Source organism: Humulus lupulus, chromosome 7 (assembly GCF_963169125.1).
Source record: "Humulus lupulus chromosome 7, drHumLupu1.1, whole genome shotgun sequence".
Taxonomy (NCBI): Eukaryota; Viridiplantae; Streptophyta; class Magnoliopsida; order Rosales; family Cannabaceae; genus Humulus; species Humulus lupulus.
Window position 1 is genome coordinate 22517607 of NC_084799.1, and position 72089 is coordinate 22589695.

At 36.7% G+C, this 72089-nt stretch overlaps 4 protein-coding genes across 6 annotated transcripts in view; 2 read left to right on the forward strand and 2 right to left on the reverse strand.

Annotated features, from left to right (window-relative positions):
* The first annotated feature begins 6077 nt into the window (after nt 1–6077).
* On the forward strand, nt 6078–25066 carry LOC133790936 (DNA polymerase zeta catalytic subunit). The gene is given in 28 exon segments (XM_062228784.1): nt 6078–6369; nt 6691–6773; nt 6932–6989; nt 7096–7145; nt 7294–7521; nt 8008–8076; nt 8256–8411; nt 8549–8726; nt 8818–8909; nt 8998–9423; nt 10148–11621; nt 12017–12235; nt 12319–12369; nt 12448–12797; nt 13071–13213; nt 13728–14319; nt 14808–14954; nt 15120–15395; nt 15830–15937; nt 16428–16633; nt 16873–17176; nt 17454–18071; nt 18311–18483; nt 20463–21146; nt 21429–21546; nt 21965–22317; nt 22881–22979; nt 23277–25066. Coding segments are annotated over 28 exon segments (8820 nt in total). The 5' UTR covers nt 6078–6269; the 3' UTR covers nt 24742–25066.
* Nucleotides 25067–26935: 1869 nt separating this feature from the next.
* Nucleotides 26936–27548, reverse strand: LOC133791484 (uncharacterized). The gene is made up of 2 exons (XM_062229408.1): nt 27324–27548; nt 26936–27217 (listed from the first exon to the last, which is right to left on the reverse strand). The coding sequence occupies exons 1-2, from the start codon at nt 27546–27548 to the stop codon at nt 26936–26938; spliced, it is 507 nt and encodes a 168-aa protein (XP_062085392.1).
* A 27272-nt stretch (nt 27549–54820) lies between these two features.
* Nucleotides 54821–65859, forward strand: LOC133790937 (protein ALWAYS EARLY 2). Of its 3 annotated transcripts, XM_062228785.1 has the most exons (20): nt 54822–55148; nt 55882–56066; nt 56174–56272; nt 56571–56633; nt 56739–56816; nt 56928–57099; nt 57859–58109; nt 58197–58536; nt 59843–59914; nt 60208–60482; nt 60609–60665; nt 60915–61226; nt 61322–61500; nt 61649–61931; nt 62657–62857; nt 63689–63853; nt 64168–64311; nt 64419–64634; nt 64940–65230; nt 65349–65859. In XM_062228785.1, exons 2-20 carry the CDS (start codon nt 55899–55901, stop codon nt 65511–65513), a joined length of 3531 nt encoding a protein of 1176 aa, XP_062084769.1. In that variant the 5' UTR covers nt 54822–55148; nt 55882–55898; the 3' UTR covers nt 65514–65859. The 3 variants fall into 3 exon arrangements, with proteins under 3 accessions (XP_062084771.1, XP_062084769.1, XP_062084770.1); XM_062228786.1 differs by lacking the exon at nt 64168–64311; XM_062228787.1 differs by lacking the exons at nt 63689–63853; nt 64168–64311 and having other exon boundaries at nt 54821–55148.
* A 788-nt stretch (nt 65860–66647) lies between these two features.
* The window catches only part of LOC133790938 (sucrose nonfermenting 4-like protein), a 6124-nt gene continuing 682 nt past the window's right edge, over nt 66648–72089 (reverse strand). Inside the window, exons 1-13 of the mRNA XM_062228788.1 lie at nt 71832–72089; nt 71589–71676; nt 71241–71417; nt 70214–70315; nt 69880–69939; nt 69619–69708; nt 68832–68966; nt 68435–68579; nt 68176–68349; nt 67784–67847; nt 67612–67681; nt 67170–67287; nt 66648–67035 (exon numbers count right to left, since the gene is read on the reverse strand). The exon at nt 71832–72089 is cut by the window's right edge and continues 682 nt beyond it. Coding sequence (XP_062084772.1) covers nt 66935–67035; nt 67170–67287; nt 67612–67681; nt 67784–67847; nt 68176–68349; nt 68435–68579; nt 68832–68966; nt 69619–69708; nt 69880–69939; nt 70214–70315; nt 71241–71417; nt 71589–71676; nt 71832–71962 — 1455 coding nt within the window. The 5' untranslated portion in view covers nt 71963–72089 and the 3' untranslated portion in view covers nt 66648–66934. The remainder of the gene's footprint in view (nt 67036–67169; nt 67288–67611; nt 67682–67783; nt 67848–68175; nt 68350–68434; nt 68580–68831; nt 68967–69618; nt 69709–69879; nt 69940–70213; nt 70316–71240; nt 71418–71588; nt 71677–71831) is intronic.

Below are 72089 nucleotides of genomic sequence, written 5' to 3' on the forward strand. Positions count from 1 at the left end.
GCAAGTTAGTCTCAGTTGATTTGGGTAAGTGAAAACCTAGTTACTCTAATCCTTTCTTAGCCACAATCTCTTCTTCTTTTCTAGATCTCTATCTCATGTGTTGAGAACCAGCCCACACTAGTTCTAGGTTGATCAAAGGCTTGGCGAGGAAGACTGTGTTGCTGATCTTGTTCAATCTCTTGATAATACTCTACTACAGAAAGGAATCAAGGGTTAGAGAGATTGAATGATGGAGTTGTTCCAGTTCCGCTGCGTAATGTAAGTTTTTACTTTACTCTGTATTTGTATCAATTTCATAGGAGCATGTTCTAGGAATTTGCATGTTTGTTTGATAATATGTAAATTGCATAAAAATAAATAAAGATCCTGCAATGAGTTTTTCCAACACTTCTAAGTTTCGGAACCTGGTCGTGTCCAGGATATTTAATTAACAACTTAGTTTGTGTTAGTTTTATTGAATACTTCGCTTTTTCTTTAGAAAAAACATTGTTAATCAATTTAACCAACTTCAAAGTTTCGGAACCTGGTCGTGTCCAGGATATTTAATTATCAACTTAGTTCATGTTAGTTTTATTGAATACTTTGCTTTTTCTTTAGAAAAAACATTGTTAATCAATTTAACCAACTTCTAAGTTTCGAAACCTGGTCATGTCCAGGATATTTAATTAACAACTTAGTTCGTGTTAGTTTTATTGAATACTTTGCTTTTTCTTTAGAAAAAACATTGTTAATCAATTTAACCAACTTCTAAGTTTCGGAACCTGGTCGTGTCCAGGATATTTAATTAACAACTTAGTTCGTGTTAGTTTTATTGAATACTTCGCTTTTTCTTTAGAAAAAACATTGTTAATCAATTTAACCAACTTCTAAGTTTCGGAACCTAGTCGTGTCTAGGATATTTAATTAACAACTTAATTCGTGTTAGTTTTATTGAATACTTCGCTTTTTCTTTAGAAAAAACATTGTTAATCAATTTAACCAACTTCTAAGTTTTGGAATCTGGTCCTCGGGTTGTTTACCCCCCAAGTAATCAGGAAGTGGACTTTCTGGGTTACTTTGAACTAACATGCATATGAAACCGTACAAAGATACAAATACACCATAAACCCTTTTTTTTTATATATTTCTAAAATTAAATGGCTTTTATATTCAAGCCTTACATAGACAGGTGGTTTGATCACTGATAATACTTTTTCAAATGTATAGCATTCCAGGTTCGTGGTACCATTTCTCCACTAAGTCGAGCCAATTTAAAAGTACCTTCCTGTATGATTTCGACTATCTAATAAGGCACTTCCCAGCCCGGCCTAAGGCACCGTCTTTGGGGTCCTTGCCTACTAAAAATACCCTTCGGAGTACCAGGTCTCCTAAACCAAAGACACGCTTTTTGACCTTTGAATTAAAATAACGCATGATTTTTTGCTGATAATGCGCGAGCCGTAGCTGTGAATCTTCTTGTTTCTCATCAATTAGGTCGAGGAACACGCTGAGTAGTTTTTTGTTCCGCTCCGGGCTAAAGGTCTGGAGCCTATGTGTGGCTACCTTTGTTTCGACAGAGAGAACGACCTCACTTCCGAAAGTTAAGGAGAAAGGGGTATGCCTCGTGGAAGTTCGGTGGGAGGTCCGGTAAGCCCACAACACTTGGGGGAGCTGCTCGGGCCATACTCCCTTGGCCTCGTCCAACCTCTTTTTAAGGCTTGCTTTGAGGGTTTTGTTTACAGCCTCACCTGTTCGTTGGCCTGCGGGTAGGCCACCGAGGAGAAGCTTTTGATTACGCTGTGCCTTTCACAAAACTCAGTGAAGAGATCGCTATCGAACTACGTCCCATTGTCTGACACAATCTTTCTTGGCAGTCCGAATCGGCAAACAATATTCTTGACCACGAAGTCGAGGAATCTTTTTGCGGTGATTGTAGCCAGGGGCTCCGCCTCCGCCCATTTTGTAAAATAATCGATGGCCACCACTGCATAGCGAACTCCTCCCTTCCTTGTGGGCAGAGCTCCAATTAAATCGATTCCCCATACCGCGAATGGCCAGGAAGATGATATCATTTTTAGCTCGACTGGAGGAGCTCGGGCGGTGGTGGCAAATCGCTGGCACTTGTCACACTTTTGGACGTAGGAGATGGAGTCCTTTGACAACGTGGGCCAAAAATACCCCTGTCGTAATATTTTCAAGGCCAGGTTTTGCCCCCCAGCATGATCCCCACAGAAGCCTTCATGCACTTTCTGCAAAATAGCTTTGGCTTCCTCTGGCAAAACACACCGTAGTAGAGGTAAGGAGTGGCCTCGTCAGTACAGCGTCTCGTCTATGATTATGTACCTTAGATCTTGATAAAGTATTCTCCTTGTGTCTTTCTTCTCGCCAGACAATTTTCCTGTCGTAAGATACTCTATCATGGGAGTCATCCAGGTCGGTCTGACATCGATCATCTCGACCTCCATCGCGATTTCTGCCACGCTCGGACTGTCTAAGAATTCCAGTGGTACTATGCTCAAAGTCTCGGCTTCTCTGGAGGTAGCGAGTCTAGCCAGAGCGTCGGCATTGGCGTTCTGCTCGCGAGGGATCTGCTCGACCAGGCTGTACTCAAACTCTGATAGCTCCTTCTTGATCTTGGCCAGGTAGGCTGCCATTTGGGCCCCTCGAGCTTGATATTCCCCAGATACTTGGTTTACCACGAGCTGGGAATTGTTGTAGCAGTGGAAGACCTTGGCCTTCAATTCCTTCGCCACTCTAAGCCTGGCCAACAAGGCTTCGTATTTGGCTTCGTTGTTGGATGCCACGAACCTGAACCGCTGCGCAGAGTGGAAACAGTGCCCTTCCAGGGATATTAGGATGATCCCAGCTCCGGACCCGTTCTCATTAGATGACCCGTCTATGAAGATTCTCCACAATTCCCGCATTGGTTCTCTCAAGGGCTCTTCCTGGAATCCAGTGCATTCAGCCATGAAATCATCCAATGCTTGGCTTTTTATCATAGTTCAGGGTACATACTGTATCTCGAACTGGCTGAGCTCGACTGCCCATTTCAACAAACGTCCCGATGTCTCAGGTTTCTGCAGCACCTACCTTAAAGGCTGATCGGTCATGACGTGGATTGAATGGGATTGGAAATATGACCTAAGAGTCAAAGAAGTTCAAGAAGTTCAAGGAAGACAACCAGGGTATAACTCAGCTTCGATCTCTTGAAATAGGTCATCAAATTGATTCTCTGCACTATTGTCATCACCATCTGAAATTCCTTCATTTATGCCTTCTTCGTTAGTGCCTTGATCACCAATAACATCATTGATGATGTCAATCATCTCATCAGTCACTGGAGCCCCGTCGTCTACTATTGGAGGCATATTAACTTCACCGTGGTAGGTCCACTTCACGTATCGCTGCAGAAACCCATATCTGTGTATGTGAGCCTCCACCACATCCAGTTTCTGATTCAACATATTGACACACTGAACACGTGAGCATCTGACTTCTCCTGAAGCATTCACATGATTCTTGGCCATTTGTATAAATGCTTGAAGACCATTCCAAAACTCATCAAAGTTACGTCGTCTATTAGTTATCCAACTCTTGTCAATCGTCATAATTGATTCAAGTGGAAAATAAATTATCACAATGTGATAATCATTAAAAGCTACCTTTATTTGCTAATAATTTTATGAAATCTTATGAATAACTTATTAAATTTTATGAATATATATTATCAAATTTTAAGAATATATATTATTGTTAGTTATGAATGTATTATAAAGTTTCATCATATAATCAAATATTTAATTATAATTATTATTATGTATTTAATAACTATTAAAATTTTAATATAATTTTCACTTTTTATTTTTTTAAAAACAACAATAAAATTTTATTATTTTAATCTTAACTTAATTTTAAGAATAAAGTTAACTTAATTACCTATTTTATCTACATATATTATCAAATTTTATGAATATATTATAAAAGTAGTTAAATAAATACATATTTAATTAAAAATTTATTAATTTACCATTAAAGATTATTATTTTAATTTCTACTTATTTTATAAAAAAATATTGATAATGTTTTATAATTGTAAAATTATTATTTTAATTTACACTTTATAATTTTTTAACTAATTTTTATTAATTGATTTAAAATTCATTAATTAAAAAATTTAATCACACTAACTTTAAAACTATGTTGTAATGTTTAGTTTTTCTAAATCTACAAAAATTTCAGTAGCATAACAGTTGTAATCTAATATATTCTAAAATTTAAAATCTGCATAAAAACATATAAACCACTCCCATAGCATACATAAATTTTAATACAATCATTTAAATTGACAAATAAACAACAAAAATAAATTATAAACATATTATCAGATCAACATGTTATTTATCTAACCTAACATATATATAATTGCAAAAAATATAATATAAACATCTAATATGAATTTATCTAACCTATAACATAGAATACCCAATACAATGAAATATCACCTAAATTAATATTTTTTATAACCTAACATTTAAATTTATTATAATAAAATATTAAACAACTGTGAAACTTCTTTATGTCAAACTAACTTTTTTATTATCAAAATTAAACTAAATTAGCATATACATTAATCTATGAAAAAAAATTCATCAACATAAACAATCCATATTTTCTTAAAAAACTTATATACATAAACACATTCACGTTAATTTATATACACATACATATATAAACAAAATAAACATATACATATATAACCCCCAAAAAATAAAGTAAAGATAAATAAAAATGCATACATACCTCTATTAATGCTCCAACCAACGTAGAGGCACTCACTCATAATCCTTGCACAATATGAAAAACTAAAAAAAAATATCACAAACCATTTTTACCATATACAAAACTCAAACAAATATTGACAAAAAATACATTTTAATGAACAAAATACAAAATAATGAATGATAAATACACATACCTGAAGAAATGGGGCAAAAAACTGGCCTGAAAATCGACTAAATGGAGCTGGGCGGCGGAGATGGTGAAAAGTCATCTCTGTTTTTCAATTTTTCAGAAAAATGGGGAAAGAAAGTGGCTCGGGTTGGGTTAATGATGATGGAGTCTATAGCGACAACACCACTTGTCGCTATAGGTTATGACCACTCATCGCTGATATCAAACGCACTGTTTCACTCAAACGGTGAGACCATGTCGTCGCTGTAGGATAGTGAATAGTACACGAATTCCCTCGTGTGCTACACGTCTACCCTACAATGACGACATGTCGTCGCTATAGTCAGTGAAAATTTGACTTAAATTTTTTGGCAGTTCACATTCCCACGTTTTTTTATCCTATTGCGACGACATGTCGTCGCTATAGAGTATAAAATAGATGATTAGTGTCATCGCTATGGGGAGAGAAAATAGGCAACTAACTTTTGGCAGTTAAGTTCTCTCCCATTCCATGAGAAAAAAACCATTTTGAAATTAATGAGAATAATTTATGTAACCGTTATCTTTCTAACTAATGTTTATTGCTTAAAAAATTCGACATTATTGATTTTATATATTTATTTATTTTCATCATCATTATAATCATTTCTCATCAAGAACTTGTTTAGTGATTTATGGTAACCATCCATTGGAAATAACTATTGAGAAGTCTTCCATATATATATTTCTAAAATATAACAACAACAAAAAAATCATGATAATATTTTGGGTAGGTAACTATTTGTTACAATGTATTTTTATAAAGTACACTGTATTTATTAAATCTTGAGTCTAGGATACAAAATATATATAATTTTAAAATATAGATATCATATAAGTATTATTGGAAAAAAAGTACTAAAATGATAATTTACAAAAATATAAGATACAAATAAGTAAATCTTCTAATTTTTTTTTAATTTGTTAAAAAAAGTTAATATTTATGGAGGGCGAATTTGAAAGTATTTCACAGTATGTAATGTTTGTCATTCATAGGCTAGTGAATATTTTTTATTTTTTATTTTTTAAGGAAATAGGCTAGCGAATAATTATTTCTTCCGAACGGGAGGATCAAACTGAATATTATTGAACTTTCGGGGGCTTATTATGTAAAAAGAGCGCTGAACAAGCTTTTAAAAAATTAAAACCGCGGACTTAAGTTTGCGCCAAATAAGTTGGTTGTGTTGTGTGCCCTTTCTTTATTTCATTTCCTTCAAAAATCCCCAAAATTTAGAGACTGTAAGAAAGTCATCGTCTTCCTTCCTCCTTTCGTGGCATTTCTCAAAATTTGAAGACAATCAATGGCAGATTCCAAGGTCTTTAGCCTCCGGATCGTCTCTCTCGACCACTACATGGCACCGCCGATTCCAGACCTCGATATCTCTTACAGTAGCTTCCACGGTCAGAACACGACGCCGTTTCATTCTTTTCTATTTTAGTACTCGCTTTGTTTTGTGTTTTTTTTTCTTCTTTGAATTATACTTTTTCTGTTTTCCCTTTTCGTAGCTGCTCCTTCTTCCATGCAGGGGTTTAGGGTTTAGTCCAAACTGGGGAATTTGATGGTCAATTTTCTAAGAACACTTGTGTTTCTTGACATTTTTCGTAAATTACGGTCCTAATTTTTATAGAAATCGAAATGGCGGTGTATCTATTTTTTGTTTTTTTTTAATTTTATCTTTGATTTTGATTTTGATTTTTAATTTTTTTTATGGATATTTATAGGCGGGAGAGTGAATGAGGTTCCTGTTATCAGGATATTTGGGTCAACTCCGGCTGGTCAGAAAACTTGCTTGCACATCCATCGAGTAAGATCACTTGTATATTCCTCAATTCTCCGATAACTTCATAGTTTTTCATGAAATCAGTCAAAGCTATGGAGTTTAGAATGCAATGCTTGATATTATGTTTATATAGTGGTTTAATTTTTCATGGTTTGATATATGACTACCGAGTTTTTCTGTAGGTTTTGCCATATCTATATGTTCCATGGGCCGATTTACCTGTTCAACATCGGCAAGAAGGTATATAATATAGCATGTTTTGGGTGGACTATTTTTGAGTTGGATGGACTTGCAGGCTTGTAAAAAAGAAATAATTTTTTAAAATGTTTTTTTTGGGGTTTCATAGGTGACGCATACATGCATGACATATCACTAGCTTTAGAGAAAGCCTTAAAGGTATCAGATTGAGTTCTCCACTTGAATTCTTTTTACTTGTTTTGTGTGCTTTGTTTTGTTGTTGTTTTTGTTTTTCCGTCTTTTATTTTTTTCATGGATTATATCAAAATTGTACACATGTTAAAGCTTTACGCTTCATATCCTCCAGCTTAAAAGTAAGGCATGTTCAAAGCGGCAGTATGTTCACGGTTGTAGCCTTGTTCGTGCAAGAAAATTTTATGGTTATCATTCTTCAGAGGAGCTGTTTGTGAAGATATACCTGTATCCTTTCCGTTATTCTTTATTCATTGATAATCTGGGAGTGCTGTTTAAAACACCTTGACAAATTATAAGCTACTACCCACATGATATCTCTCGTGCTGCTAATCTTCTTCTGGTGAAGATCTAAACTTTCTCTGCTCATTTGCTGCTATGTTGTGGAATATAACATGTTTCCTTTCAAGTTCAGTTTTTACTATTTGCGGTTGAAATGGTTATTGCATTTCAGATTTTCCCACCCCCTATATTATTATTATTATTCTTTTTTTTTTATGTAAAAGACTAATTAGGTGTAAATTATTATTTTTTTTTACTTAGAAGGTGCTTTAAGTATCAAACTAATGCTTTCTTGATTTTTAAACAGAGGGCCTTTTTGTTTTCCCTTATAAGCCATTTACATTCTTTTGATCATTTAATTATATTTAGCTTATTTGATCCAGCATTAGTCGTCGTCAAATAATTGTGCAACATAAGATATATGAAAACGTATATATCTTATGTTGCACCTTTAGTTGCTGCCCGGCTTGTCTTTATAATTAATGGATATTTTTTTTTTATTACTCTTCTTTCTATGATTTTTATTGTAGCAATACTTTGTTTTTAGGGTGGTGGAGTTCTTGATAAAAGTTTACAGCCCCATGAAGCACACATTCCATTTATTCTCCAGTTTCTGGTAATAGCTTCCTCATAGAATTCCAATGGATTTTTTATTACTGCTACTATTATTCTATTATTGTTCTTATTAATCAGGCACTAGTCCAAATTTATATTACATTCCATACTGCTCCTTGTTTTTCCCTCTATTACTGCCTCATTCCCTCATCTTTATGATGTTAGCTTTTGATTTGGTAGATTGACTACAATTTGTATGGGATGGGTCATGTACATCTGTCTAAGATGAGGTTTCGTCATCCTGTACCAGATGTATTCTGCCCAACGAGATCTTTTTACAATGAACAACCGAGACAGAATGTGGATCCCAGAACATGCCTGCCTCCTGATTCCCAGGTCAATCTTATGACATTTCCCATGCCAGATGCTATGGGAGAATATCATTTTTCTTGTTTCCAGCTAGCATTTTTTAAAATGGAACTAAATGAGTTTTTGTTTCTGCACTAATTTCATTAATTGGACTTTTGCATTAGGCAGATATAAGTAGCAGTTCATCTTTTGATTCACCTGTTTGGATATCTTCTACGGTTCCGGATGATTGGATGTGGCATTCTTCTTGTGAATTTGATGCATCACCAATTCTAGACATAGACATCAACTCTGTTAAACGTCAAAGTCTTTGTCAACTGGAAGGGGATGCTACTGTAGATGGTTTGCTTACCTTGATTTTCTTCTACTCATATCTATCTACATTACCATCCTGTGTTGTGGTTAAAATTATAGAATATTTGTGGCTTTGCAGAGATTCTTAATCAGCAGTTTAAAATATTTACATCCTTATCACAGACTCTTTCAGATGTGAAAATGGTTCAGTCACTTGTGCCAATTTGGGAGGTACATGTTTCATTCATTTGCTCCTTAATGAGTTAGATTATGTTTTACAATTTTATGACGGATTGTGTTATCCTCTTGGGTCTTTTAGGAGGAGTATGAGAGGACTGGGTTGCGTGAGGTGGCAATGCTTTCTGATCCTAGCAAACCACCACCTGAAGATGTTTTAAAAACACTTTCACTTGGTCAAGAGTTTACGAACAAACTTATGGAATTGCATAATGTAGCAGAAAGCTCCTTTTGCTTACTGCCACATGAGAGAGATGTGCGGTCTTTGCAGTCTTTGCAGCTAGTGGCGATTTCAAAAAATGAGAAAAATTTGGTTGGAATTGATCATGTTTGTAATAGTGTTGATATAGAACCTTCAAAGTGCCTTAAAGAAAAAAGTCTAATTCATTCTCTGTCATCACAAGAGGAAGATGGTGCAATATTATCTACAGAGAAGGAGGCAATTGTTAAATTATCATCTAACGATCAACTTTCACCATCTCAAATGATTGAGACATCAGATAAGAAGGTAATCCATTATGGTTTTGCATTTCTTTCTTTCAATTGCTACTTTATCATAGAAATAGGAAGTCATTTCTGTATTGAAATCCTTTTTTGCTTTTTTCTTCTCTTTTTTGTCTCTTGACATTGCATATGACTGATTAATTAGATACAAGTTTTGGGCTTAAATGTATTTGTTTAGTTAGTAAAGCAGTGCTTTAACGTGTCTATTAGATTTTGTTATATATTTCGCTGTTTTTTAGATGCTTGAATTTTTCTTCTCCTTGTCAGAGCCATAGTTATGGTATTTTGTTATCATATATTATTTATATTATGTCAAACATCTTTCCACTATTCTGGGTGCTGTTACAAACTTTTGTGTATCTGTTGCTTCACTATATTTAGAAAACAATTAGCTCATTCTAATTAATCTGCTTCATTTGTTAAGTTGGTTGACTATAATTAAAGATCCAATTCAAAGCTGATGTAATGTTTCTAACTGAGCTTTAGATTTGATTTTGAGGAACTAATAATGGCGTACATGTTTCATTTAAAAATAAATAAATAGATAAATAATTGAGTACATGTTTCATACTTCATAGTTTTTCAGTGTTGTTCGGGTCAGCTGGATCCTATTCTGCCTTTTTGTTCATGTGTGCATATATTTGATTTTCTGGCTGGTGGCTGTGTAGGAAAAAAATTCTATTATTCATTTCAAAGATTTATGTGCTTATATATGTATATATTTTCAGGCTGCAGATAAGGAAGCCTTGGGTCTTCTAAAGTGGCTTGCCTCTTCTCAGGCAGCTGATGATATAAACTCCGATGATGAACTTCTTCGTGAGACCATCTTGAGTCCCTTGTTTCCGGCAACTACCATTGAAGAGGTGTTGGAGAAAGCTAATGTGGATTATGAGAGTGAATCTCAAAAGGAGTGCCAAGACATTCTTGATTCAATTGATGATACATTTGATGTAAAGGATTCACCTGAATATAACCATTCTCCCAGAATTTCATCTGAGAAAATTATTCCCCAAGTGGATGGTGCTGGGGATGACATGTTAGATACTCCCTGCGCTGGATCATCTGAAAATATTTCTGAAATGGAGCTGAAGTGTAAATTTGAAGAGACTTGTGAACACCGGATGATACCGGAGGATTCTCTTGTTGGAAAACAGGAACAGGAGGATGCTCACTCAAGCTTTACTCATAAACATAAAAGGAAAAAATTATTCTGGGGCTCTTTACCTTTCTCGATAAACCAAAAGTCAAAAATTGAGAGAGACGCTGTCTTTTCCTGTGGTGAAGCCAAAGTTCCCTTCACTGAAAGTTCCTCAGAATTTAAGATGGGGCAACACGAGGATACTTCAATGAAAAATGTGAGGAATGATGCTTCTGACATTAAGGAGAGTACACCATTGGTTGAATGCTCTGTAAGAGACTTGATGAGGAGAAAAAGACACTATCGAGTTGAGCCAGTTGAGTTTTGCTCTCTTGGGGTTGAAAAGGTTTCCTTAGATAAGAAAGAAAAAGAAGATACCAATATCTTTCCAAGACATTTGGATTTTCAAATTGATGAGCCTAACAAGAGGCATCTTGAGTCTCTTAACTTGTGTCCATCATTTACTGGTCCAGAATCAGTGCGTCATGAGTTTTATGATGTTAAGGCCATTGATGATAGAATCGTAAATGCTAGTACATCAGAAGATAGAAATTTTGATTCTCATAAAGGTAATAATGATGATAGCAGCAGTGTGATCACTCAATCTGGGAACTTCTTATACAGAGGTCCTGATGTAAATATAAGTTCTTCACTAGCTAAGCATGGGAATCCTGCTGATGCTGCTACTGGCAATTATGAAAATGTTCAAGAATCTGATATTCAGTTGTTGAAGCTTGATCCCAAGGAAAGCACTTTTCCTGCTGCTTCAAGCTGTTTTCAATATACTACTGGGCATGAGGAATTAGATGTGAAAAGTGGCACTGAAGGCCAACCTTCTGGGGAATGTGCCAATAAAATGTCATCCATGAAACCAGTGGTTGGGAACAGAACTAACGTAAGTTTTTTAAACGGTGGGCATAGCCCTGGAGAGGAGGCTTCCATGGTTATTAAAACCAATCCACAAGATGAGGACTTAATTAGCTTGACCTTATGCAAGAAACCTCCTGCTACCAAATGGATACATCGTTCTTGTCCAGATAATGATTCTCACTGTGGAACATCAGGTTATTTCTATTTACTTAAATTAATTATTTGCCTGACTGGGATGTTGATGGTTACAAGCTATTTCTGTTCCTTTAACCACATAGTTTGAAAGATGTTCTCATTAAGAATTTAGATCATTGATTTATATAATATATATATATATATTATGGTTGATATGTCTTGAACTCTACTTCTAAAGATACTAAAAGAGTTAAAAGCACTTTTGACGATTAGATTAGGCAAGTTTTATGAGACGTTTTATGAATATTTTCATTGGAATTAAATAATTATCAAGCTGTGTTAGCTGCAATTATCGCTTTGATTTTGGTTTACATACTTGAACTTATTTCTTAAATTTTGGTTTTTGTTTTTATTCTAAAATTATTGCTCACAAACAAATTTCCATCTTATTAAGGAAGAGCTTTGAATGATTATCTCCCTTTTTTTATGGAAGACTTCAAAGAAAAGACGGAAAATCAGAACAAAAGCATGAAAGTTTGTGACTCTACTTTTCAACAAGAAGCTGCTATTGGTGTCCCCACTCATTATCAAAATGATGGCTCATTTTTGTATCTGCTGACACCTCATGTTTCACCTCCTTCAGCTGAAAATGTTATGAGATGGCTAGCATCTGGTAACAAAAGTAGTTTCTAGAAATTTTATTTTTTGTACATTGGTTTTGGAATCTGAATCAATTCTTTTGTTTTGGACATCTAGGTACTTCCGCAGAAGGCAGTACAGTAATAACAAATGCTTTGTCTCAGGCAGGTAATGCATGTCCATGCCTTCCTCCGTCTAGATTTCATAAATTTAAGAACTTTTTGTGATAACAATAATAAACTGCAGGAACTTCTACTACTCTAATTGATTCACCAAGTTCTTCACCTGATGTTTGCAATAATGTTTCTTTTGAATCTGGCTATGTATCTCATCAACTACATATTCAGGCACAAGGGCCACAAGATAACCGTGACGACCTTGATTTGACAAGGAATATTCCTTGTAATGAGGATACATCAATGATGCCAAGGGAAGGAGATTCTGAAAAACTTAAACAATATTCTAATTGTTCTCAAGATGTTTCTCAGATTTCAGGGCCAGACGGGAGATCAAAGCCCACTCCTCTTAGTCAAATTGGATTTCGAGACCCTGCAAGTCTTGGTGGTGGACAGCAGCTGACACTGTTAAGTATAGAGGTGTGTTTAATTCTGCTAATCATATAGAAACTCTTGCAAAATAAAATAAAATAAAATAAATTTGATATCAAATTTAACTTCTCCTTCTGCTTCATTACTAGCATAGATGTCACATGACTCATGTCATGTCTTATTAGTTGCCATTTCCTGATCCTTATGTGCTCAGAGATTATTATTATTACTATAATTATTTTAGCTTTAAATCTCTTTAAGAATTTGGGCTTATATATTTGTTCAAGTGTTTGACATCTTGAATGTGACACTGGGTGATAGGTTCAAGCTGCCTCTAGGGGAGATCTTCGACCTGACCCTCGATTTGATGCCATCAGTGTAATAACTCTTGCTGTTCAGAATGATAGTGATTTTGAAGTCGAAATCCATGTGCTTTTGCACTGTAAAATTGAAAACGGTCAGAGGTATGGATTTTAAAGGAGTGCTAACAATATTTTTCACTTGTCTTTTACATTCTCATGTCTCACTGCATGACACGAGGATTCCATCTTTGGTGGAATTCACATATCATGCAGTGAGACGAGAGTGATGCTAGCATTTATCTGGATTTTAATTTGTTTAAATGATGCCAGTTTCTGGCAGTTTTTATTATTTATTTTTTATAAACACTACCTAGGGCTTCATACATCTGTTTTTTTTATATATATATATGTAATTATGTATTAACTGATCCATTTTCTTGTGAGTTCTCTATCTTCTTTATTTATTTATTTATTGTTTCAGGCATAACTACTATTTTGAATGGGTTACAAGCATTTAGGACTGATTAGCTGGAACAACACAATAACAAGAGGGATTTTGATAAATATTTACTTATATAAATAAATAAGTAAAAATATGTATATATTCCAGAACTTTTGTAGGAATGATTACGACTAGATTCTAATGGCTTCTACTTCTATTTATCTCTACTTGTAGGAATCTTGACGGAATTTCTGGATGCAATGTGTTGACTTTTAATGAGGAAAAGTACTTGTTTAATCACTTTATAAAGTTTGTATGTTCGCTTGACCCGGATATTTTAATGGGGTGGGATGTTCAAGGTGGTTCACTTGGTTTTTTAGCAGAACGGGCTTCGCACCTTGGTATAGGTTTACTTAACAGCATATCTCGGATACCATCTATAAGTAAAATGGCTCCTGGAGATTTAGGGATTCCTGAGGAAAAATCACTTGATAACATTAATAATGAGTCAGCTCTTGCAGAGTCTGTTGTACTGGAGGATGCTATAATTGAGGATGAATGGGGACGAACTCATGCTAGTGGTGTTCATGTTGGTGGTAGAATTGTCCTTAATGTTTGGCGACTTATGCGTGGTGAAGTTAAGCTTAATATGTACACAATCGAAGCTGTTGCTGATGCTGTGTTGAGACAAAAAATCCCATATATTAATTATAATGTGCTGACTAAATGGTTTTCCAGTGGTCCTGGCCGAGCAAGATATCGCTGTATTGAATATGTGAAAGTCCGAGCAAAGTTGAACCTTGAGATAATGAGTCAACTTGATATGGTATGATAGCATTATTGATTGGTGATGTCAATAGGTTTTCTATTACGTTGTGAAGTCCTTTGCCAGTTGTTTAGAGGGGAGTAACAACTAAGTGATTATGGAGTGAATACTCCAATAGTGACTTGTGTTTTTATACAACGAGACCTAGAAAGGGTACTTCTTCATAGATCATTCTCTAGGTCTGAAGTAATTTTTGGTTGTACACTCTAACAGTGGTTTGCTGGGAAAAAAGTGACTTTATCTTTATGTTTATTTCTTTGGATTTAGGGATTTCGTTTGAACGAATTTTGTCATACCTTGTGAGAGGCCTGGTGTTAGCAAGTTCAAAGAAATAAATATTTTTTGTCATGTTTGTAGCCATGGCTATGTTTTTTTTTTCTTTCGAATTTTTTAATACTTTATACCTGTTTTGGTTTGAGATAAATGTTTTTTGGGGATGAATGTGTTGCCTCTTGCATTTTGATTAGATTTGTACTGTGCTGTTGCAGATAAATCGGACATCAGAGCTCGCTCGTGTATTTGGCATTGACTTTTTTTCAGTTTTGTCTCGTGGTTCACAATATCGTGTTGAGTCAATGTATTTGAGATTGGCACATACACAAAATTATCTTGCCATTTCCCCTGGGAGTCATCAGGTTTTGTATTGCATCATCTCTCAGTGTTCTGAAAAATGGCGGATTGTGCATTTTTCTGTCAGTTTTTTATTGAGCCGTTAATTTTGATCTTTGTGACATGATATGAGCTATTTGATATGCTGACTGAATGGCCAATGTCTGACACCTCAAACTTGTCTTGTCTAGGTTGCTTCCCAACCTGCAATGGAGTGCCTTCCTCTTGTAATGGAACCAGAGTCTGGTTTTTATGCAGATCCTGTAGTTGTTTTGGATTTTCAATCTCTTTATCCATCAATGATTATTGCATACAACCTGTGCTATTCTACATGCCTCGGAAACATTGCGCCATCAAAGGCAAATACACTTGGTGTCAGTCCATTTTCGCCAGATACACAAATTCTACAAGATTTAAAATATCAATTACTGCTTACTCCAAATGGTGTTATGTATGTACCATCAAAGGTAGTTCTTCCATTTTGTCTTAAATGATTCTTGTATATGTTTACTTAATAATTGGTACTGCTCCAGTAATAAGGTAATGAAGGGATGGTTTTTTTTTTTGCTCAAGAGGATTTGAATACTAGAGATTATTCGGGCAAACCTCAGGGTGATTTTGTGCACTTGACCACTTCTTTTCCTTCCACTTTTGCATGCACTTGTGTGTGTTTATGCAAGTTGTTTTGTTGCATCGTACATATTTTGTATTCCACCCATAAAATAAGAAGAAAAAAATTGATGGTGCATTCTCATGCTATAGCTATAATAAAAATCTGTATGTACTTTTTTAATAAAATCACACACAAAAGCCCATGATGAGAGAGGAGAAAGCAAGATTACATCAAGTACATTTCTTGATGTATACAGATATGTAAAGGTACATTTCTTGATGTATACAGATACGTAAAGGTGTGCTGCCCCGCCTGTTGGAGGAAATATTGTCCACTAGAATAATGGTGAAACAAGCAATGAAAAAGTTGTCTCCTTCACAACAAGTTCTTCAAAGGGTATGTTGGTTTTTTCAATCAAATTTGTGCTGCTATGTGCTATCATGTGTGTTTAGGTTCTCTTTGCTGCTGGTCTTATGTGAATATTATTTCTTCAGCTCGTAAATATTAGTCAGTCTCAGTCATACTGTTCTTGTAGTATTATCTGAATCATCCTTGGCTTATTATATTGAACAAAATGTTCAGAGAGGAATCATGAAATCTTGGATTTGTATTTATTGTATTGTTTCTGTTTCTCGATAACATCTAGGTCTGCTCTATCTGTATCCCAATGTCCTTTATGAGATATGAACATTCTCTGTTTCCTTTATATATGTAATGCAAATATGCAATCTATATTTTGTCAAGGTTGGTTGATAAAATATTGTGTTACTTTTTCTCGAATGCACAAGTTCTCTTGGAACTATTGTTCTGCCAATGCCAGATTGTGCTCTTTAAGATAAACAAGCATGATTATCGAATTGACTGGTTAATAGCTTTTCTTTTCCAGATATTTAACTCAAGACAGCTGGCTCTGAAACTAATAGCAAATGTAACATATGGGTATACTGCTGCTGGGTTTAGCGGCCGAATGCCTTGTGCAGAGCTTGCAGACAGTATTGTTCAGTGTGGTCGCAGTACCCTAGAAAAGGCTATATCTTATGTAAATGCACAGGACAAATGGAAGGCTAAAGTCATTTATGGTGACACTGACAGGTAATCTCTTTTTTAGGTTACAAATGGGGTAAGACAAGAGCCATTTTCAAAGGATTCTCCTTTGGAATTTCCTCTTGTTTGTTTATTCTGGGAGGTCATTGTCTAAATCATCGTTGGGAATAGTTTAAAATGTTTTAGGATTTGGCATATAGTCTAATCTGGTCACTGGTCAGATGCCTTTGTCGTTCTTTCTTTCTTGTTTGAAAACTCATCAGGTTGACCGGTTTCATTTTGTGCAGCTTGTTTGTGCTCCTGAAAGGACGATCTGTTGAAGATGCTCATCGAATTGGGAATGAGATTGCCTCAGAAATCACTGCTATGAATCCAAATCCAGTTGCTCTGAAAATGGAAAAAGTTTATCATCCATGCTTCCTTCTTACGAAGAAGCGATACGTTGGTTACAGTTATGAAAGTCCTAAGCATGTTGAACCCATATTTGATGCTAAAGGTGTTGAGACAGTTCGCAGGGATACTTGTGCGGCTGTTTCCAAAATGATGGAGCAGTCTCTGAGGCTCTTCTTTGAACATCAGGACATTTCTGAGGTAACAGTGTTTTTGAAAATTTCATTCTTGTCTAATTATTTTCTTAAAAAACCAAAGCTTGTACTGGTGTATTGTCCTTGGATTTTTTTTTGGGGGAGATGTATTAATCATGATCAACTTACAAGTTAATTGAGATTTTTTATAAAAATATAATCTTGGCTTCTCTATGTAGTTATGATCATCTTTACATAACGCCCTCAAATGTAGCTAATTTGTATTCTACTGGATCATTATAGTTTTCATGACCTTGCTGGTCATCTTCTTCTGCTGATCACAGGTCAAAGCATATTTGCTGCGTCAATGGAAGCGGATCTTATCAGGAAGGGTGTCTCTTCAAGATTTTGTTTTTGCAAAGGAAGTTCGCTTAGGCTCCTACAGTGCAAGGGATTCTTCTTCACTCCCGCCATCAGCAATAGTGGCCACTAAAGCAATGAGAACTGATCCAAGGGCAGAGCCATGTTATGGAGACAGAGTTCCTTATGTTGTGATACATGGAGAGCCTGGGGCTCGCCTGGTTGACATGGTGGTGGATCCATTGGAACTTTTGGCTGTCAATTCACCCTATCGATTAAATGATCTGTATTACATTAAGAAACAGATAATCCCTGCTCTGCAGCGGGTGTTTGGACTTGTTGGAGCAGACTTGAACAAGTGGTTCTTGGAGATGCCCCGCCCAGGTAGGGAAGCAATTTCTAAACGTCCCCTTTATGTTCCAAATCCTCAGAGAACCAGGATCGATTATTACTATCTCTCAAAACACTGTGTATTGTGTGGTGAGTTGGTGGAGGCATCGACCCATCTTTGTCGTCAATGCTCTCGAAATGGAAGTGCTGCAGTGACAGCTGTGGTTGGAAGAACTTCAAAATTGGAGAGAGAGATGCATCACCTTGCTGCTGTAAGTACTCTGACCAACTTAATCAATTACTAGAGATCTTTAACGAACGCAGTTGCATTAACATTATCATACATGCATGGAGATGTAAATTGTTTGGGACTTCAACCATGATTGATGCTGATGAATATCAATATTTTCTAAAAACATTAATGAATATTAACAGAAGATTATTTGGCCACCATGATTTCTAGTTTTCTTTTGCACATCTCTTATGATTATTTTGTTTTGAGTAAATGCAGATATGTCGACATTGTGGAGGTGGGGACTGGCTTTTGGAAAGTGGTGTTAAGTGCACATCGCTTGCTTGCTCGGTGTTTTACGAGAGATCTAAAGTCCAGAAAGAACTTCAAGGTCTTGCAGCTGTTGCTGCTGATAAAGGTCTCTACCCAAAATGTATGGTCGAGTGGTTTTAGTTGCCACAAAGCTCGCTTCAGTCCAACTGGTACCATATGTTCTTCAATGATTATATTTTGTTGTATATAATATACACGTAAATATCAAAGGGTCTCATGTTATACATACGTAATGTATTGTTGTGAAAATTTGAGAACGCAAGTACGTATAGTTCAAGTAATAAAGTGCACAAGTAGGAGTATTGTCCCAACGAAGACTGAATCACCAATTACCAACACTTGGTTCTTAATCTCTATTTGGCTAACAAAAAGTTGACAATAAAAGAAAACTAAGACATAAACATAAAAGTTACGAAACAAAAAATAATTAGAAACTATGAACTCAAAACAAATAATGCTAAAGACAATTAATTAATGGATGAAAAATTAGAGAATTTAATCTCTTTATCTTTTGACTTTATTTTCTTTATGTAATATTCTCAACTTTTTTTTTATTATATAATTGAGATAGCAAGTTACAAAAGTATTTTATATTGGGGTAAAGATATATAAAATTCGACTGTGTGAATTTCTATGATAAACTCAATATATAGGAAGCATTAAGCATGCGAACTTATAAGCTACATAAATTATATTGATACTTTCGTTCAATATCAAAATTTACATCTAATCAATTATAGCATGTTTGAATCTAATTTTGAATTAAATTCATATAAATCATGTCATAGATGGCGTCAATCACAAACAATAAGTATAAATTGAAAAAGTCTCAAAAATAAAAAAACAAAACATAAAATTTGCATTAATTAGAAGAGTTTCAAAAGGCTCAATTAAAAACCCTAAACTAGATTTAGTATATATTCATATTCATAATACTCAAATTCATAAACTAACAATCAACATGAAATAAAGAGAAGAAAGAAAGAGCGATTTAGTGTTTTCCAATGAGCTTCCAACCGTCTTCTTCATGTCCCAACTCTGAAAAATTAGGATTTTATGATGAAAATCGCATTAAAATACAAAACCTTACGTTTTCCCCGCGTGAAATGACCTAAATGTCCTTTATTAAAAATCTGCTGAATTTCCTCATTTATAGCCACCTGGCGCGGTCACGCGCTACTTGCTCTGAAACACCAATTTTGTCATTTTGTCGATTTTTCACCTCATTTCGTTTCAAATAATCCCGAGTCCTTCATAACCTAAAATCAAATCAAAACAAGCGCAAAATAGAACAAAATAATCCTAATTAACTAAAACACTACCTAAAACGACACACTAATCATCTATATTACTCTTTGTCCAATATGATATATAATTCCTTTAATTGAAAATTAAAAGAAGTAACGTATCACATTTTTGCTTGTAGCCTGAATAATATGATTCGGAAATAGAATCTATTCAGACTTGCGCTAAAAAAATTTAGTGTTAGATAAAAGCAAATATGTATATGTATAAGCTGTTTATAACTTTCCTATTTCTTACATTATTTTGGCAGTTTTATATATAACAAATATTTGTTCACTCTTTTTCTTCTCTCACACTTTCTTCCTTGCTAAATAATCAAAAAAATTTACTCCAGTTTTTCTTTCCTCTCCTTTTTCTCTACCAAAAACAGTGTGTAGTAGTATTAAATAAATATCACATTAGAAATGATAAAAGAATATAAGCGTGGTAACTAAAATTTATATTACATGTAATGACTTTCTTGCTTTCAAGATCCAAAAATTATTTTTTAATTTAGACCAAACAGAATCATCACTTGTAAAGAGTCGTAATAATTAAGATGTATCGAAATGTTCAGGTAATGATTTATAAAATTAAACCAAACGAATAAATGATAAGATCCATCACTATAGAAAAATAAATGACATTTCTGAAAGTAACATTCAGACAGCTAATGTGGGCTTACATCATAGGTCCACGATAATTAATATCAAGGCCTTTCTTAAGCCCTTGAATCTCTTGTTCTTCTTCTGAGAAAGCCAGCCCAGTCTAGGGTTTAAGGTTCTCTTTCATGGGGGTTTTAGCTCAAACGTAGTCTCCTACTGTCTCTAATGGCATATACTCCGCTTTCACTCCTCATTCTCCGACGCCTCTCAATCGCATCATCAACTCCTAAAATTTCACGTTCTTCTATATTTCACCTCCTCACTGCCACAACAATCAATCCCTTCTCCACAATCCCGACACCTTCCTCGTCATCTGAACCGAACCCCCCGTCGTCGTCGTCGTCATTGTCAGCCCGCTTGAGCTTCGTCTTCGACCAAATCGACGCCATCGAGAAAGATCGCTCTGAGAAGGACGAAACACTCCAGCGAATACGCACTTGGCGGGAATCCAAGAAGGCCCAGCAGCCGGAATCTTCCATAAATGGTGACATTTCATATTCAAATTCCACACTTTCCGACTCGGTCGTATCATATTCGGCCCAGTCGCCACCGGTTCCAGGATATGATTCCCGCCAGTCTGAGAAGTCGTTGGGAATCAAAAGTGAGGTGGAACTGGTGCACCCTTGGCCGGAATGGATCGAATTGATGGATAGGTTAGTACAACAGAACTACTTTGATCACAGAAGAAAAGACGAGGATAAAATGATACAAGAACTGGGCTTCGAGTCTCCCCAGGATGCTCCGGCGGATTCGGGTGGCCTGGATTTTAAGAATTTCAAGCTTGTACAGACAGCCTGCCTCAATTTCGGGAAGGACCGATTCGATATCATGAGGTTTGTAGCTTCATTTCTCAACTGGGTCCGTTCCAAATTGATAGATTGTGTCTAGATTAAGATTCTTTGTCACAATTTTTGTTTTTGCGAAATTGAAATTTTAAATTTGTGCTGAAATTACTTTGTTTATAGCTCTTCAGATTTATTTTTGGTTCGAATCTTTTTTTCTTAAATAATTTTTGTTATTGTAGATTAGAATGTCTTTTCTCATTTCTGCTGGTGACAATGTCGGAATCACTGGCAGCTAATATCAGTGGTGCTGAGACCGAAAATTAATTTCAGGTCGTTGTCGAGACAGGATATTCAAATTTTGGTGGGTTTTGGTTGCCCAAGTGCAGACAAGAAGGTGGTTTTCTCGGCAAAACTATTAAGGAAATATGTGCATTTTGATGAAGGAGATGTGAGTATTACTTCATGTCTTGATGCTATACAGATTTTTTATTTCAACTTTCCATTTAAGCACTGTTATCTTTTTTGCCTAGTTCCCACCCTTACTTGTTCTCTCCATTTATTTTGTTAGTTACTACTTTGTCACTAACCGTTATGTCACTAACCGTTACTACTTTGTTAGTTTCTGGCAACAATTAAATGTTTTTGGTTGTTTTGTTTGCTAGATCCTAGCTTCTGCTCCTACATGTTTTCTATAGCCTAAATTAAAATAATATTTTCAGACCTTGTTCTTTTTATTGACTGAACTGATGTAAGCTTAAATATCTTCCTGATGTTTGTATGTAGTAAATTTTCTTTGCACCATGTTCAATTCTGTGTAGTTTCTTGTTGAATAGCATTTTTTTTGACGATATTCATTCATTTACCAGGTTTGTAGTTCCTGCAGTTTGAGGAACACATGTGAAAGAGCATATCTTCTCACATTGAAAGAGGATGAGGCGCGTACTATTGATATAATGCGTGTTTTATTGGCTTATGGTTTTGATCCTTTGAATGGATCAGTAGTGAATCAGTCTCTTCTGAAAAAGAAATCTGTGAAGACTGTAGTGCGTAAGTTGCTTCATGAAGTTGTCAAGTTGAGTTCTGTACCAATTGATCCCAATCTTCCTCCTCCAATATTTAAAAAGCCTCCACCAAAAGTAAAGCAGCCTCCTCCACCTCCAAAAAAACGGGTCGGTCGAGATGACATCGAAATGAAAAAAGGGGACTGGCTATGCCCCAAGTATGTTTCCTCCATCACACTTTTCTGTTATGGCCAATGCTTTAGTTTTTCGTGATAAGTACATGGCTTGGACTATTGCAGAGGGTGCATTTGTGTTTTGTTCAACATTTCCTTTGATACCCTTTTCCCTTTTGAAAATCTTTTTGACTACAATTTCTTCTGCAATACTTTAGTGGACCAACACATCATTCTACATACAATCTTTGGGATATGAGTAACAAACATAATGCCTTGGAAATAGATCTAGAAATGTAGTATGTCAGATGTGTATGTGTGTATACTTAGTGATGAATCATATCCCCTCTGGTGTTACCAGATAATGTTGGCTGGGGTATCTGGCATGTTCTGCTTGATATTCATCTAATAAGCTTTATACTATTACTATTTTCATTGATTACTTTGTTAAATTGCAATATATGGATTGTGATTGATGTGTGATTCTCGTGACTGTGGTTAGAGTACAGGATTAAAGAACTTTTCATTTGTTAGTTTTTTTTGTCAGCCCAAATTTTCAGAGTTTTTGGCTTCTTCAATTTCTTAAGAATGGTGGAATTTGTTATCAGGTGTGACTTCATGAATTTTGCGAGGAACACTGCATGCCTGCAATGTGATGCAAAACGTCCAAAGAGACAGCTGCTTCCAGGGGAATGGGAATGCCCTCAGTAAGATTTAATTCTCAGTAACTTTTTCCTCCCTGTTGGGACTCTGCTTTACCTGTTTCTCTCTTTATTTCTTATTTTTTTCAGTATGGATGTTCTGCGTAGCTGCATATACCATGGGTTTAGTAATCAAAATCTGCTAATGAACTAATGTTTACTCTTGGCTTTCATTTTGCTTATCATTTAAAATAGCTCTTGACCTCTTTAGTGATTCTTATGCATACACTCTGCCGACATACAGGTTATTAGTCTGTTTTAGTATAACCAAATTTGCTTACTGTTGCTTCTGTTATATGGCAGGTGTAACTTCTTAAACTACAGGAGAAATACTGAATGTTTTCACTGTGATTGCAAACGCCCACATGATGAATTTTTAGAGAACAAAATGCAAGAAAGGCAGAATGGTTCTAAGTTGAGGTTTGATAAGACAACTAATCGGTCAGAGGTTTCTAATGCATGGAATTTTGACTTTGATGACGACGAATCAGATGGAGCGGATGTTGCTGCCTTTGAGCATGCAGACTCTTCAGTCATGGGTAAAGGCTCTCCTTTAGATAACCGAGCTGAAGGAGGAAATTTTGGAAGGACTGAAGATGATTTTAACAAAGCTAGTAGAGAGCCAATGGTCCGTGGTGAACAATATTCTGATGCTGATACTAGTAGACCTGGTATAGGATTTGATGATTTTGATGATGAAGAAGATGATGTTGACCACTATGAGATAGACACTAGTAAAAGAAGTTCAGTGCTTAAGGTTTCTTCAAATGATTTTTCTGACATTGAAGGGTACTCTGGATCAGAAGATGGTCTAGAGTCTGACAAAGTAATTCATGCACGTCATGGGACAAGATCCCCTTCTTATGACAAGAAAGCTAAGTCCATCCGTAGAAGATCGTTCTCTAGATCTGATGATGATGATCTTGATTTAGATTCTGACAATGAACTTTCAGCTAATCCCAAGTGGAAATCCAGTCATGTTGCTGATTCTAGACCAAGAGGTAGAGGTACAGGTTCGATGGGTCCATCCAAGGGTCTCAGCTTTGGTTCTGATGATGAAGCTGGGCTGTACTCTGATGTGGATGATGACCGCAATCATAATTTTAAATCAAGGGGAGGTAAAGCTACTGATTTTCGCAGGAGAAAAAGTTCTGGTTTTGAAGATGACCGATACCCTGGTTCAGAATCAGAAGATGATGATTTACACAGTGGTAGAAGTAGATTCAGAGGAAAAGCTGATTCATATAGCAATGGTAAAGGTTCGAGAGGTCAAAGCAACTATAATTTCACCAAAGACACAAAGTTTAGATCCAGCAGGATGAAGAATAGTAGAAAGGACTCATTCGAAGATGATGATGATGATGATGATTTTGATGGATCATCAAAAGGGTATCACAGTAAAGGCCCTAAAGGGTTCAGAGGGAAGAACAATGGAACAAGAATGAGTGACAGGGGGGGTGATAGGCAGAATTTCAAGGGAAGTAGAAGTGGAGGTTTTGGAGAACAGCGAGAAAGTTTTAGTGAGCGTAGAAACAGAGGGGGTGATAGACAGAATTTCAAGGGGAGTAGAGGTGGAGGTGGAGGATTTGGAGAACAGCAAGAAGATTTTGATGAGCGCAGAAACAGAGGGGGTGATAGGCAGAGTTTCAAGGGGGCTAGAGGTGGAGGATTTGGAAAACAGCGAAATGACAGACAAAGTGTAAATGACAGAGGCATGGACAAAGATTGTAACGAGTTTAAAAACAGAAGGCGCGTTATTGAAAGATAGATTCATTCAACAATATAGAACATTGGAATTGGCTGTGAATGTGATTAGAGTGGAAGGTTTCAAAGTTTTGCTAGATAGCTTGTGTTAAGTAGATACCTTGTGTTAAGTTAATTGAATTGAATTGATTGGTACAATTAGTTTAAAGTACCGTGATCATCAAGTTATTGTGCTTGTGTATCAATAGAAAACGAAGGAGGTAAAGCTGCTATTTGAGGCATGCAAATTTTGCCAGTGTCCTCTACTATTAGCATCAATAAGCATTCCTGTCTAGAGCTGACCTGAAAAAATAATGTAGCTGATAGAAGAGTACATTCAAGTTGCCAAACCAAGGTGATTACCTATTATCCAAGAAAAACGGCTCTTTTTGTATGCTAATACAATAGGCAATATAGTGGAGCAAGACTCGTGGCCTTTTATATACATGTACAGCTTTTTTTTGTTTTTTGAAATGGATACATGTACAACTTTATTCAATTGTTTGCTTTTATTTATTTATTTATTTCTCTTCAATAGAAATCACATGTCCTTTTGATAGGATTGTCCTGTCAAATTAGTAAACAAGACAGCAAACAGAGAAGAAAGAGCAAGGAAAAATAGCGCATGTATTAAATACTCCAAGAAATTTGAGAGCCTGGTATCTCCCACTTGGGTTACAACCCAACCAATTCCTTCCAATCTACTAGCAGCTCACTCACTCCCTTTTATTCACTACCCTACTGGTACTATCGTGTACCATACACACAACCAAGCTAACCTCCCATAACTAACTCATACCCAATCCCATTACAATTAATCAGCTGCAGCTAGCCTATCTTAAGTCCTCCTATTCCTTCTAGCATAAGCATACGTAAGAGGTGGCCTATCAATACCGCCTGCCAAAAGTTTTACCTTGTCCTCAAGGTGGAAATCTGGAAATTGCTCCTGGATCACATGGAAATCCTCCCAAGTAGCTTCAAACTTAGGCAAATTTACCCATTTTATCAATGCTTGAGGCGCTTCTTTTTGAGTTCCTGGTCGTACCTCCAACACTGCTTTCGGTTCCAATAGCCATTCCAAATCTGATGTCAACCCACGTGGCAAGGCAGTGGCCTACTGATTTGGTCCAAAGGCGGCTCGAAGCAGCGAAACATGAAAAACAGGGTGGATAGTGGCATTCGGAGGGGGCTCAGACGATACGTTGTCGTGCCAATTCGTTCCAGCACAGGAAAACGGCCAAAGAAGCGCGGGGACAACTTCTCATTGAGGTGTTTGGCGACTGAGCGCTGACAGTAAGGTCTTAATTTGACATAGACCAAATCATCAACTGCATATTGCACAGCTTGTCGCTTACAATCAGCTTGAGTCTTCATCTTTTGTTGGGCTCGATGAAAATTCAGTCTTAGCAAGACTAGAATCTCATCCCTAGCTTGAAGATTTTGCTCTATTGCCGACACCTTAGTACTGGTTGGTTCAAACCGAAGCAAAATGAGGGGGGTCTCTATGATAAAGTGCACGGAAGGGGGTCATTCCAGCTGAAGAATGAAACGATGTATTATACCAATACTCCACCCAAGGCAACCACTTGACCCATTAGTGGGCTTTGAACCGACAAAACAATAAAGATAAATTCCCAAACAACGGTTGACCACCTCTGTTTGCCCATCAGACTGGGGTGGGTAAGTTGTGCTCTGCTTCAAAGTCGTGCCTTGCAAACGAAAAAGCTCTTTCCAAAAGAGACTAAGGAAGATCTTGTCTCGATCAGATATAATCGAACGAGGTATCCCATGAAGCTTTACAACCTCTCGCACGAATACCGTCGCCACAGTCACAATAGAGAAGGGATGACGAAGTGGTATAAAATGACCATGCTTGCTCCACCACCACAAAAAAAGAGTCAAACCCATTCGAAGTTGGCAGCCCCTCGATAAAATCCATGGAAATATCTTCCCAAACTTGCTCAGGAATGGGTAATAGCTGCAATAGATCCATCGGTGATTGAGCTAGATACTTATTATGTTGACAAACATCGCATTCAAGTACAAACTTCTATATGTCTTTTCTCATGCCTTGCCAATGCAAGTCAGCTGCTATTCGCTGAAATGTTTTGATCACTCCTGAATGCCGCCCCCCCCCCCCCCCCCCCTATGTTGCTACAATGATATTCTTGTAGCAATAACAGAATGAAAGGAGAGGACAAAGGTATCATCAAACGACCTCAGAACTTGATGCAGCCTTGCACCAATGAGTATCCCCCACATTGCTGACCGGTAGACAAATCCTTCATTATTTTGGATAGTGTTGGATCAGTGACGACATGCGCTTGTAAATCCGGAATCGACAACACATGTGGAATGGAAATGGCAGCAAAAGAAACACCACAATGCATTCGAGACAATGCATCTGCAACTTTATTTTCCAACCCTAGGCTATATTGGACATCAAAATCATACCCCAGTATTTTAGTGAGCCATTTTTTATGTTCTACAACCACTAATCGCTGCTCCAACAAATACTTCAAATAAGGACACCATTTCTGAATGACCAGCATTATTGCCATCAACTCTCTCATAGATGGACTTAGTTTGAGCCCGAGATGATAAAACCTGACTGAAATAAGCAATAGGACGCCCATTCTGCATTAGCACAGCCCCTAAACCAACCCCTAACGCATCTGCCTCCACAATAAATGGTACAGAAAAATCTAGTAAAGCTAGCACACGAACCGAGCACATTGCTTGCTTCAAATAAGGAAACCTCATTAGCCTCTTGTGTCCAGCCAAATGCATCCTTCCATAATTGATCTGTGAGAGACTTGGCGATGCTACCATACCCCGTTACGAATTTTCGGTAATAGCTCGTAAGTCCGAGGATACCTCGTAGCTCCTTTATTGACTTGGGATGGGCCAATTTACCATGGCCTTCAGCTTGCTTGGATCGGCTGTATCTCCTTGGGTAGAAATAACATGACCCAAATACTCCACTTGCTCTTGTACAAACATACATTTCTTCTTATTTGCATAGAGACTGTTGGTGAAGGCATTCCAACACCAAAGCTAGGTGGCGTAGATGTTCTTCCAATGATGAGCTATAGATGAGAATATCATCAAAAAAGACCAACACAAATTTCCTAAAAAAAAATCACGAAACACTTCATTCATAAGGGCTTGAAAGGTTGTCGGGGCATTGGTGAGGCCAAAAGGCATCACTAGGAACTCATAATGCCCCTCGTGTGTACGGAACACCGCTTTCTCCACATCTCGAGTCGTAACTCTAATTTAGTGGTATCCCGACTTCAATTCCAGGTTGGTAAACATGCTTGCACCATGAAGCTCATCCAATAACTCATCAATAACTAGAATTGGAAACTTGTCAGCCATCGTCTTGCGATTTAAAGCTCTATAGTCCACAAAAAAATGCCAACTCTCATCTTTCTTCTTAACCAACAACACCGGACTAGAAAATGGACTTGTGCTTGGCTGAATAGTACCTGCATGTAGCATCTCCGTTACCAGTTGCTCAATCTCATCATTTTGAACTTGTGCATATATGTATGATCGTACTAAAATCGGACCAGCTCCAACTCTAAGGTTGATGGCATGCTCACGGGACATCGTGGGTGGTAAACCTAATGGCATCTCAAACACAGACTCAAATTGTTGAAGTACCGATGCTACTGCTGGTGGAAGTTGGTGCGGTGGACCTTCTGCCTCCCTCGATAATGCCCCAAACTGCACCCAAAAACTTTTTCCATCGATAAAATCATAGCCTTGAGCAAAATAGGAGACTTGCATAAACTAGGATCCCCTTGCAAGGTGACCCATGCCCCTGCCGTTTCAAATTTCATCACCATTGTCCTTCAATTCACTTGCATGTTACCAAGAGTCTCCAACCATTTTGTACCGAGAATCACATCAGCCCCCCAAGTTCCAGTGGCAAAAAATCAGTAACAACTGTTATAGCTCCCAAATCCAACTCCACTTGAGCGCATATACCCTTTGTTCTAACCTTGCCCCTCTCCCCGAGAGTACCCCATAACAAGTGGTAGCTGTGATAGGAATACATGTTGACGAGACCACATCCATGGAGATAAAATTGTGGGTCGCACCACTATCGATTAAGACAGTAACTGATTGCTGCCCCAATGTGCCCAACAAGCTTTATAGTGTGCACAGAAGAAATACCCACCAAAGAGTTAAGAGAAAGGGTTGCCAAGGTCTCCTTAGTCACCATAGTTTCGCCTAGGGTGGGCATTTTAATCATTGAGCCGACCAAACTAGCCAACCCAACCCGTATAATGGGCTGAAAAAGCTGAATTTGAGCAGCCCGAATTTTAATTGGCCATTGTTGCTGCAGGTCGCATTTGAATGGGTCGGCCACGGCCCAAAGCATTCCCAACCCAATTAACCCAACTCGGGCTAGCCCTATATACTATATTAAAAATATATTTTTTATACATATAATTTATAAACCCTAAACACTTAATAATAATACATTATCATCTGATTTCTAGTTTTCTACTAATAACCCTAAACAAAACTTGTGTCGCCGCCAGCCTCTTTGCCTCTCTCTAGTCTCTCTTCTCTAGTTCTCTGGCCTACATAACAGTCACTCTCATCTCTTTTACTCATCGGCGACAGAGGCAGCTCTAGGCGAAGGGCTCTCAGCACCAGGCGGAGGGCTCTAGGCGGTGGCATCTCTGCTCCAAGAATTCGACTCTCGGCAACAGGTGAAGGGCTCCAGGTTGTGCCGCAGTGACATCTGGGCTATAGGCGATGGAAGTGCATCTCGGGTCCAGGCAGGCAGGCGGTACTGTTATTGCTTAATGTCATTTATATATATACGCATATTACTTTGTCATTCATATATATTTATATATGCATATGACTCATTTCTCAAAAATATATATGCATATTACTGTCATTTATATATATATATATATGCATATACATATTATTGCTTATATATATGTGCATACTGCGTATATATATATATGTATCACATAAGTATATAATGACATATTATAATGAGATATATTTTGCTTTTTTTGTATTATTATTATTTTGTTTTTTTTTTTGTATTATTGTTAATTCGTTTTTTGTATTATTGTTATTTGCTAATTTATGCTATGTTTTTTTACTCTAGGATAAAGATTGGAAATTTGGCACTGTCAGAGGAAATGGAGAAATATTGCTTGCTGAAATTATTTGCTAAAATAAATTAGTGTTGAAATAATTGAATATTTTATGTATATTTGGCATATCATGAACATATTAGTTGAAGGGGAGTCATGAAGGAATTCAAACAAGAGAATATTTGAATGTTATACAAGTATATGAGTTTCATTAAGAAGGTAAATATAATGACTTGTTAATATTGTTATTTCTTTAATGATTTTTATTTTCAATAAGATGTGAAGTTTGGTTTTTGAATTGTAAACAATAAACTTAAGGAGAAGGCAATAACAAAGGAGAACACCAAGACACCCATTGTCATTGTTATGTTGATTGATGGATTCAAGCTTTTTATTTTGTTTAAATTTCTATGAACTATCTAATTTAGTTGCTAAAATGGATGACTCTAATAATTTTAGAACTTGTGTTTGAAATTTTGATAACTATAATATTTTGGTTTTAGTAGTAAAAACTACTAAGATATGATTTTTTTTAAATGGGTTATAACCCAACCCAACCCAACCCGACCCAACCCTTAATGTAATTAGTAGGGTTGGGTTAATATTAAAACAATTTTAGATGGGTTAGAATTTTCTAGGTCGATGTAATTGTGTTGGCTTATTCAAACACCATAAACTTGGTGTTGACGCGGTTCTTCGGCAACAGATAATTATACGAATAAACGAGATGGATAAGTGCTAGATAATGAACCGTAATATGTAAGTATTTATATTCCAAACTGGTGAAAATAGTATAGGGGGGAGGTTATAACTCCTTTCCTTTTAGGTGGTTCGAAGGTTAAAATTCCTCTAGTCCACCAGTCAATATTATTGATATCTCTCTAGTATTCCTTACAAGGTGTTTCTTTACAAACTAGATGCCAACCCTTTGTAACGCCGAGGGTCTCCATATTTATAGGGAGAGGACACCTGGGTGTTGGTAAAGGGGGCCATCCCGTGACCTTCTTACCCATCATGTCAGCTCTGTGACACTTATGATTAATTCCTAAAACCTGACAATGAAGTGCTGTTTATCAATAGGTAAGGGGATAATGGGCCGCATAGCCCAAACCAGTTGTGGGGCGCCTGAACATGCACGTTTATGCTGCGTGTCCGAGAATTCAGGAATGGAGTAGACACGTGATGTCTGATATGCGCACGTTTACATTGCGTGGTAGACTTCACAAATGGACAGGGGTGCCAGATCTATGCCGCACCTCGAGCTTGATGTAGCATCAGCTCGTGATATCTACACTGCTAATTCGATGCCTTTGAGCATACTTGCTAGCCCTCTGATTAGCTCGGGCTACAGAGGTGGAGACTCGTAATAACAGCTCTGGGTAAGAGGCTTCCACGTGGCGGATAGAATTATGCCTTTTTCCAGCTCGCTAATAACCCGTGGATATTTAGGGCGTACACTTGGCCAACCCAACCCATGCCTAGACCTAGTTTCACCTGAGTCTGGGGATGGTGGTGGTGACTCCTCCATATGTGTTGAATCCTCTTCATCTGTCATCAATAATACTTGCAAAAAAAATTTCTCACACTCATGACCACAGTGAAACTTCTTATCTCATTTAAAGCATACCCCACGAGCTTTCTTGTCCTGATACTCGACCTCAGTGCATCTTCGGAAGGAAGGTGACTTCAATGGTGGGGATGTGTCGGTCGACGCCTGAGAAGAAAAGGCATTAGGTGGTGACGTGAAGGACTTAGCGAAAAAAAAGGGTTTAGTGAGTTTTTGAGAGGTGTAATTGGGCTAACAATAGGCTTAGCAAAAGCTGGTCAAATGGGCTGATCCGTACTCAGAAGTTGGTGGCCATCATCTATCCTCTGGGTCGTGTCCATGATTTGGGCCAAGCCCACTGGCTGAAGGATGTGGAGTACAGCCTTAATGTTCTCCTTAAGCCCACGAACAAAGTTTCCTTCAAGGATGTGGTCAGGTGCATCGGGCACCCAAGACGCCAGCAGCTCCCATCGGAGGCAATAATCCTTAACGGGAGACGTTTGTATGATGGACAACAGTTCTTCAGAAGTGGATCCCACTGGAGAAGCTCGGAACTGAAGGATAATTTGCTTCTTCAAATTGGCCCATGAAGTGATCGGTCGGCGTTGGTTCTCCCACTGGAACCAGGTCAAGGCGTCATCATCCAATCAGATGATAGTAGACTCCAACATCAACGACTTAGTCATACGAGTCATAAGGAAATAACGCTCTGCCCTATAGATCCACCCATCCAGATTCTCCTCTAAAAACAACAACAATTCCATTCTTAAAGGTCGATTATCATGACCAAAACTTTGCTCAGAATAATAAGACTCCAACTGAGGTGGTGGTGGTGGTGGTGGTGGTGGATCCCCTATCGTTGGTGACGGAGATGGTGTGGTCCGAACCCTAGGAGAAATTGGCTTCAGAGCTGATGAATTTTCCCTGTCCAGTGCTCTTCGTTGATGATAAACATCCATGGCAGTCGTCTCAATGGTCGGCTTCCCCGAAGCTTGCAACAGTTGGGCCAAATGAGCCACCATGAGATCCATCTTTTTTTCTATCGCACGTAACCTTTGAACCTCAGTCTTCAGTAACTCCAGCTCTTTAGGAAACTGTTGAAACTTCGATCGGACGTCCTGCAAGTCCCGACGAAATTCCGATTGCAGGAGCTCCACCCGTTCCTCCAAGGCTTCCAATTGCAAATCCTTCTTAGGTCCCATGCCGATAGAGGGCTCTGATACCACTTTGATAGGATTGTCCTGTTAAATTGGTAAACCAAACAACAAATAGAGAAGAAAGAGCAAGGAAAAATAGCGCCTGTATTGAATACTCCAGGAAATTCGAGAGCCTGGTCTCTCCCACTTGGGTTACAACTCTACCAATTCCTTCCTGCCTACTAGCAGCTCACTCACTCCCTTTTTTCACTACCCCACTAGTAATACCGTGTACCTTACACACAACCAAGCTAACCTCCTGTTGTGAAATTAATAGTGTGCGCAAGTGTACACAATCGTCAAACAAGTAATAAAGTGATAAGTTAAGTATCGTCTCCACAGGGATTGAAAATTGGAAATTAATTCTCAAAACTAATTACTCACAAATTGGTTTCAATGAAAATAAAACAATGAGATAAAACTAAATTAATGAAAAGTAAATAAAACTAACAAACAAAAACTAAGAGAAGAAACAAGCTAGAACTATTAAATTGTCCTAAAAATGCAATTATGGTAGCAATGCTGCAGAGGAATGCTATAACAACTGGGCAGAGTTGACTAGGAATTTAAATGTCATAATCCTTTTTCCAAAGTGTTTATGGTTTGGTTATTTAATTAATTAACATATTCCTATGCCCAATTAATTTTAAGAACACCAATATAAGTACAATTGCTCTAAGTCAGACAAGGTGATAATATATCCCTATACAATCACAAATCCAAATATAAGAAATTAAGAAATTGCATCATTCAAGTTTGCTTCCATTAACATTAACCTTTCCAGAATTAATATTAATTCATCAACCCACAATTGGTGATCAAACAAAAGTAAGCATTAGACAATATACACACTTGAACGAACAAAACTCATCCACCAAAACATTCATGCAACAAAGTACCAAATCACAATTTCAAGTCAAGAAAATAATACTAGCAAAATAGAAATTAACCCATAAATAGATGTGCAAAAATACAAAATTCTAAATTAGAGAAAAATAAAAAGAAAAACCCATATGGAGTTTGTCACAAGACTCCAAGCTTTTCCCCCAAAATCCTCTTCTTCTTCCTCTTGATTTTTGCCAAATCTCTAAATAAAATTGCTAAAGAAAATACCAAAACCTAAAACTAACACTCAAATAAAATATTTTTTCTTTTTCTTTTTCTTCATTTCTGTGTATTTTTCTCTCTATAATGGCAGCTCCCTCTCTAATGGTGGCTACTCCAAGGTTGAAGAAGATAAAGTTATGATTTTTTAGGGCTAAAAAATGAGTGGAAACCCTCTCCATTCTCTCTCCACGTGGAGACCACACCCTTTTCCTCAAAATATCAACTCTTTTCCACCACATCATCCAATTCTTCATGTCACTCCACCTCATTTAATGACTTTCCAAGTATGCATAATTTATGCTTCTGGGTGTGCACAGTTTGCTGCAGCAAAGTTGAAATGATGCTACAACAAAGTACCAGGATTTCAGCTCCAAGATGCTTTCTTTGCACATTTTTCACCAAGCTTTCCAAGCATCCTTTCTTTTTTCCTTCAAAAATAGATATCACATTTTTAGATCATAATCCCATTATTTTCCCACAAGATTTATCATTAATTAAAACAAAATACACAAACAAAAATTAAAAGACGAAATAATTAAAACCACGCAATAACAACACAAACACTCTATTTCACTTAGATTTTTAAGTTCAAAAGCTCAATTAATAACTCTAAAATATAGATTTATCACCTCCCATAACTAACTCATACCCAATCCCAATACAAGTAATCAGCTGCAGCTAACCTATCTTAAGTCCTCCTATTCCTTCTAGCATAAATGTAACGCCCTAGATAGCCAAGACCATTACACTGTGTGTTTGTAAAGTGCCAGACTTGCTAATCAAGTCATTTAAATAAGATCGTGTCATTGAAACTATAAAGGAACTAGGGTTAAAGGCGTTTTGGTCTCAAAAGCCACATTTTCATTAAAAAGTATCATCTGTTACATGGGATCCCAAAAATGTTGAGTTCAAAGACCATTTACAAAAGACACAAGGTTTATGTACATCAACCGGCCATACTAAGGCAAAACAAGCAATTAGGTGATCCCTGTCCTGGTCCACTTCTCGACCGTGGCGGTCGAACCGCTGGCTATGTACATTCCACCTCGGAGCCCTCCACCTCAGGCTTGGTCCAGCTTGCCCTTGCCTTTACCTGCACCACGTAGCACCCGTGAGCCAAGGCCTAGCAAGAAAACACAACAACAACAGAGCATGAACAATTAACAAACAAATCAACATCTCACATTGCATCTCATAAAACTCAGACATATCATTAGCCAGTATAAACAAGTATTCCACATACTAGGCATATCAGTTCATCACATACACAGTTCACAAATGATAACTAGGGCTAGCGCCCTCGGGCTACTCCCTCCGTTATCCCGTTGTTCTTGGCCACCAGTGGCCAATCCGTGCCCTGTGCGCTAAAATCATGTACGGCACCCTTAGACCGCTTTTACATGTCCCATGGCGTAATACCAACATTGACACGATGCAACTCTCAGGAGCACTTAGTCCCATTACAATCATACAACCGGGTGCAGTTTTCTTACCTTTCAATTCACTAGTTTTCGATGCCCCAAAGCCGCGAGCACGGTCCTCTACCCCGAGCCTCTCCAAAGACCTAATCACAACACAAATGAAACATCCTTTGTCACTAATCAATCCAAAACTACTTCCCGGAACCAATCCCACACTCTCGGAACCCCCAAAACCCTAAAATAATGCACCGAAGGCATCCCCCGAACCCCCGGAGCAAAGGCTCAAAATTGCAAATTCCCATGTCCTGAAATTGGCCTAGCGCCGCGACGCTGCCCTATAGGGCCGCGGCGCCCAGCAAGTCAGAGAGCTTGCTCTGCCCAGAAACAGCCTCGCGCCGCGGCGCCCAAGAACAGGACCGCGGCGCTCCTTCGCAAACCCAGAATTCTAGGTTTTCCCTTACGTTTTTCCCGAACCCAAACCATTCCAAATCATTCCAAACTCATACCTAAGCCCCAAAACCAACTCAAAACCCCTAATAGACCACACAACAACCTGAAAACGTCATACCCTAGCTCAATTACACAATCATTCACAAAATTCACTCTTGAGTTCCATGCCATAATAACTCAAACTAGAAAGTTAAAAGCTTAAACCTAAACCCAAACCACACTTCAAATTCCCTAATTCATAACAGAGATAAGCTTTACAATTACACGGAATCCTTACCTTGAATGGAGAGTCCAACCTCTAGCTTCAAACCACCTTCTCTTTTGATTATTCCAACTCTGAATTCATGCAAAACCAGCCACCAACTTGTTTCAATTCATGCTTATCCTCTAACAACCAGACTTGAAACTTAGACAAATCATAGATAAATCCTTACCTCTGAGTATTCTTGGCCTAGGCTTGATTGCTAACTTCAAACCCCCTTGATTCTCCTTCCAAGAGCCAAATTCAGCTTCCCTCTTCTATCTTTCTTTTGCTCTATTTCTAGGTCTCCAAAATTCAGCATAAACCAATCTCCCAAAGTGTTATACGTAATTGTATTTTCCTTCAGCTGAAACTCACCTATTCACTGCCAAAAGACCACTTTATCCCTCCATAAATATCCCTTTCTAACTAAACCTCAAGGGCACACTTGTCCTTTTACTAACATTACAATTCTACCACTTTTCCAATAAAACCTGTTACTCTCTATGGTTACTAACAGTTACGCAGGTTACCAAATCACCAGTTACCATTATCTAGCTTTCTAGGACCGTCTCGGCACGTGCATCACATTGATATCACCACACCCACGTGGTACAAATCACATAGCATAATTATCACATAACATAATACACATAGTCATATAACATGCTTTAAATCATAGTCATGCATCTTAATCATTAATATCACACATAATCTCCATTATGCCCTCCAGGCACACTAATCAAGGCCATTAAGCCTTATTAGTGAATTTGGGTCGTTACAATAAACATACGTAAGAGGTGGCCTATCACGTTTTTCCACACAAAACAACAACAAATTACTACAGTCCATATGCAGCTGCAGCTATCTTGTCTTTTTTGTTGAACGCAACAGAGTTACAGGAAGAAGAAAACTTCAACTTTGTAGTGTTTGGGTTAGAAAAAATTATTAATCATATTATATCGGTTCAATTTGGTTATACGGGCATGTCTTATCATGTTACGTACTTGTTGTACGTATAGTTATGCATATTATTGTAATTTTTTTAGCTATTTAGTATTTTTTTGTCCCCCGAACTATGACATATACATTATTGTACCCCTAATTTTTTCAAGCCCTTAAAAACTACCCCCGAATTATTCAGTGTTGTAAAGTGGGACTTCTATTAAGTTTTATCCTATGTGGCTAACGAATTGTTGACGTGACTATTTGGTCACTGACTTGTTATTACCACATCAGCGCCGTGTGTATAATTAAAAAAAATTCTTATAAAAAATTAAAATTCAAAATTAAAAAAAAATATTTTAAATTCTTAAAGATTAATTTTTTTAATAAATTCTTAAAAGATTAATTAAACAAAATTTCAAATATTAAAAAAAAACAAAACTTATTTAATTTTTTTTACAAAACTTAAACTCATCTAATTTATATTTTATTAATTCCATCATTATTAAAAATAAATTATTTAATTTTGTCAAACAAAAAAAATTAGATGAGTTTGGTTTTATTTTTTTAACATTTGAAAATTTTATTTAATAAAAAAATAAATCTTTTAAGAATTAAAAAAATAATTTTAATTTTTTTAAAAGAATATATTTTTTTAATTTTAAATTATACACATGGCGCTAACATGACAATGACAGCTCAATGTCCAAATAGTCACGTCAGCAATTCGTTAGCCACATAGAATAAAACTTAACAAAAGTCTCACTTTACAACAACATGTTTAATAAAACATTCTAAGTATGGTTATAACCATGTTCTATAACCGGGACAAGCCCTAAACGCAAACCGGGTGCAATTTTCTTACCTCAGGTCCTGAATGAATAGCGTACGACTACTCCGTGTACGATCATTTCCTCCTGAGCCTAACGGTTCACCCTAGTCAGAACCATAACAAGGAATAACTATCAAGAACGAACTAATAAAGGCTTCTGGACCAAGTCCTAGCCTCTGGGACCCTGAATTCTACTAACCCAGGTAGTAGAACAATTCCCGGGCTCTTAGGTTTGGGTTCCCATAACCCAAAAACCAAATTTCCAAATTTTCCCCAATTAAAGTCGCGGCGCAAAAAGTCAGAGATCCCCGAGCCCAAAACCACAGGGCATGCACAGCAGCACAACCCGCCTAGCGCCGTGGGGCCAAGTCAGTTTGAGGCACCTTCTTGCCCCTTTTAGTTCATGAGGGCCGCAACGCTCAAAGAACAGAGACGTGACGCGACCTGCGAACCCAAAAAATCAACGATTTTAAGAATCGCAAACCTATCCAAAATCGTTCCAAAACACGATTTTAACTGATTTCGACCAAATTAATGGCTCAACATCTCAGAAACATCAAAGCCATCCTTAAACGCAATCAAAATTCCCTTAAACTTAGAATCTCAATAAAAATCCATAACTATAAAAACCATAACTAAAACTCAAATAGTTGAACTACCTCTGATAGAATTCGCATCCAGCTATGTTCCCTAAGCTCATAAGCTTCCAATCCCACCAACACTTGCCTCAAAACTCAAGGATCAATAGTTCTAAAAAATTCAATCACTTAGAGAGAGAGAAAGTGAGAGAGAGAGAGAGAGAGAGAGAGAGAGCTCTGTTTTTAAAAATCAAAGCTGATAAGCTTCAGCTAATTAAGACAAACCCATGGTCCAAATTATTATATTTTTAATACAATGTTTGATTGATTAAATAAGTGTTACAATAGATTACTATTTAATCTAGTGGGGGAACGTTATATTATTTATAATATAATGTAATATTATATTATTTTATAATATAATGTTTTAAATTAAATAAATGTGACAAAGAGTGTCACATATTGTAACATATAATAGAGAGTTACAATGTTTAGATATATGTGAATATCCAAATATGTAACATATTTGGTGTTATAAATTTGTAACTCCCAAATATTACCCAATAATGTGTAGATTGTATGTTACACATTTGAGATTTGATTTCATAAAGCCATAATGAAATATGGTTGTTGGAGACATGTTTTTAACTCCCAATAGGTGTTTGGAGGTTACAAAATCATGTGGGAAATGATTTGGGACGTTTTGGAACGATTTGGAAAATGAAAATTTTTGTGTTGAAACTAGGCTGTGGCCACGGCCACTGTCTTTCCCTGGCCGCGGCTTGGAGGACAGAGGCCAGTGAGGCTGACAGCATATTTAGATTTTCAGTTTTTTCCAAACTGAACGGTTCTAACATCCCAATAACTCCAAAATCTCCATTTTACTTCCATAAACATCCAATTAAACATTGGTAACATCCATGGGGGTTGGTGGAATTTAAAATTCAAAGGGTATCTCAAACTCTATAAATAGGAGCCTAATGCTCACTTGTAAGACACACCATTTTCCATCCACAAAGCACTTGGCTAGAAAATACACCATAGAGGTTTGATAATTCCAGAGAGTTATTTCCTAGAGAGATCCCTTAGTGCTTAGAGAATAGGGGGAAATAAGCTTTTGGACAAAGGTTTTGAACCTTGTTCAAGTTGGTGATCCCCACTACTCTACACTTTGGTTGTGTGAGAGTTTGTTCTTTTTATTGGTTTTATTTTCATTCTTTTGATCTTGTTGATCTTATTTACTTGTATTATTATTGTTTTGAGTTTGTAATCTTCTTCTTCTACATCTTTCTATTTACTTGTATTTTGAGCAATTGAGTTGTAATATTTATTTAATCAATATTATCTTGTCTATTGTATTTTTTGCATAGAGTGATATTTTTGGTTTTTCCATATGGAATCATTTCTACATCTCAAGGGATGGGACTTAGACTCCCTAAAGAGATTCACGGTTGATGGTAACCTATCTTAATACTAGTAACCAAACTAGTATTAGGTTCAATAGGTAATAACAAGTCAATCAAGTGAATAGTAGTAGTACTCAAATTTTGTCCCATCTAAGATATGAGTACTAGAGTGTTACCAAAATGAGGGTTAAAACCGAAATGTTTTTTAATAGAACTCAGTCTTGAAAAGACAAGTATTTTAGGGTAACAAAATGTTGTAAGAGTTCTACCTATATAGACCTAGTGGTGGTGTCGCCCCTCATGAGAATTGGGAGCATTCTCAAGAAAAGTCTATGAATGGAATGTGCACATGGCCATTAACGGTGCAAAAGCGAAACATTGAGGTCTCAAGTGAACATAGCAAAGGTGTGTGTATTATCACCGATTTGTTATCAAGGGATAGTGGTTCAATGCTTCGGCAACCAAAATTTCAACACTCTTTGTGATAATTACACTAAGGTAAAATTCAAGTCGAAAGAAATTTTACTTTATGCACCAATGCAAATGTTTCTATAAAGAGTGATTATTTAATCAAGTGGGGGAATATTATATTTTTAATATAATGTTTGATTGATTAAATAAGTGTTACAATAGATAACTATTCAATCTAGTGGGGGAATGTTATATTATTTATAATATAATGTTTTAGATTAAATAAATGTGACAAAGAGTTTCACATATTGTAACATATAATAGAGAGTCACAATATTTAGATATATGTGAATATCCAAATATGTAACATATTTGGTGTTACAAATTCAGTTACAAATTTGTAACTCCCAAATATTACCCAATAATGTGTAGATTGTATGTTAAACATTTGAGATTGAATTTCATAAAGCCATAATGAAATATGGTTGTTGGAGACATGTTTTTAACTCCCAATAGGTGTTTGGAAGTTACAAAATCACGTGGGAAAGGATTTGGGACGTTTTGAAACTTTTTTGGAAAAATTACATTTTGTGCTGAAAATGGCCTGTGGCCGCGGCCACTAACTTTCCCTGGCCGCGGCCTGCGGGACAAAGGCCAGTGGCCGTGGCCACTGATAATCCTGGCTGCGGCTAGTGAGGCTGACAACCAGCATGGTTTTTCAGATTTTTCCAAATTGAACGGTTCTAACATCCCAATAACTCCCAAATCTCCATTTTAATTCCATAAACATCCAATTAAACATTGGTAACAACCATGGGGGTTGGTGGAATTTGAAATTCAAAGGGTATCTCAAACTCTATAAATAGGAGCCTAATGCTCACTTGTAAGACACATCATTTTCCATCCACAAAGCACTTGACTGGAAAATACACCATAGATGCTTGATAATTCCAGAGAGCTATTTCCTAGAGAGATCCCTTAGTGCTTAGAGAATAGGGGGAAATAAGCTTTTGGACAAAGGTTTTGAATCTTATTCAAGTTGGTGATCCCCACTACTCTACACTTTGGTTGTGTGAGAGTTTGTTCTTTTTATTGGTTTTGTTTTCATTCTTTTGATCTTGTTGATCTTATTTACTTATATTATTATTGTTTTGAGTTTGTAATCTTCTTCTTCTACATCTTTCTATTTACTTGTATTTTGAGCAATTGAGTTGTAATAATTCCTTAATCAATATTATCTTGTCTATTGTATTTTTTGCATAGAGTGGTATTTTTGATTTTTTTCATATTTCCATTGAGTATAAAATATATTGTAACAACCCAAAAATCACTAATAAGGCTTAAGGGCCTTGATTAGTATGTCGGGATGGCATAAATGGTTTATGTGTGATTTAATGCATGATTCCGTGATAAGCATGCTTATATGATTATATGGGTATATGAAACGCATGTCTAAGAGTATTAGTATGCATGTAGGCCTTGTTTAGCTTAAAGGGACATATTTGTAATTTTAGGCTATTAAGGGCATAAATGTGATTATATGTTATAATTGTGGAGACCACATTATTATGTGGATATATTTGCAGCATACGGCTTGAGGCGATCCTAAGGAGCCAGTTAAGGGGAAAGTCACAACAGGACCCAATACTTTACTCGGGGCGAGTCAAGGGGTATTTTGGGTATTAGACAGTTATTTGGGTTATCGGGTTATGAAAATAAATAATTTGAGATATATTTAAGGTTAGAAAGCTTAGGGGGGAATACTGGGAAAATTTACCATTTTGCCCTCGGGGACATTTTGGTACCCCGAGCTTTGGGATTAACTTAAGTAACTTAAGTAAGACAAAAACAAAACAAGGAAATAGCTAGAACTTTACCAAACTGACCCACCTGTTCTTCACAGCTCACTCACCTATTTCCTAAACTCTCTCTCTCTCTCTCTCTCTCTCTCTCTCTCTCTCTCAAGGAAGCCATTGAAACCAAAGGAAGATTTAGCTAGAGACTCAAGGATTTGACCTGGAACTTTGGAGATTAGCTTAGTGTTAGCTAGAGGATTAAATCAGGAATTAAGGTAAGTTTTGAATTACATTCTTGGTCATTAAATTCTGTGTTTTCTTGGCTGGGTTTTAGCGTTCTTGTGCTATTAAGTTTCAACTTAGAGGTGACCTCGGCTTCGTTCTTACAACCAGCGTCGTCCCTCCACCTTTTCTCCTGGGGGTATTTCGTCGGCCTAGGTCCCTCATGGTACTTTGTTTGGGGGGTGTTGATGGTGGAAAGTCGGGTTCTACCATCGTCTACGGGGGCAGTGGTTTCCCCTCTTTCACGCTCTTTCTCCTTATGCTTTGGAAGGGGTATGCTCGACACTCCTTGCAGAAGGTCGTTTAAAACTTCCTGCATGTTCTCTAGTGTGGTTTCCAGCCTTCGATTCTTTTTGTGTAACTCGCGAATCTTGTCCTCATAGAAGCGAGTCCTTGAGCTGGAACTCACCGAGTGCACTCGGGGACTCTTTCCCGGCCTGTGTGTTGAGGGACCCGGGTCTCGGTGACCAGAGCGTGGTGCCACTGGGGGTTGAGGATGTGGGTGCGCTGGTGGCTCTGAATGATCTCCGTCAGGTTGGACAGCCGGGGATGATACTGTTGGATTAGCTTATACAAGATCTTTATTTATTTTCATGTATATCTAATATTAAACAAATTAATATGAGATAGCCTAAAATATGTTTCTAAAATTGAATTCAAGATAAACAAAGAATAGAATACTTACAGTATACGCAGCGGAATTAAAGAGTCCTTCCTTCAGTTTCTCTAACTCTTGTATCCTCTCTGTCGCAGAGTATTATCAAGAAACTGAACCGATCTTCTATTTTCTTCACAATCTTCCAATGTATCCTTAGAACCACCTAGACTAGTGTGGGCAATTCTCAACACATGAGATAGATATAGAAAGAAGAAGAGAAAATAACAAAGTGGCTTAGAAAAAGACTTGTGTTTGGAGAGAATCTAAAACTATCAAAAAATCTGACTTGAGGCTTATCAAACTTCTTGTTTTGACTTCTCTATAAGCACTCCTTTTAGAGACTCAATTAGGCCATTTAATTTAATTAAAAAATCAATAAAATAATAGCCATTTTGAAGCCCTAGGTCGAAATTATCATGGGCTATAGGCTCGTGAAATTTCCCATTTGAGTATAAGCCCATTGGACTTAAAATCAAGGCCTGTATTATTTTCTATTGATTTAATTATTTAAATACTTTATCAAATTAATTATTTATAATTTGAACCTTGATTTAAATTTATTTATTAATTTAGATACCAATTTATCTTAATTAATAAATCTGCCATAATTTCTCTTTTCTTCAGGAAATCACACAACTCTGTGAAACTATCCAAAATTGACTTGGTCAACTTTGATAATTCTAATTGATTATTAAATCAATTAATTGAGACTATCTAGATGATTTTATCCAAGGTACAATGGAGACCATGGGCCTATGAAATCAAGCTCCAATAAGTTATCATAAATCTAACAAATAAATTTACTAACTTATTAATTTCTCGTGACTCCACTATAGACTTGGAATTGCACTCTTGAATTCATAGAACGCTCTATAACAAATATAGATACGCTATTAATTATCAATTGTTACAACCATAATTGTCACTCAATCCTCTATAGACGGTCTACAATGAGATAGGACTAAAATACCGTTTTACCCCTCATTGTATTTTATCCTTAAAACACTTAGTTCCTTGTAAATGATATTTCAGTAAACTAATTTAATTACTGAAATGAGATCTCTATCATTTAACACCTTGAACCAAACTAAAAGGAAACCATCGTTTCACTTTTTCATCAAAAGCTATAGATGTTCATATCTATGATTAACACTCCCACTCAATTATATTACCGAGTTCCCAAGATGTAAGTATGGGCTAGTCCGTAGGGTAAGCTGGTAACGAACAAGTCAAAGAACTCAAATAATACAATCAGTTAGAATACTAACCACTCAGAATTGAGATTGAATTGACCTATGGTCAACTATATGATATGACTAGAATAGATAATAACGGTATGTTTACTTATCTTATCAACTGTCAATATCTGTCCAGTCCGATGTAACGAATACATCCGATCTTATCTACTTTGCTAATGTTCTGGAAAGAACATAACACTGTAATGTGTAAGTAGATCATATCGTAGATTGGCAAGTCAGTGTAAATCCTATGCACTGACTAATCTTAGGACTAACTTATTTTGAACATATAATCATATTTATATTCCACTGTGATTACGTCACTATAAATAAGATTAGATATATGCTCGGGATTTAATAGAAGTTTATATTAAACAAATAATCATGAAAATAAAACATGTGAGCAAAGTGATTGACCAAGTCAAAAAATGATTTCTATTCTTTTATTGATAATAAAATGAGATTACAAAGAATTTGGGTTTTAATTAGGGCATAAAACCCCAACAGATACTTCATTCTCCTTCCTCGGGGCAGGATGTTCCTTCGGCATATCTCCATGCTTAGGCGGAGGAGGGTCTATCCTGGAAGTCCTCAGCTATTCTCCGTCTAGATGAACCTCAACATCTTGTAGTTGGCGTAAGCGTTTCGAACGCCTTGGAATTTTTCCTTGCTGGAAATGATGAAAGAACGTTGGCTTGATACTTGTTCTTCCCACATATGGCGCCAAATTGTTGACGGCAGAAACTCATCAACGAAATATGGATGGAAAACTTAAAGACTTAATCAATGTCTAATGAACGCAAAATAACTTATAGAAATTTCAAAGAAGATTGCAGGTGAACCGTAGAAGAAAAACTAGTATATTACTCTTAGAATAGTCTGATATTACAAGAATTTTCCAACCCCCTCACTTGAGGGGTGAAGGTCTACTTATAACTGGGCTCTGATGGCCCCTGATACATAGTGGTCCTTGGGGACCAAGTTGTACACGGGTACACCATCAAGGTAGTGGCACAGGTCTTGGTGGAGCAGAGGGTTATGGTGTCGATGTTGGTACACGGTCAGAGGCATACAGGTCATTCCCCCATGTCTCGCACGAATTCGTACCTCCACAACTTGTCGGATACGGATGTCAAATTCATGCATTCTTCGTCCTCGAGGTCGTACACCCTGTACCCTTATGCGTGCCCCGTACCTAATGGTTCTTCTTACACCTCTAAGATGCATATTTTCTTCAAGCCTCCTTATATTTCACTATGTGTGGGAAATATTTTATTAGAAGACTCGATGAAGAGGTGCCCTGCTGGTGGCCATTGCTCTAGGTGGATAAGCTGGACCTCTTCGACGAGGCACGAGTCGTATATGAGGAGGCAATATGCCTTTCGCGTATCTTCGGGCTGGTGAGGCGTGCGGTTTTGCAGCGACCCTTAAGCACAAGGCAATGGGCCTTACATAATGAGGCTTATGTCCCTATGGCGAGGTGAGCCTCGCTATGTGAGGCCCTAGTGCCTCAGTGGATCGGCTGGGCGATCGAGGCAGGCGACACCTGGCCTTGCGCGTGGGCAGTTGAGGCAAGCCTCGCTATGCGAGGCCCTTGTGCCTCGGCAGATTGGCTGGGCGATCGAGGCAGGCTGTAACGCCCTAATCTCCAGGGACCATTACAGTGTGCATTTTAAACAGTGCTAAACTCGCTAACTGAGTCATTTGGCCATAATCATGTAACTAAGTATGATTAGCGGTTTAGGGTTAAGATACCACGTTTCACTAGAACGTTTACTGTATACATTGGGATCCCAAAAATATAATTTAAAGGTTAATTACAACAAAATATTCACAACCAGCCAACCTAAGCGGCAAAATAGGGTTTAACCCTAGTTCCACTTTTAACCCTCGGCCGTGGCGGTCGAGTAGCCACATATGTACACATCGTCACCCAAGCTCTCCAACTCAAGGATGGTCCAGTTTTCTTTTGTCTTTACCTGCACCACATAGCACCCGTGAGCCGAAGCTCAATAAGAAAACTCAATATGCTCATGAACAGTGATAACATGTTACCAAATAATAACAGGCATGCCTAGCAATAATAGCCATATTCATGCATGCAAACAGGTCCAAATAATAATGGTTGTGGGCCATGTCCTCCTGTATGGATGACTATCAAGTCAATCCTAAACAGATGAGTGATTAACACTGGAGGTTCTGATAACCTTGCTAGGGCTTATAGCCCTAATTAGATGAGTAACACTTAAGGTTCCGATAACCATGCTGGGGCGTGTAGCCCTAATCAAATGAGTGACTGAGGAGTAAGTCACTAACATGGGTTCCGCACCCTTAGATGAGTGACTGATGAGCAAGTCACTATTTTAAACCAAATGAGTGACTAATGAGTGAGTCACTAACGTGGGTTCCGCACCCTTCGCCATGTGACGATGCAGTCACCTGGGCCTTCTGGCCCTGAGTGACTATCCATGAGACTAGATAAGCAATTTTAGTTTTCATCGAACTTGAGGTCGGTCAAGCATTAATGCTCATGATGAGTCCTTCAATGCTGATGTCGATTAAATTTAATCTTTTTCGGCTTGCGTTAAACACGCTAAAACTGTTCTTGACTCTTAAGTCAATAACATTCGATCAGTGCTCAGTACTACTGCCGAACTTGACTAGTAAGTCACAACTTCACAGTCAATACTGACACCATTGCCGATTCTGACTAATGAGTCAGTGCCATGCACAAGTAAGCAATGCAACCAGACATATATCATATGTCAAATATCCAAATGTCGGGCATTCAACATGCTTACTTAATAGTCGCTAGCATAATTATGGTCATGCACAAATACAGAGACTCAAGCTCTGAACAATCTCTTATTCAACATTCATGTCATGCCCTAATCACATGTTTCTCATGCATCACAGACTGGGTGCAATTTTCTTACATCTGGTTCGAGCGAGAAATAACAATTGCACGTCCCTTGAGAACGATCGATCCTTTATTCCCTTAGTGGTCACCTATTCATAACCAAATATGGAATCCATCAATGAAAATGAGCAATGAAAGGTTCTTAACCTAAACCTCACTCCCGGAACCCCGAATCGTACCCATACGGTGAGTAGATTCAATCCCGAGCCTTAGGAATTGAAACCCTGAGCCAAAAACCCTCAAAAGTGCCCAAAATATGCATCAGGAAAAACAGGTAGTGTTGCCCCCCTAGCGCCCCAGCGCTACAACCAGGGCAGTCTGGCCCTGGACAACGATGTAGCGCCCTGGACAGCGCTGTAGCGCCCTCCCTTGGGCGCTATAGCGCTAGGACCAGGCTGAAACAACCCTGGTTCTTCCTCCTTCAAGTTTTCCATTTCCAACCTGAAAAACAAGCGTCCAAACCTCATACAAACTCCCAATTGAACCCAAAAACCATATACACAAGTCCTAGGCATCATAACCCAAACAACCTTTGCCAAAAACTCCTATCAATTCCAATTATCCAACTCAAAAATCCAGCTGAAAACCAAATGAAAAACAGGGCAAGAACCGAGTTTTAATGGCTAGAAACTCACCTCAATCTCAAAATCACACCCTCTTCAATGGTAGAACATAACCCTAGATCATCAAAGCTTGGTTCCCTAGCTTGGTTCCTCAAAAAGAGCTTCAAAATTCAAAAGGAAAAGAAAAGAAAATGATGAACGGATGAAGAGGAAGAAGTGATGCTCTGTTTTGCTTAGCCTTCTACAGCCTTCTCAATGGTTCATATATATCCTTAGGTGAAAAGACTAAAATGCCCCCAAGCCTATTTAAAACCCTTAACAGCCACCAAGGGCAAAATCGTCATTTCCCGCCTATCTCGTTAATCGTAATTAACACCATCTAATTATCGTTATTCCCAATATTCTCAAATTCTAATAAATCCTATCCCATTACCCTTTAATTCCTGGCAATGTTCTAATCCTCAAATTACCCTAAGACTCACCCCGAGCCCTGAAATTAACCCCATTATGACCAGACCGATAACTTGCATTCAAAGATCGTCTCATGCCGGATGGCTCGAACAAATCCACATATAATGTGGTATTATTCATAATTCACCAACATGCATGACAATATACAAATATGCCCTAAACGGGCCAAATTACCAACATGCCCTTATAATTAAAAATGGACCCATATGCATGCATTTATCATCATATTATAATACAATTCACATAAACATGCATATAATCATTTAATAACATAATAAATCAATTATGGCTCTCCCGCCCTCCTAATCAAGGTCCTAAACCTTAATAGGGATTTTGGGGCATTACACATGTAGCACGAGGCCCTTGCGGGTGGGCAGTAGAGGAAGGCCTCGCTATGCGAGGTCCTTGTACCTCAACGGATTGGCTAGGTGGTCGAGGCAGATGGGATTCGGCCTTGCACGTGAGGGGTCGAGAAAAGCCTCGCTATGCGAGGCCTTTGTGCCTTGGCGGATTAGCTAGGCGGTCGAGGTAGATAGGATTCGACCTTATGCGTGAGGGGTCGAGGAAGGCCCCGCTATGCGAGGCCCTTGTGCCTCAACGGGTGGACAAGTCATTCATTATTCCCAAGGAACCTTGACGTCTTGGGAGATCATTCTTAGGGTGTTGCATAAGAGACCTTCTCATATTGAGGTATATCCTTGTGACTTGGTGTGGGGTGCTCAAATGGACACTCTATGTGAGAAAGATAGTGTGCCTTCATGGGGCTCCGAGGTCAATCGTGTCAGATCGGGACCCCACATTTAATTCTAAGCTTTGGGAAAGTTTGTAAAAGGCCATGGGTACGCAATTGAAGTTTAGTACTGCCTATCATCCTCAGACAGATGGACAATCTGAGAGGATGATACATATATTAGAGGACATGCTGCGAGCATGTGTGCTAGACTTTGAAGGATCCTGGAGTAAGTATTTGCCTTTGATAGAGTTTTCTTACAATAACAACTATCAGTTCACCATTGGAGTGGCTCCTTATGAGATGTTGTGCGGTAGGAAATGTAGATCATCCATTCATTGGGATGAGAGATGAGAAAGGAAATACTTGGGTCCTGAGGCAGTTCAGAAGACCAATGAGGCTATTAAGAAGATCATAGCTCGGATGCTCACTTCTCAAAGTAGATAGAAACGTTATGCTGATCCAAAATGCAGGAACGTGGAGTTCCAAGTGGGAGACTATGTCTTCCCTAGAGTCTCACCATGGAAAGGGATGAGGAGATTTGGGAAGAAGGGCAAGCTAAGCCCTAGATTTGTAGGACCATTTGAGATCTTGGAGATGATTGGTCAGGTGGCCTATAGATTGGTCTTACCTCCGGTACTTTCGGTCGTACACAATGTGTTCCATGTTTTGACACTTCAGAAATATGTATTAGACGTGACTCATGTATCGAGTTACGAAGATCTAGAGCTTCAGGCATATCTCTTCTATGAGGAACAGCTAGTCCAGATGCTAGATAGGAAAGACAAGGTCCTGAGGAACAAGACTATACATTTGGTTAAGGTATTATGGAGGAACAGCAAGGTCGAGGAAGCGACCTGGGAGCTGGAGTCAGATATGCAGAATCAGTATCCCGAGTTATTCAGGCAAAATTTCGAGGATGAAATTCCTGTAAGGATTGGATAATTGTAACGTCCCAAATCACCTAATAAGGCTTAGGGCCTTGATTAGGGGGACATGATGGCAAACTATGGAAAATTATGTGTTTATGTGATATATATGTGTGTCATTATATGATTATGTAAGTTATATTATAATATGACTAGATATGCATGTTTAGGTGTATTAAATATGCATGTGGGCCTCTTTCTTATTAGAAGAATTTTTTTTTTTTGTAATTTGGCTCGTTATGGGTATATTTGGAGTATATGTGCATATATGTGACATATGTGTGAGACCACATTATTATGTGGATATGTTTGAGATGCTCGACATGAGGCGATCCTAGGGAGCAAGTTAGCGGGAAAGTCACAACGGGACCAATACTCGACTCGGGTGAGTCAAGGGGTATTTTGGGTATTTAGTACATTACCAGGATATTGGGTAATAGGAATAAATATCTGAGGATATATTTAGAGTTAATGAAATTAGGAGGGAGTTCTAGGGATTTTGACCATTTTACCCTCGGGCACGTTTTTGGGTACCCTGAGCCTGGGTATTTGCTTAAGGTTACTTGAACCCTAAGTAACCTGACATAAATAGAAACACATTCAACTCTCTCGTTCTCTCTCCTGTTTGCTCATTTTCTGTTCGTTAGCATTTTTGAAGGAAACTTGAGATTTAGAGCTCGGATTCAAGCGAGGTTATAGTCATAACGATTCTAGGGAAGATTAGAAGCTTGATAGCCTGAGGATTTAGTTGGAAAACGACTTAATCAGAGGTAATTTAAGCTTTAAGTTTCTGAGTTTTTTTTCCTTAAGCTTGGATTGGATTTGATGGTTTTGATGAGTTTTTGATTCGTTTGTAACTTGGGTTTTGATGGTTTTGAGCTGCTGAGTTGATTGAGAACTTTACTTTTGAGATTTGGCTATTTTTGGATAGGTTTTGGTGGGTTTTGGCTTGAAGAAAACAAAAAAAAAATAACAGAGTTTTCATGTCGAGCCATGGCCCTATTCTTGGGGCGCCGCGGCTTCCTTGGACGCAGGGAGAAGTAGGTGCCTTCAGGCCATTTGAGCTGCGACGCCTATTGTGGCGCGCGCGTGACGCAGGTGGAAACAAGGGAGAGTCTTGGGCTCTCTAACTTGGGACGGGCCGCAACTCTTTTGTTTGGGCTGCAACACTTGAAGGGTTTTTGAGCCCTGGGGGGGTTTTGAGTGCGGGAACTCAAACCTAAGGGCTCGGGATCGATCCTACTACTCGTTTAGTAGAATTCGACGTCCCGGAGGCTAGGACTCGGTTCGAAAGCCTTTATTTTCTCGTTATTGAAGGGATTCTATACTTGGTTGTGACTAGGTTATCGCTAGGGGCTCGGAATCAGGATCATGCTCGATGGTCGTTCTTATTATACATTACACATGGACTTAAGGTAAGAAGACTACACCCAATACGTGATGTACATGATTAGGGCTTGGGACGAGCGTTGAATATAGATTTGATTAGGGCTTGGGTCCCTATAAATGTGCATGATTATGATTATGCCTGTGATTGCTGATTAAGCATGCTGAATGCGATGTATCTGGATATTTGATATATGATATATGCTGGTCCGCATTATCTGAATGAAAAGACTTGAATTATAAGTTAAGAACGACAATAGTGTGCTGAGCGCTGGTCGAAAGCATTGATTTATAAAGTCAAGGGCGGCAATAGCACGCTGGCGCTGGTCGATATGGTTAGGCCTAATCAGGAGTGCATCATACACTTGTCCGACCCAATGGCCCTGAAAAATTAAGCGCCAAGTACGCTGGGCCAGCTCCAAGGCTGGTTATAAAAGGATGGGGCGATGGGCCCCGGGGTGACTTATTAGCCCCATATCCTATGGAAACGTGCCCTAGTATGATTTATTAATCATGTAAATAGGGCAGCTGGCCCCATATGAAGTTGTAGTCATTTATATGAATGGTATGCATGCATGAGTAGAGTTATTACTGCTAGGCATGATTATTATGATTTGGTAACATGTTATTAACTGCTTATGAGCATGTTTAAGTTTTCTTGCTGAGCCTAGGTTCACGGGTGCTATGTGGTGCAGGTAAGGAGAAAGGGAAGTTGGACCAGCCAAGAGTTGGAGAGCTTCGGTGGCAATGTGTACATATGCAGCTGCTCGACCACCACGGCCGGGGTTTCTCAATGGAACTAGGGTCAAACCCTGATTTTGCTGCTTAGGTCGGTTGATTGTAATTTTTGAGTTGTAATTACCCTTTTGGAAATGTAAACAACTTTGTAAACGTTTATTATGAGATCCCATGTACAACTTAACATTTTAACGAAATAACTATTCCTTTTGACCGAAATTTTTAACCATAAACCGTTAATCACATTTAGTTGCATGTTTATGGCCAAATGACTCGTTTATCGAGTCTAGCATTATTTAAAATACACAGTGTAACGGTCTTGGCTAACCAGGGCGTTACATCTACATATCTCTGATTTGCACTTTTAATACCAACACCACTCACCTGTAGGTGTAAAGACCTAGCATCTGTATACAGAAAGTGTTATGAGCCTCCCTCTTGTGGTGGTTATCATGTCCGGCTACCCAGTTTAGGATGTCAATTTTTTTATGGTGGGTAACGGGAACTAGGGATCTAGTGGACAGTGTGATGTGCACATGTAGTTGCACTCTTGTGATTATTTATGGTTTCTCTCTATTTTGGTTTATACATGATGATGTATGTTTTGTTTTCAAAGCTAACCATGCATGGGTTTTATTAAACGTTTTGGGTCCTACTGAGCTTCATAAGCTCACCCCCTATATCTCTCCCATTCCAGGAACCCAGTGATGAGAATGTAGAAGGTGAATTATTGATAGAGCCAATGTGTTTAGCCTAGTTCTATTTAGTGCCATAGTCCTATCTTCTGAACATTATATATGTATTTGATTTGGAACCTTATGGTATGTATCTCTAAATTAGCTATCTAAAAGTTAGGAATGAAGAATGTATGGATGCTAATTATTATTTTGGTGTTTTATGGCTTATTAAATTTAACTGTTTGGTGACTACATAACTGTGAGAATGTTATTGTTCTATGTATAATGATAGATGATCTTGCTTTTATCACTAATATTTTTATATATAATTATATGAGTTAATCCACTATTTTTGACTTATAATTATTGTCCTATTTGGAATAAACTAAATGATTATTTATAATGGTTCTTTTCCAACAAGGGTCAAAGTTTGACATTTGACCACCTAAGTTATGGATATTACAAATCCACCACAGCCTAAGGCCCGGGTCATGACATTTAATTTGCATAATCTTCAGGATATATGCAAGATCTTATTTAGGATCTATAATAAATATTTTTGTTTCTTCTCGATATGTCATAGATATTGGACTTTACAATTTCTAATGTAAACATTATAAATAACTATAAAATAAATACTATAGTGAAATCAATATTATATATGTGAGATAGTAAGAACACATACATATGAAAATAATCATATTTATGATAACAAGACATTAAACCATCTAATGCTATCACAATGGTGAAATAACAACTCGCATATATATTTTTTTATCATCAAAACATATAGTATGGTAATCATATAAGCATACATTCGCAATAATTTGTTTTTTACCTCATATGATGATTATAGACCTGACGATGAATTTTGATATCAACATAGGATGGTGGTTGAAGAATGAATCATCAAGTTCAGATTCAACGAATGATTATGGCTAGAGATCCATGATAATACTTTGAACAGTTAGAGAATCGTGTTAATAACATGTTATAAAACTATTAAGAATACTAAAATATTAAGTATTGATTGCCTTTTTCGCTATCAACTAATTTACAGAACTTAAAGAAAATGTAATGTGAAGACACATATTTTACGTGGTTTAGGTTATTAATTAACCATAGTCCACGAGTCTATTGTATTAGGGTGCGAGGAAGCTTGAAGGTTTCAAGCTTCTATGGAGTTCAGGCAGCTCTGGGCAATTCTCTAAAATACAAAAATTCGGATCCATTTACAATGGATGCCCTAGCCTTATTTATAGAGGCCGAGGACAATTAATTCCCTTAACAGGGAGTTATTACAAACATTCCCAATTAACTGGGGTATAAATGCTAATTAGTACTTGCTCTCATAATTAAGGAGGTGGTGAGCCTGTGTGTATCACACGAGGCCCATTTACGAGGTTACATCCCATAACTTTTTTGGGAATAACACATCCCTGACAGTGTCAGTGGATGGCTGCATGATTTCCCATGTTAGGCGGCGCATTAGGACATGTTGTTTGTCGCTTGTATGGACTCGACACCCCGACTTGGGTAATAGTAACGTGTTAGACCGCTGCTTGTAGTCTAGGGTCGTTGTGGTTGACACCTGACACTATGCTCCGGGTCCATAGAATGCTTATTACAGACTGGAAGGAATTTGATGGAGAAGGAGAGCATCATAATTGTGGTCCTCAGGATATAGCTCGCCTGATGACAACCTTCTCCGGGGGCAGTGCACGATTATGGGATGCAACTTACCCCCCAAGGAGTTATGGGCGAGCTCACCAGGGATTCCTTACTGTCCGAGGCTTAATTACTCTAATGATTGTCACGTGTCAATTGGTGGAAACACGAACAACATAAAGTATAAAGAAAAGAAGTAGACAGAGTAACAGAGATATAAATAGATAGTGAAACTCTTGTGTATTATTTCAATGAGTATTGAACACTATTTATACAAATATATATGATCTAAAAAAATTAAGTAAGTACCACAAATACAATAAATAATTAATATTGATATTTAACTTTAGGTAACCCGGTAATTCTCTATTATTATGATATTTGACTAAGAAGATTCTCTATTATTATGGACATCAATATATATATTAATAATATTTATAAAAATTTTAGCTATTACAAAATTTGTTTTGGATTTTTAAAATATTTAAAAAGTATAATATAATAATAATTAAATTGAAACGTATAATAATAAATTTAATTATTTTGATAGTGTAACATTATAAAGTAATATTTTCTTAAAATAGTATTTTTTTAAAATAATAATCTAGATTTCTTCTCTGTTAAAAAAGAAATTCAAATTTGATCCGCTACGGTGGGTCGTATGGAAGGAAAGAAAGAGCTACGAATACAAAGCGTAGGATGACATAAGGAATACCCGGGAACGGTGATGAAGTGGTTAAATACAAAAAGGGGTAGTCTCCCTCCTTGACCTCACCATCCACACACCCAACACCTTCTGAAAATACAATACAATACAAACCCATCAAAAAGATCTTCCAAATGGTTTAGCCCCTCTTCCCCAAACCCCCCACAGTTCAAGTTTCGCGGCAACGCTATTCTCTACTTTCTCTCCTCTTCCTCTTTCTCTCTCTAAAACGCTTTCTCTCTCTCTCTCTCTTCTGGTCAAAGTTGCTTCAAGAAGAATCGCTCTCTCTTAAACATTATCATTTTTTGTTTTTGTTTTTCTCTACAATTGGTTCAAATTTAGATTCTGATAAACCCTACCACCGCTAAGGTCCTTCGATCTATGACTTTAGGGTTTGGAAAGGTACAGACATTTGAATTTTGCGATTTTGTTTTTTTTTTTTTTTAAATATTATATTTTTTGTGAGTTGCATTATTTTTTTTAAAAAAAAAATTAAAAGATTTTCAAATTTTTTGATTTGGCGTTTTGATTTTTCTTCGCTGTTGCTCGTTTCGATAGTCAAAATCCATTTTGGGTTATTTAGCTGCAATTTGTATTGGAGCATTCCTTTTTTTTTTTTTTTGAATTTCTTTGCATTTCAAGACTGTTTTTTTTTAAATATATATATTAAATGATTTTTTTTTATCGATTTCAAATTTGAAAATTCGTTTGCTTTTCTGAAGTCGTAATTAAGTGAAAAACTGTAATTTTAACTAAAAAATGCTTTCCTTCCTCCTCTATTTGAATTCTTCAGGTTAAAGAAGGTAATGGAAAATGCTAAAAAAAAAGAGAAAAGAGAAGATTTTTCTAATTGCGAGATGATTCACTGAGGTTTATGTGTTGTGCTGATATGTCTAATTCGTCTTGCTTTTAACTTCAATTTCTTGTGAAATTGAGGTTTTTTTCTTCCTTTTTATTTTCGGTAGGAATCAGGGGATTTGATGATATATTTTGTCTGTTATTTTTCTTTTTCTGCCATACTTGGTTGTTTGCGCAGCCCCCTTAAATTGGTATTATTAGAATTTAAATTGTGAAATTGAGTGTTTTGTTTTCAGTTTTCTAAACTTGCTAATGATGATTATGGAACTTTTTTCAGATTTGGTGTTGCACTTAATGGCTCCAACCAAAAAATCTCGGGTGAACAAGCGGTATGGAAGTGCAGTTTCTTATTCTCCGGAGAAAGATGTAGGGATTTTAACTAAGAACAAGCAACGAGGTTCAGTGTCGTTTTCTCCTGATAAAGATGGCGGTGGCGGGAACTCGAGCAAAAGCATTCAAAGAGTAATTCTAGATTTTTTTTTATTATTTTTTTCTTCTATTCTTGGATTTGTGGAAATTATGGAAGTATAATTTTTTATTGATTTCTTGCTTGCTATCTTTGTGTACAGAAGAAAAAACTATCAGATAAGTTGGGATCTCAGTGGAGCAAGGGAGAGCTTGAGCGTTTTTATGAAGCGTATAGGAAGTATGGAAAAGATTGGAGGAAGGTATGCCATATCTTATTTCTTGATACAGTTCCATTTTTGGGATTATTTTCTATTTAATTTTATTTTGATAAATTAGAGATAAGCTAGAGCTTGTCAGTGTGATCACATCTTTTAAAGTTCGCTTGCCAACTGTCTGATATAAATTATTGTATGCTTGACAAAGATATATTGAGGAATTTCCGTTGTCTATCTTCATAGGCACATGATAGTGTGTTCTCCATCTGTTTTGAAAGATTATTTTTTACACATTCTGTTTTTCTTTCTTGAGTTTAGATTGTTGATGTCTGTGGATTTCTAGGTTGCTGCTGCAGTGCGCAACAGAACTGTCGAAATGGTGGAGGCTCTTTACAGTATGAATCGGGTACATGTTTTCCATGGGTATTAGATTAATATTACCATGATTACTTACTTTACATCTTTGTTAGGTAAGTTATTAATTCTGATTTGTGTGATTTTGGTTTTTAAGGCATACTTGTCGCTGCCAGAAGGGACAGCTTCTGTGGTTGGCCTTATAGCAATGATGACAGATCACTATAATGTTCTGGTAAGACTAGATTAAGTTGCATCTGATTTTTCGGGACAGTACTATTTCCATTAATCTTTACTGTGGAATCAGATTTGACCATGGCTTTTCTTTTCAAACTTAAATTGATAGGAAGGGAGCGATAGTGAACAAGAGAGCAATGATGGTTCAGGACTTTCTCGAAAACATCAAAACCGCAAGCGTGGCAGAGATAATTTTAACACCTCAAAAGATCTTTTCCAATCTCACTCAGTTGCTTCTACTGATGGATGCTTATCATTACTCAAAAGGAAACGCAGTGATGGTAAAATAACATGCTGTTTTATATAATTTATCAAGATCTTTTTGCTGGCATTTATCAATATTAAGTTTGTTTGCTCTAATCAGTTGTTACTCACTTATAAATTAATGACAATGAGGTTAAATGTGTAGAGATATTGATGATGTGCAAAATTATGCTGGGATAAGAGAGCAAAAAACGAACAGTTGTATGTTGGATCTTAATATTTGCCTTGTTTGGAATAACTATTTATGAAATGAGAGAAGTATGCAAAGGTGGAATATTTTTATTAATAAAAGACAAGAAAAATTTATAACAAATGAATGTGTGCACTGAAACAATTAGGTGATGTCACAGATTAATTTCAAAAGTCTTTCTCCATGCTCTTATTTGTGCTCTCAATTGTTGTTACCAAAAAGAACCCAAAACCTGTAGAAACAGAACAATCTTTGAAGACTTGGAAAGTTTGTGATAAGTTGTTAGAGTTAAATTTTGGGTTGTTTTGTGATTAGATTTTGAAAATAAATTTTGGAACGGTTATAGAGAGATTTATAAAATATGCAGGAGACCTAATTTCTGTACAATATTTGGCAGAAGATAGTTTTATCTCATGACTATCATTAAAGTTGACTAGCTTTTGTTGACTTCCTCACCCCCCTCCTCTCTTATGTTGCTGATTATTTGATCTGGACATCTACTCTCAAAGTGAAACAACATTGCTGCACTTACTAAATTTCCCACCTTCTAAAACATGAGTTCCATTGTGCTTTAACATCATATCAGGTAGCCAGCCTCGTGTAGTTGGGAAGCGGACACCACGTTTTCCAGTTTCATACTCACATAAGAGAGAGTATAAGGAAAATCAAATATCACCAAATAGGAAGGGCAAAAAGGCTGAGAATGATAATGATGATGCACATGTAGCAGCGTTGGCGTTGACTGAGGCTTCTCAAAGAGTAGGTTCCCCTCAAGTTTCTACACCATACAAGCATATCAGCTCTTCTCCTGCTCAGAGCTGGGAAAGATTAGCACTAGTATGTATTGAAGTTCTTGTGTTATGCCAGTGCAACTATTTTCTGTTTCTGTAAAAATAACTCCTTTTTTTTTCTATGTAAATATAGCGCTCACAAAGACTTCGTGATACTTCGGTGGATGACGATTGGTTTGAAGGTAGTGTTGGAAGCAGGGGAGCTGAAAATGGAGATTATGGAAAGGATGCTAGCTCCTTAATGGCTATGGAAGGTGTTGGTACAGTTGAGGTTCATCAAAAGGGGAAGAAGTTTTATGGAAAAAAAGAGAATGTTGAGGATGATGATGGTGGGGAAGCATGTAGTGGCACAGAAGAAGGGCAAAACGTCAGCAGTTTGAAGGGAAAAGTTGATGTTGAATTTTCAAATACGAAAGTTGAGCGAGTTTCTCCGCAAAGTCAACGGAAGAGAAGCAAAAAGCTATTTTTTGGAGGTACTTTTTGTCACATTACAATTTTATATTTGGTTCTTTGTTTAACCAATTTAAAACAAAATATATATATATTTATCTTTAAATGAGTATACCTATTTTTTCTAATTTTTTACTACACATTTAACCTTGAGTGAGCAGAACAAAATATACAACTGTATATCTTTTATTTCAACTCATGGCATTTTACTGTCAAATACACCCCATCTTTTTATAATTATAAATAAAATAATCATAAAAATTAAGAACAACATTTTGAAGAAAGTGATGAGTGAATATTAGTTTTTAAAAAATTATGAGTGGAATAAAATTGATGCAAGTGTATTTACAAAAAAAAAAAAACTATAATTAGGAATAAAATTTCCTATAAAATAAGTGTTAATAACCTAAAATAAATATAATATTTTGTAAATGTAGTCAATTCAGTTCAGAGTGTCTATATAATATTTGAAAGTTGCAATGTAATAAATTGTGAATTGTTTTCGGGCAATGAGAACAAAAACAAAATACAAAGTTGAGCTTTAACGAATTCTTTTTCAAATTGCTCTACTTTTTTTTTACCAAAACATTAATTTTTAAATTTGCACCAAAACATTATACACCTACGAAATCTGGTAAGAATTCGTTAGTATTACTCTATTCAATTCGTTAGTATTGAAAAAGAATTCGTTAAAGCTCATATCATTAGTATTACTCTATTCAATGGGAGAATATTATTTTGATCCCTGCCCTTTAGTTAAATAGCACATTTGATCCTTGATTTTTGAAAATTTTAATGATAGCTATTTGTTTTACAAAATCTACTAAAATTTAGTCAAAATTTTTCGTAATAAAATCATTTAACTTCATTAAATATAATTTTAAATAATTTATTATATATTTTTATTCATGGAACCAAAATTAAAATAAAAAAATGAAATATTAAACAAGATTCATTGTCATATGAGGTTTCCAAAATAATAATAATAATAATAATAAATCAATTAAAAATGTATTAATTCAAATAAAACAAGATTAAGAATGCCTTGTTAACAAAAAATTCAACCAAAATAAGTTGAAGGGTTAAAAAACGTTATCATTGAAATTTTCTAAAATAAAAATTCAAGTATGGTATTTAGCTACAACATTTGGTGCAAAATGATATTTTTCCTTGAAGCATACAAACTCAGATGAAAATATTCTATATGTAAACACCATATCCATGTAGTGTACCTCGCACAGTTACTGATTTGCATATGGTTATTTAAATTTTTGCTTCTTACTTTTAAAGCTAGCCTTCTTGTAATAGTTCTTGATTTTTTATATCCAGATGAAAGCTCTGCCATTGATGCTCTTCAAACTTTGGCCAATTTGTCGCTCATGACATGCACTATGGAATCTGGTAAGCACCTTTCAGTTGTAGTATGAATTGTTATGCTCTTAAGTTATCCGGAATGCCATGTTTTCATTCCGATTTAAGATTGAATTAATATCTATTTACATCTAATAAATTTAGAAGGTATTAAAGTTCGATCTAAATCTAAAATTTAGATTAAAGTTATTTCTCAGGGATCATTGTTGTTCTGGTGCAGCTATTTTGAAATCTGTCTTTCTTATGCTATGTGCCTTGAAATGATTTGGTTCTTGTTTTCTTATGGTGGCTTCTCATCTTTTATCATATTCTTGTGTATCTAGAATCATCTGTCCAATTGAAGGAAGAAAGAACAACTCTCGATACAGAAGAGAAAAGCAGTGTACCTGAAGCAACAAGCCAAGTAAGAAACAAAAATAAACTCTCGGGTGCTAAACAAAAGGTACCCCCTGCAATTTCTAAAAATAATGGTACTATTTCCAAAAAATCCAAACTTGGAAGGGATGCAAATGGTGATATTAATAATGATTCAACAACGGCACAACTTCATTCTGACAACAAATTATTGAAAAGGAGGCGGAAGTCCTTGATACCAAAGGTGAACACGAAATCATTCTTATCTTGTAAAAAAAAATTCATAAAAGTCTCTCTCTCTCTCTCTGCCTCATCGATTGATGTCAGCTTATTGGTTGATTTAATGCTAATTTCATTTTTTATTCTACAGATGTCAAAAGTAGAAGCTCGTCTAGATGCTATTCTAAAAGGAACTTTTAAGATAGAGGTATAGCTTTTATAAAACAAAGTAAATACATTAAATTTATATTCATTATTTGAGGCAATTTTGGGGACAACAGATGCAGTCTTGTGATAAGTATTGAGTTATCAAACAACACAATCTAAAGTACAATTCTGAGGAAGCACAGACCGAAACTGGTCTGAATGTATTGATTATGGTTGAAATACATGAGAAATATTTCATTTGACTAACTATTATCATATTATTTTTGTCTTTGTGTTATACTTGTTTTAGGATATTTGTGAAGAGGAGAGTAAACCAGTGATTAAAGGTAAACGGAGTAGCCAAACTTCTACTCCTTCAAAACAGTGGAAATCAGTAGGATCATCTGAAGGTTCTTTGAGTAGTGAATATAACAGAACTGGAAGTGGCACTGATTTAGTTGTATCAACTACCCAAGTTCCTGCTGCCAGCCATGTTAACTTACCAACTAAACAAAGAAGTAAGCGCAAAATGTATCTACCCCGAACATTGCCCACCAAAGACATCAAGTCTACGGAGAATATTGTAAAACGGCAGGTTAACAAATATTCCGCTTTGGCAGAGGTAAGTTTTAACCTTTTATTTATTTGTTTTGTTTTGCTTTAAATCATAAAACTATCTAAAGTTGATTAACTGATGCCTTTTCATTTCATTTGTAGGAAAAGCTTTCTTGTTTCCTATCATCAACTATGGTTCGAAGATGGTGCACATTTGAGTGGTTTTATAGTGCGATCGATTACCCTTGGTTTTCCAAGAGGGAGTTTGAGGAGTATTTAAACCATGTTGGATTGGGTCATATCCCAAGGCTAACTCGGGTTGAATGGGGTGTCATTAGAAGGTACACCTCCAAACTAAGCTTTAAGCGTCTAGCATCAATTAGCTAAAAAAGTTCTATGAAAAATGCCTGCAAAACATGATTAAAATTAAGTCCTCATATGAAAAATGCCTACAAAACTTGGTTAAAATGTGATGTCTTTTTAATGCAGCTCCCTTGGAAAACCTCGGAGGTTTTCTGAACTTTTTCTTCGCGAAGAAAGGAAGAAACTTAAACAGTATCGAGAATCTGTTAGAGAACATTATACTGAACTCCGGACTGGTGTTAGGGAAGGTCTCCCTACAGATTTAGCGAGACCTCTTACAGTTGGACAGCGGGTGATTGCTATACATCCCAAAACTAGAGAAGTTCACGATGGAAGTGTGCTTACAGTTGATCATGATAAGTGCAGGATTCAGTTTGACCATCCTGACATAGGTGTTGAATTTGTCATGGTACTGGGCTCTTTTTAAATTTTCTCTTCATATTTTATTTTGTACATGTTTATTTCTGGGGATGGCTTTTGGATTTTTATTAGCTGACATGGGTACAAGCAGTAGAGAAATGCTGGATATATTTATATATGATTTTTTAGTGATGGTGAAAGTTATAATTCCTCCATTGCCAGCAGGTTTGAAAGTTTTTTCTAACTTGTCTTTATTTCTGAAGTAATATAGTTATTTGAACACTTGGTTTGATTTTCCAATTTCAGATGATAATAAGTACGTAGAGCTATTTCTTAGAAATTATATCAATTTGTAGTATTATGCAGGAGCTTTTTGCGAATTATTTACCCATATATAATGAGAGAGATTCTATTTATTGATTCATAAGAATATCATACAGAAAAAAACATTAGATGCCTAGGAGAAGTAGTAAATGCACACAGCTTGATTAATGGACTGCGACTCTAAGAGTGTCAAGTAGTTCATATTTTAGTTGAGGTGTATTAATGAATTATCCCAATGGTTTGATTTATTTGTTTTATTTTATCTTCAAAAATAATATTTTAGTTGAAGTGACTATTTTACCACTGACTTCTGCGAATCTTCATGAAGATGGTGTTTTATTTTTTTTCCATCCACCTTATTTTGTTCACTTTTCTTTTTCTAAGCAAAGAGTGACATTTTAATAGAAGTACCATCTCTTTTTGGGAGAGTAACGGAAGTCTTATTTGTAGGATGTTGATTGCATGCCTTTAAACCCAATGGAGAATATGCCAGAATCTCTTAGGAGACAGAACATTGCTATTGACAAATTTTCTCTTACATCTAAAGAGGCACAACCGAATGGGAACTTTGGAGGGCCTGTGATGTTTGCTTCAAGTGGGCACATGGAGAAAGCACCTACATCTATGAATACCTTGGGAAAGCATGGAAAGGTCAGAATGCTTATTAAAGAAATTTGATTTCATATATCTTCAACTAAACCTTATCAAAACCCGTTGCATGTTTTGATCTACTTTCCTTTATATGCTGACCTAATTTTGTTCCTTATCTTTTTATTTTCTGGATTAACATTCGTTTTTCACATTTAGAAGTTTGCAGTTTTTATTTTTTCTTTTTACAGAAAGTGCAAAACAATTTAGCAATTCTTTTTATTTTATTTAAATTATTTAACTGGGCATCATGAGTTACCCTTCCTCTGTATGTTTAATTTATGCATGCGTTAGCTGTCGGTTTAGATATGCATATGGTTTGCTTCCTTGAAGTCTGGGGTTTGATTCCCAATGGGATCTACCTGGCAATAAGCGATTTTTTTCCTCTGAAGAGGAATTTATTCACTTATTAGTTTAATAAAAAGGCTATAACATAGAAATTAAAGACTTGTAAGACATTCATTACAGCCAGCCATACATCAGCGTGTGTGAAGTTTGTCAATGTCGTGCTTGAAGTTTTTCCTTTGAAGTGCTTGCTATAGTAATGAAGCTAACAATGAGTTTTTGTCTTCTTCCTTGTTGTGCTAGCTTTTTGTGCTAATACCCCTAGAATTTTCTCATCTGGGAAGTTTTAATGTAAATTTTAGATGGATTATGAACAGGGATGAATGGATGCATAGAATTATTCATGTTAGGGATTTAAATGATAAAAATTTAAGATTAGGGACGTACGTCAGTGCAAAAGACGGAGCAAGTTAGGAATTTCATCTGCAAAAAACCCTTAAATTAATTGCTCTTCCATAGATTTAATTTATTTAAATGTAATATGTGCAGGGGGATACAACCCATTCTGTTTCTCATTTGAAAGCAACAGCTATTGACATTGTTAGTAGTACCCAACCAATAGCCTACGGTCAATCTTTTATGGTGGCAAACAACCAAGCTAGGGAAGCAGATATACGAGCTCTTTCTGAGTTGACTCGTGCTCTTGACAAAAAGGTTATAAACCTTTGGCTTATTTAAAAATAGATTTTTTTTTATGGAGTGGAGGTTGGAGGAGACCTTGTTCTTATTATTCTTGTCGAGTGTCTTCTGGGATATTTTGTTGCCCCACCTTGGTTCGATCTAGTTTATCAAATTATTAGTCTGCATATTTGGTCACCCATGGCATTTTGATTCACCATGTTGGCATATTGTGTGTACCTGCGTCTTGCTGAAGATTGACGGTCTCAATTGGCTTCTTCTTTCACTCTCTCCCTTTCTCTCTCTCTCTCTCTCTCTTTTGTTTTTTTTTGTTTTTTTTTTGAGTTTAGGAAGCATTGTTGACGGAGCTTAGAAAAACAAATAATGAAATACTGGAAAACCAGAATAATGGAGACTACTCTTTAAAAGATTGTGAAATGTTTAAGAAGCATTACGCCACAGTACTTGTACAGCTAAATGAAGCCAGTAGCCAGGCACGTGGCTTCTGTCACTATATATATATATAATATATTGTCTATTTTCAGCTACTATCTCTGCTTTGACTTCTTAGCTGCATCTAATTCTTTGTTCTGACACGCAGGTTTCTTCGGCTTTGCATGATTTGAGGCAACGTAATACTCATCCAGGAAATGTCTTGCTTCCTGGTTTGAAGACCCCTATCAATTCCACTACCCACAGTAACGTTCCAGGTTCATTTGATAATTTTTCCATTTCTCAAGACTCAGGATCTAATGTCGTTGAAATTGTTAAAGGATCAACAATAAAAGCACAATCTATGGTTGATGCTGCTATTCAGGTTCGGAAGCCCTCTGCTTTTTAGTCTGTCAGCATCGTTTGTGTTTAATGCAAATGCTATTTAATTATTGATCTATACATGGCATGAACATTAGGTTTTCTATAAATTGTATATTTCTGTTTCTACTTTGAAGTCCACAAGTCATCTAAAGATTATGTTCTGCTGGGTTTGCGTCCCTCTGGTAGTTTAGACTTGGTTATAATTTAATGGATAGTCACCATTGCTGCTTCAAATGTTTAGTTTTCTTTGTTTTGGTACTTTGTAAATATTTTTAAGGAAGTGCATCTGATAAAGTAAGATTCCAGGCATTTTCTTCGAGTAAGGAAGGGGAAGACGCCTATGTGAAGATTAGAGAAGCTCTAGACTCTCTGGATAACAAGTCAGTGACATCGGAGTCCAGAGTATTAACGAACAAGCCTCAGGAGCAGGTCAATGGAACATCAGGCCATCGCAATCCATTGATCTCTTGTACATCGGAGCCTGTCGTCACCGGTGATTCATCTGCTTTAAATTTGCGTACAGATTCTGAAAAAAGCGAGGCAAAAGTTCCTTCAGGCATCATCTCTTCATGTGTTGCTAGTTTGCTCATGATACAGGTATAACTCATAAATTTTAGTTTTCAACTCAAAAACTTAACAGGCTTTGGCTTGCGTTTAGTGATTCAATAAAATTTCCTTTGAATTAATCGTTTACTTGTGTGTGTGTGTGTTGCAGACATGTACAGAACGACAATATCCTCCATCGGAAGTAGCTCAAATATTAGATACAGCCGTCTCAAGCTTGTATCCATTGTCTTCTCAAAATATTCAAATATACAGAGAAATACAATCGTACATGGGTAGAATCAAGACTCAAATATTAGCCCTCGTACCAACTTGAGTTTGAAAACTCGTAATCTGCTCAATCTAGACAAAGAAAAAGGGCAAAAAAAAAACCCCTTTTACTAAATCAAGCAGAACGAGTAATCATTCACATGTGGTCCTGTTAGTACTTGAATTAGCTTGGTGTAAATATGGTAATGGGAAGAGCTTGAACAGTTATATGTTTATAGCTCTCTCTTCCCTCATTTCTTGTGTTGTATAATTTAATTTTTTTTGACATTCAGAAACAGATGACGACGGCAGATAAAACTGGTGCCAAATAGTAATTATAATATAAGCTGGGTTGTATTTCCATTTTCTTATTTTGAAATGGACTTGGCAGCTGGCAATCTTTTCTTTTTCAACTTTGCTATACATCGTGATTAGAACTTTTTGAAGTTCCATATCTTTTGTTTTGTTGTCACTATATTTTTTTGTAATTAAAAGGACTAAAACTCGGTTTACAAAAAAGAAAATGGGGGCTGGAATGGATTTTTCTTTCTTTTTACAGTTGCTACTAAATTACACGACTCACTCAATTAATACACTCCACATTTCAATAAATAATAACTTGATAAGTTGGTATAATTTCTCTATAATATAATACTTCAATTAAATATTAAGATTTTATTGTCCACATTATTAGTTTATAGAAATTTTGCTACAATTAATCAAATATTAAGTGAATTAAGTTCGCTGTAAGCTTGATGTTTGACAGGCAGAGGTGAAGATTACTTAATAATAACATTTTTCTTCGTTCAAAGGAGTGAAACATAAATTTTCAGGAAAAACGTGTAATTTTTGTTTTCTTTCCGGATTGCAATTTTCTATTATTTAACCGATATTGTCAAACTTGTGATAGTAATTACCTAACCAAATTTCAAACCGTTTAATCTTGCTAACTAGGACACCTGTACCCAACGGTCAAACTAGAAAAAGAAAAGGTCAACAAACATTATGATGCAAAACAATTTTAAATAAATAAAAAAGAAATAAATCTAGAGGTTCTTGGCAGTAGAAAAACTAAGAAACTAAATGTGATGAATAGCAATTTTGAGTAACTAAAAATTGATCACAGAGCCACTTGTTTTTATTCTTTTTCCTTTGATATCTTATTTTGTTGGCATTTGATATTAAAGATAGCAAGCTGAGCTGCACCAAGATGGTTTTGATATTAATTTGGTCGTGAAACGAAAAAAATAAAAATAAAAAACCAGTCTTCACAATTTACAATTTTTTTTGGGGGGTAAATTTCTATTCTAGAAAGGTGTATGCTTTTAGAAACAAGACCGTCCAATACAGAGTAGTGGGATGATCAAATGAGGCATTCGAAATGCAGAAGAAGTGAATAACTTAAAAATAATTTTGCCAACGAAGCTGATCAATTTGTCCAATGCTACTACCATAAAAAACCTCAAAGAAAATTATGATCTACATATTTTAAGCTTTTACCCCTAGCAAGAACCTGAACACATCACTCAATGAAATGATTCCTTCGACGCGCTTGCTTCCCGCCTCTACAATCACAAGTCTCCTAACGCCTACAAGAAGAAGAAAAAAAGGCGCTAGTAAAGACTATCCTTCAAATAAGCTATTGAAATGCCTTTCAAAGTAAAACACTTTGAATTAATGTGAAAGATAAAGGTTAAGTTACAGATGGTTATTTGCAGTTTACCAGGGTTCGCCAGCCGCTCCATTACTTTATGCAGGGTATCAGACCGCAAACACATCTGACATCTCTGCCCATTGAAGAAGCCACGAGGAGAATTCACATCTTGTCCCAGTTGCAATGCCTGCAATGGTATACACAAAAGCAAGGATATTGAAATCACAGGAGTCAAGGCAGGAGAAAATGCAATGAGCTGACAAACATTTTTGATATATTGTTCAAACCTGAAAGTATTGTGGTCATTGCATGGTTTAGTCAATTCAAAAGCCATTTTATGGTTCATATAAGTCAGCTTTTGTTAAATGCTAATTTGTACAACCAACAGTTAGTTGTGCATGTTGCTTACAGGATTTTTATAGGGCTTGTACTACTATCAGGTTTGGATGTTTATTTTATCAAAGACAAATGAATAGAGACGAACACAAGAAAGTGACAATTTAACAGTTACCTGCTGGATACTCATTTCATCAAGGCTAATCTGTGCATAAGTTCTATCTTTAGCCAAAGCAGTGATATCACTGTGAAGGATATATGATACATATGTTAGCTCCAGCTGTATGCATAAAAAGAACCGAGAGAGACAAAGGACACAACAGAATTTGAGAAAAAAACAATAGTACCTCCGTGAATAAATATCGAGCAATGAATTATTGTCATCAACTATGGGTACTGAACTGACTTCAGCTGTAAGAGAAAATTGAAATATAAAACACCTAGAGTCTAGACCCAGATATTGGTTAAAGAGAAACCAGCTTTGTAAAGTTCTATAAACGAAAGACTAAAGATGTGAGTAGTAAAAGACCAAACAGGTTCCAGTAACCTGACAAAGAAAATGCCTCTTTTCCTCAAACTCATCCATCACATTATGATCAATAAGGGGCTGCTACAAATTTCTCAGTAATGAAACATAGTACGAGCACAATTATAGGCAAATGTGATAGTTGGCTGAAAAAGGAAAATATTACTATAACTGAAAACCCGAAGCAGATAGATAGGGGTAAAAGAAAATCACCTTGAACCAATAAAGATAGGGCATCACTCAGAGAGGCATTGAGTTTCAACATTGCAAAAGGTCGTCCACTTGGCTCTCCAATTTTTGGAACCCAGGTGCCCACAGGAATAGCACAAATTGGCTGTTGAAGAATGGGCAAGGAGCTGGAAGCATGTCTAAAATGCCTACATATACCTGAGTGTAGACGATACATTCCCAAGGATTAGCATTGATTATTTATGTTATGCACTTCAAACTAACACACAAGTAATAAGCTTACATTTTAGTATTCCAGACAAGGAAGCAAGATGTAGCAGTTGGGGAAATGAACCGTCTTGTGAAGAAGGTTGGACAATGGGAACTGTGGCCACGTTATAATTCAAAATTTTCAAAGCAACTTCTTTGAGAGAGTCATATGGCCCAGCCTGAAAGTTGGAGTAGTTTTCAAGTAGAGATACAACAAGGCACTAGCTAATTGAACTGGGCAAATCAATTATTGCAATCAATCACAGCATAGCCAAACATTAAAGTACATGACAATTCAAGGAAAGCAAACTTAATACTTCAAAAGACGGACACAGACAGGTTAGCTCTAACTACTTAAAAACCTTTCAAACATTATATTATAAGATCCTTAAGCTCCAGAGTCTACGCAACTATTGAAGGTTTCTACTTACTTGGATAAGATTCCGAGTACAAGATTCCCCATTGACTTGAGTTGGTATAGAGAGGCTAGCTTTTCTTTCTTTCCAAGCTGCTATAGTATGAGTTTCAAGCTCTTCCTCAGCCAAATTTGGTCCATGTCTCCGGAGCTAAAAAAAAAGATCATACATACTCGTTAAACTAAGTGTGCATGTATGTATTACCCTAAACTTGCAAAAAAGCAACAATATATGGACACAAACTTCTGTGCAAGCCAGACTTCTAAAAGCAAATCTGGCAGTTATGGATATGGCACTTTTTTGTTAGCATGTAGATTCGTAATACACTACATGCGGATCCAAGCAGGTTCATGATCATCACACTAACTATGATATTTTGATAAGAAGGAAACATTTAAAGTATGAAAACTTTAACAATAACAAACACTAGTATGACTCAAGGATTTTCACAAGCAAAAATATTAAAAATAGTTTGATCTGACAATCATTTACCAAGCAAACAAGAATAATTAATATCTTGACTTGCAAACCTTGAAAATAAACCAGCCTAATAACTAGGACGCAGACTCTTCCTCGAAGCATTGCTCAACAACTGAGATCACAAGTATTTTATGACTGACAGATAAAACTTAGTCTTGTGCACAAGATAGATAATCACAATCATGAAGTATCTATCTGTTGGCAACCATTGTATTACATCTACACTTCATGCTTTCTAAATTTTGACATGTAAAAAGGTTTTACCCCCAAATCATATGAGTGCGCATTATAGAGAATAACAAAGCAGTTCCTTAGGACAAACCTCTCTCAGAATGAGGATGAAGTCCAATGCAGTAAGAACAGCAACGAACTGACCCTTGGAGAAATCCCAGAGAGGAGCCACAGGAATGCCCTGAAAATAACATGTAATAGCAAAACAAACAACTGATAAATTAGTCACTAGTTAGTCAGAAAGCAAACATATAAAAAAACGCACACGCACAATACTTAATCACGGGACTAATACAAAACAAAAGAAGCACTCCTCCCCCTTTACCCCGCCTTGTGCAAAAAATATATCTACCTGCTCATATAGAATGTGAAATGCCTGCTTTACTGGTAGATTAATATCCAATGCAACGACCTGCAACGTTTGACGAATTATGAGCTTCAGCATATTAAAGTGCAAAACACAAAACACTGAATATACCAAAGATGAGAGTTAAGCACTCAAGCACGGAGCAATTATGAACTTCAACATATTGAAGTGCAAAACACTGACCAATGAATATACAAATAGACTAAGGAAAAGGGTTAAGCACTCAAGGAAAAAGCAATTCTGAGCTTTAGCATATTAAAGTGCTAAACACCAACCCATGAATATACAAAATAAATTGAAGTGGGTTAAGCATTCAAACCTTGCCCGACTCAGGAAGCAAGTTGTAAGCAGTATTTGTAGTCAAGAACATAAAAATACGGTACCGAGAGACCTCTACATCATCCTTTGATAAACTTGGTATCTGCAAAAGACCACCTGACAAGATGACCTAACTTGTAAAGCAAGATAACATTAAAAAGTAATAAAATAAAGCAGCAACTCTCTACCTAGAATGAGCATACTAATAAAGAGAAACACTTCTAAATTACCATTTAGCCATTCCAAACTTGGAATCCAATGAACTGAATTAAGACTAACTGTTCACGATTATTCCCCCTAGCCATCAAACATCATATTAGAGGGAATGTGCTCCATCGAGGCCAGTGCCCTTTTTATCTTAAAATAATGACTCAAGTGCAAGAGTGTGTAGAGGGAAAACATTCTCAAAGAAAACTAAGATCAGAAAATTGATTAAACATAATTGATCTTCTTCCAGACACTTGAAGAGATTTCTCAAAGCTTATGCTTTAATTCTAAAAAACTCTTAATTCTTTTCCAAAAACGTGGAGGACTTAAAGATGAAGATCCATATTCACAACTTTGCTTCACAAAATCCTAAAGATAAGAAAACAATTCCTAAAGTATACTCAGAGGCATTACAAAAATATACAGTCAACCAGCTAAAAAAGGAAAGAGAACTATTAACTACAATAAAGGAGAAACAATCCCAAAATCACTGCCATGAATTCTGTCTACGCAGAATCAGAAACTACGTACAGTGACTACAGTCAACCTCATCAACTGGAAGAATACCGGAAAGGAAACATAAAACTCCAGTCTAGATCCTTTGATTTTTCCATACAAAGAGGGCAGTAAAAATTTTGAAAACTAAAGTGATAGCCTTTGTGTTATCTAGCAACTGAAATAATTATACTTCCTCAGTTCCTTTAATTGGATTGCTGGGTGTTTCGAAAACATAATTTAGGTTTGATGCTACACTCACAAATATTAGAAAATAAGCAGCAAAAATAAGAGGCAGACCAAATTAAACTAGCGAAAATCCTTACCACAGGCATGAAGAATTCATTATCTACATCCATACTACCAGGTGCTTCAGAAGAAGCACCTGTCAGAGCCATGTCTGACTCTGTAGATACCGTGATAGTGTTCACGATGCCATAATCCGAATTCGCAATAGGCTCGTTCTCATCATGCCGCCACTCTCCATCGACATTAAATTTATACTGCATTATATACAAAATATGTATGCATCAGGAAACAAGATAAGGCTATCTCTTAAGATTTCGATGTCTCAATACGTAAGCATATCTCATCTCATCTCAACTAAACCATTAAAGTCAGGTTTTTCCTATCAGGTTTGAGTTCAACAGTTTCAATCATAAGCATTCCTTAACCTGATGGTATCCCGGAGTTAAATTCCAAACAACTTGAAAGAGAGTTGAACTTCCTTCGACTGGAGAAAGAGGTATATTGTCTGCCCACCTGTACATACAAAAATCGATCTACATCCATATTACATATCCAAATTAAATTGATAACATGCATAGAACTTTAGTCGGAAACCATAATTTTTCTCCAACAAAAGAAGCAGTTCAAATCCAGTTAATGCCATTCGATTCATAATTCTAGTCTCTAACCTCGTAAAAGAACCACAAAGTAGAACACTTCTTCCACCGTAACGCCACATGAACAGAGTCGGGATTAAAACCGATCCGGAAACTCCACCACCACCACTCTCATGTCCTGTATTTGGACCAGAAACAAACATTTCCCACCAAGTTATGTACTCAAAATGCAAAATTCAAACCACCCACTTGTGTATCCACCACAAAAACCCAATTCCAATCACAAGAAACTAATCCAACAAAGATTTTCCAATATCTTCTTCATAATCC

Coding starts and splice junctions, on each gene's coding strand:
- LOC133791484 (XM_062229408.1), bottom strand. CDS start 27,548: ATGGTAGCATCGCCAAGTCTCTCACAGATCAATTATGGAAGGATGCAT. Junction 27,218..27,323: donor CTATTGCTTATTTCAGTCAG/GTTTTATCATCT, acceptor TTGTTGGAGCAG/CGATTAGTGGTTGTAGAACA.
- LOC133790937 (XM_062228785.1), top strand. CDS start 55,899: ATGGCTCCAACCAAAAAATCTCGGGTGAACAAGCGGTATGGAAGTGCA. Junction 62,858..63,688: donor CCTTGGGAAAGCATGGAAAG/GTCAGAATGCTT, acceptor TAATATGTGCAG/GGGGATACAACCCATTCTGT. Junction 64,635..64,939: donor TGGTTGATGCTGCTATTCAG/GTTCGGAAGCCC, acceptor GTAAGATTCCAG/GCATTTTCTTCGAGTAAGGA.